This window comes from Rhinolophus ferrumequinum, chromosome 12 (assembly GCF_004115265.2).
Source record: "Rhinolophus ferrumequinum isolate MPI-CBG mRhiFer1 chromosome 12, mRhiFer1_v1.p, whole genome shotgun sequence".
In the NCBI taxonomy this organism is placed as follows: domain Eukaryota; kingdom Metazoa; phylum Chordata; class Mammalia; order Chiroptera; family Rhinolophidae; genus Rhinolophus; species Rhinolophus ferrumequinum.
Genome location: NC_046295.1, coordinates 16,238,636 through 16,310,724, shown reverse-complemented (window position 1 = coordinate 16,310,724; position 72,089 = coordinate 16,238,636). Strand labels below are relative to the sequence as shown.

The following is a 72,089-nucleotide window of genomic DNA, read 5'->3' as shown; positions in this document are numbered from 1 at the left end:
CAGTTTTCCCATGAGCTGTAAAGTAGGGATACTAACACCTTAAAATGTTGTTTTAAGGATTAAGATTAGAAGTCAGTTACCGACTTATGGTTTCCTATTTTACTCAGTGGTCTCTAATTTGTTTCTGTCATTATTTACTTTCACAGTATTTGATATAATTGTCCCACATTAGCTACTGGGAGCCCCTTCTTAGTGAAAGCCTGTTTGTTTGGGTTTTTTTTAGCATCCTGGCAACAATACCATTTTATGATTTTTAAATCTTTAAATTGTAACAGTATAGCATATCAAAGAAAAGTATACAGTAGATAAGGACATTTTTCAGACATAGGCTAGCGATCCAGACAGTCATTTGCAATAACACAAAACTATTATAAAATCCCTGAAGAACCACCTCACTGCAAAAGACACAGCACCTATAGGAGGTGTCTGGGAGAGCAAGCACTGGAGCAATAACCTAGAGTGTTGTTTGTTCTATTCATAGAACAGTAGGCAGGGGTAACCCTCTAATTAAAAAAAAAAGAAAAGAAAAGAAAAGAAAAAGTTGTCTTAATAGTTTCAAAACACATTAACCCCATAAAGAAAGAAGAACATGTTTAGGAAAATAGAATTATAGTATTTTTGCTCAGATTCTCAGGAAGCTGAAGAGATGAAATTAACAGAAGGAAACTTGGGAGTGGGTGGGTTGTAATTTGCTTCTTGTTCCTAACCTTAGGCAAAATCAGACTCAAGCTATTCCAGACACATGTTATTTTTTAGCTTAAAGACCTCCAGAAATAAAACCTTCCATAACCTTCTCAATAATCCATTTCAACTCTACTGATACAGCTTGAAATTCTGTGACTCTAAACTAAGTATCACGTGTTGCTTTAAACCCACTATTCTTGATGTGTACTCAAATAAAATAAAAATTCTAGTCATCATTCTCTTCGAAGTGTCTGTATTTGAACAGAGTAGTTTTCAAATTTATAGTCACCACGTTCATTCTCCACTTCCAAGGAGAAAGGACCTAACATTTCCTGAATTTATAATCTCTGCCAGAGAGGCAATTTTCTAACATTTATTGAGTACTTACTATATGCCAAGGACTATTATCAGTACTTCATATATATGAGCATTTAAACTTGTTTAGTTTCCAGAACTACCCTCTGTTTTCAGTCTCCTAATAAGTTTCACAGAGGGTGGGTTACTTCCCCAACTTTGTACAATTAGTGTGATAGTTCATTTTATGTGTTAATTTGACTGGGCCACTGGGTGTCTAGATACTTGGTTAAAGATTATTTCTAGTTGTGTCTGTGAGGGTATTTCTGAATGAGATTAACATTTGAATAAGTACACTGAGTGCTATAGACTGGATTTTTGTGTCCCCCCACCCTTACTCCCAAATATATATGTTAAATTTTAACACCCAATGTGATGGTATTTGGAGATGGGGATTTTAGGAGATGATTAGGTCATGAGTGTGGATCCCTTATAAAAGAGTCCTCCAAAAAGTTCCCTTGCTCCTTCTACTGTATGAGGACACAACAAAACAATGGCCAACCATGAACCAGGAAGTGGATACTCACCAGATATTGAAATCTGCCAGTGCCTTGATCTTGGACTTCCCAGCCTCCATAATGCTAAGAAATAAATTTCTGCTGTTTATGAGCTACCCAATCTGTGGTATTTTTGTTACGGCAGCTGGAATGCACCAAGACCCTGAGTAAAGAAAATTGCCCTTCCCAATGTGGATGGACCTTATCCGATTCTTTGACGGCCTACATAGAATAAAAGGCATCAGTCTTCTCTTGCCTTCAGACTCAAACTCGGACTGGAACTTACACCATTGTATGGGCCTGGACTTCTCAGCCTCCGTAATTGTGTGAGCCAATTTCTTATTTTTAATTATCTATCTATCTATCTATCTATCATCTATTCATCTATCATCTATCTATTACAACAGGCAGAAAGAATAGGGCTTCAGGGTGAGAGGGGAGAGGAAGGGAAGGAGGAAGTAAAGGGACATAAAGGAGGGTGGAGATGAGATCATCCTTAAGAAAAAGTTCAACTACTGGACCGGCCAGAACTAGATCTCAGTGACTGAGAACAGATCCATGATACCGTCTTGCCCCTCATCGTGAACTTTAGCTAATTATACTGGGTTATAATATTATTGGCATTGTGGTTGGGGAAAATCTCCACCTCCCTGTGCCACCATGACAGTTCTGATAAGAACCAAATAAGGACAAGAGAATCCCACCTCCAGATAGGAAGGGGTGGTCAGTGAGGACCCACCTAGGAATGCCTCTAAAGCCACCTCTAAATCTTGAATATTCTGTGCCATCATTTTTAGTGAAATAAATTTCTAATCTCCACCCCTCTTTGGTGCAGTTGCGCTTCTGCTGACCTGCCTGCTCCCACCATCCTGGGAGTGTACTACTTCTTTTATAAACCCACTGCTTATTTGGCTTATTTGTTGTATCCTTGAATTCTTTCCTGTGTTGATACCAAGAACCTGTTTTTCAGCAACATATCTATCTATCTATCTATCTATCTATCTATCTATCTATCTATCTATCTATCTATCTATCTATGTATCGTCCATCTCTCTCCTATTGTTTGTTTGATTTCCCCTCTGGAGAACCCTAATACAGTTAGCAAGAAGCAGAGTTTGGAGCCCAGGCAGTCTTACTCCAGCATCCTTGCTCTTAACTAATACTCTGAGGTGTCCCTGATTCAATAAACGTGTATAATCTTCACAACTCAGCAAAATTGGTGGAAATTTTTTCTGAATATTACAGATGAGGAACCCAAGACTTAGAGAGGTTAAGCAATTTGCCTGTGATCAAATAGTAAGTGGCAGATATAAATTCAAAATACAGGTAAGCTTGGCTCCAAAACCAGTGGTATTTTATCCTCTAAATTTATTGCATTCTTTTCATACAGTTTTTTGGGGGGCGAATGTTACCTACAACAAGGGGCCCTGCTCAGAAAGAATCAGAACCATTAGTTTGGCTGGACAAGACCTGCATTTGTCAGGTATAATCCATCATGAGGACCCCAAATTCGATATAAAAGGCTGCAAAGGTGAGCAGCCTTTCAGCTTCCTTCTTAAGAAACAAAAAGGTAGTAGTGGCATTTATCAAAAGCTCATTATGTGCTCAGCACCATTTCCAGGTGCAGTAACATTTCATTTAATCCCCAACCCAAACCGGTGCGGTCGTTAATTTTCTTAGGCTGGGTTCCCCAGAAGCAGACCCTAATATAAGGATTGAAATGCAAATGCTATATTAAGGTAATACTTCCAGGAGAAATCATTAAGGGAGTGGGAAAGCAGGACAGAGCAGGGGAAGAGGTGAAGCAAGTGTGCAAATTCAGGGGAGTCCCCGAAAGGGACTTCACTCGGATCCCTCAGGAGCGTCCAGAATATAAGGCACGCTTCAGGTTTTATCCCAGCCTGAAGAAGGGAAACTGGACTTTCCTCAGCCACCCATTCTCTACCCTTGATAAGGGCTGTCCCAGGGTTTGGGGAGTGGGGGCGGGGTATAAACTCCCTGCACTTAGGAAGCTCAGTGCTTGGGGACAAGGGGCTCCAGTAGCTTGAGAGCCGCTTGAGGAATAAGAGTCTCACGTGTGGGCAAGTTGGAGACAAAACCAACATCAAAGCGGGGGAGGAGTGCACAGAAAGCATAAAGGGGTTTGAGGGGACGGAAGCGAAGCCAAGATGCTATGAAAGGCAGTCTTTGGAGAGAGATCCCTCTGATGCCAACACCTGGGTGCTTTCTCTACTATCCCATTTTGCCTCTTCCTGTTTCCCTTACAGCAGTCTCTCTCTCTTTTTACTCCTGGCTCCATTAGCAGCCACAGACCTAAGGGCTGAGTTACCCTGCAGCTTGGGAACCAATCACACCTAAGTCCGTGACAGAAGCAATAAACACAGTTCCATTTCCTAGAAGGTTTAGTAGTTTTCCAAGCTTAAACTGCCAGAGCTGGGGTTTTTGGAAAGTGATGTCATGTAATAATTTATAAAACTGTTAAACACTTTGTAATGTTATAAAGAATATTTTAAAATGATAAAAATGAAGCAGCCTCTTATAAGCTGGCCAGATTTTCTTCTTGCAGGCCAGTAATGCCCTCTATATGCATTTTGGGGGACCTCCCTTTCCCGAAACTCACTGCATAGCAACCCTACCTGGCTTATTGGTGCTCCTGGTGGGAGAAGTCATGTACTGGATTAGGGACCAGACACAATGTGGATATCTGACATATGCATATACAGGATACAACAGATCGCAGCTCTGAATTTTGGTTTTCTTTTTGAAAGTTTCCTTTGTTTTTCTCTGACAAGTCAGGTTTATGCTTCTGGAAAGTTGAATTATGTAAAGCTTTGTGGTCTTGGGCTTGCATAGGCTGCAACTTGACAAACAGAGACAATAGCACTAAATAAAGGTGTGAAGAACAACTTTACATTTTTATAGCCGTTTTCACAACCATTGTATCCTGAGACACTTTGCAGGAAGTGGCAACAACAACTTTTGCTATAGATCTTATTGGGGTGTGAATACTGAAACCCCGTTCTGACCTTCTAAAGTTCATTTGATGGTGTGGGCGACTAAAAAAGGCACTCTTGACTTGTCTTTCTTTTTCTGTTTTTACATTCCTTTGTATTTTTCTTTGATGTTTCATATATCTCCCCTTTAAACAAACATTTATTTAACATCCAACAATGTGCTAAGCAATAGGGGATAAAATAGCAAACGAGATAATTTAGAATCCCACTTTTGCCACTTATTGGCTTTGTGTCCAGTTTTTGTTATCTATAAAATGGAAATTGTATGTCTCGGTGGGGCATGAAATGAAGTGCTGCGCACAAAGGCCTTAGAACAATACCCGACAGTCCATTAATGATTAGGTATTGGGAACTGACTGTGTGAATGTCAGGTACTTGTTTAGGAAGAATGAAAAGAATGCAACACCACTGTCCTCAAAGAGCTTACTTACGGCAGAAGGAGACAGACCTGATGCAGAAACAAACACAAACATTTTAAGTACTGGCAAGTGCAATGAAGAAAATAAAATAAGATGGTAATCAGTTGGAGGCGGGGCGATTTTAATTACAGTGGTCAAGATGGTCATCTCTGATGAGGTGACCTTTTGAGTTTGTACCTGAGTGTTGAGGAGGCAGCCATACAAAGATCTGGCGTTAAGTCATTCCAAGATAACAGTGAAAGTGCTCTAAGATAACAATGAGTTTTGTCAACGAAAAGATATCGAGCTTAAGAGAAAGCTTATAAGAGTTTATTTGAGCCAAACTGACAATTTCTGGGAACCAAAATCTCCAAGGATTGAGAAAATGCTCTGAAAAATGGCGGTCTGCAGTTTATTTTATACATAGAATCAAAGGAGGAGGGTTACAGGAAATCCACTGGTGATAGATTAAGGGGGTGGGAGAAAGCCAAGCAGGGAAATCTCTGGGATTGGATAAAAGTAAATTGGAGAGACAGGTACTTCTTTCCCATAGGTGGGTACAGGACAGTTAATAGTTCACACAGAGATGTTAATCAGGGACAAGAATAATAATGAGGGATTCTGTAGTTTCCTGCTCTGGTCTGGAAAAAGGGATTACTGACATTCCAAGGATGTCATCTTAGGTGCAAAGGGACAATAGACAGGCTCACTTAAGGTGAAGATCGACTTTATGAAGGAAGCCTCAGGCTAAAGACGTGACTTCCCACCATGGCCCACATTAGTTACGGATTTTTTTTATGTTTACACCATTTTACGTGGTTGTTTTCAGTTTCCTGAGCTTGTCGGGTTTAACCTGTGGCCCTTTTCTGCCCTCAGTTTATATGTTTAAAATCCAGAAAGAAGGCATGTGCCTGGAGCATAGGGACTGAGGGTGAGGCAAGGAGAGGAGCTTGGAGAAGTCAGCAGGGGCCAGATCACCCACAGCAGCTTTCCACTCTGTGGACAGGAGTTTGAATTTGATCGTGCTTGCTGTGGAGAGCCACAGGATGATTTGTAACAGTTGAGGTGGGGAGGGGGTGGTTGTGGCTGCTCGCTCACGGGTCATGAAATAATTCATGAGTCAGGTAGAAATACAGAAGGAAGATGTATTAAATAAAGTAAGAGGAGGATAGGCTGGGCAGAGTTTGCTAGAAACTATTGCCTCAAGTCTTTGTTTAGTCCCAAGTTTTATATTTTCTAACCAGGATGTAAATTTCTTTGGCCTGTAGTGGAATTTTCTATTGGGTTCAGCTTTGTCCATTGGGATGGGAGAAGGTGCCGTTATGCTGGTTATGGCAACCTTTGCATATGTTATGGAGATTTAAATTGAAGCCAGGAGTGGATCCGGCCAGATGCAAAACCTTTCCCAAGTCACAGGGCCAGCAGTGGGCTGAAGTAAATAGAAACATTGAAACTGGTCTGCATAATAAGTGTATAGAAAGCAGATCATTAACATTTTGTGGAAAGGAGGTGGAGAAAGCTTTCAAAAGGTTCCAGGTAACATTACACTTGTTAATTCGAATTACACCACAGATCCAAATCTCAAAATAGAAGATTTAGTGCCACCATTACCATCCTTCTGTCTCATCAGGGGGTGCGGGGTAGTGATTGGATTTACCTTGGATTGGATTGGATTGACTTATTCTCACTTCTGAATGGAGGGATGACCATAATCAGGTTAAGAATGGAGTAAGGGAGAACACCTGGATATTTGTGACGACGGTGGTCCATGTGAGAGATGATGTTGCTTACTGGAGTGAAATTAGGGAGTAACAGTCAGGTCTGGGATGCCTTTTTGAGGTAGAATTTACTGGGCTGGATGTGGAAGGAAACTATCACAGTAAAGAAATGCAAGGTGGTGAGTTTTGGCTTGAGCAAATGGATGAGTGGCAGTCTCATTTTCTCCGAGGAGGAAGACTAGCACTGGGCTGACAGTTATGCGTGGGTCATGCTAAGTTTAAGAACCCTGCTATGTATCTAAAAAACGAAGCAACCATGTGAGCAGTTGGCTCTGTGAGTCTTGAATTCAAGGTGATTTGGGGCTGAATGCATGCATTTTGAAATCAGTAATTAGGTGACTTTTAAAATCGTAGGATTAATTGGAATCCTTTAGAAAATAATAGCTACTATTTATTCAGCATCAAACGAATCCCAAGTATTGTTCTAAGTGATGTGCGTGCATTAAATCATTTGTTCAATACTCATAACAACCCAACAAGATACGAAATGTTTGATCAATTTTGCTAATGGGGAATGGAGTCACAGAGAAGTTAAATAACTTGCTCTAGTCAATGAAAAAAACAAGAATTTTAACCTAGGTAATCTGACCCTAGTTTCCAAGCACGAGGAGATGGAGGAAAAAAAGAGGGCATAGGATTCAGGTCTAATGCAATTTAACATTTTGAGGTCAAATCAGAGGAGCTGCACTTTGCAAGAGAACTGAGAAGGGGCGGTCTGTAAAGAAGGAGGGAGTCTAAGTGACGGTGAGTTTTGGATGCCTAGATAAGTAAGTTCATAAATAATGAAGTGGTCAATGCATCATATATTGGCAGAGCACCTGCTTTGGCACCATTTTATATATACACTGGGGGTGCCAAAAAATGTATACACGTTTTAAGAAAGGAAAGAACTGTATTAAAATTGTAATACTCAATATACACTGAAGACAAAAGATGAATACAAGTCACGTTTGACTTCTGCAATTACAAGAGGTGCTCAAAGTGGTTACCATCAGTGTCCAGACACTACTGATTACGGCGAACTACTGCTGGAGCAACGTTGACCAAAGTGTCCATTTGTGTACATTTCTTTGGTACCCCTGGTATACACACGCACACACACACACAAACATGTGTGCGCGCATGCATTTTTTATATATAAAAATTGGAACAATGCAAAGAGAAGTCATTATCTCTGAACAAAGGTGATATACAAATTTGTGAAGTGCTCCATGTGGACCCATGTCTCATACTCTACAGAAATATGATATTTATGTGGGTTAAAGATTTAAGTCTGAAATTTAAAACTTTAAATCTTTTAGAAGAAAATATAAGAGAATATATTACGACCTGGGGGTCAGAAAGAATTTCTTAAATAAAAATAGCCAGTACTTATCAGGTATTTAACACTTTAAGTGCAGTTACAATAAGTGAAATATGTCAACACATTTAACCCTCACAACAATTTTATAAGATTATCCCTACTTTACAGATGGGGCAACTGAAGCATATAAGGCCAAGTACCCAAGGTTGTAGAGCTGGTGAGATGTTGGATCTCAGACCCAACCCAAGCAGCCCAGCTCTAGAAACCATGCTCTTAACCATTATGCCTTACTTAGCCTAAGACATGATGAAAATGCACTTTCCATAAAGCAAAATATTAATAGATTTGTGTACATTTAATTAAACTTTTTTCATTAAAAGTAGTTGTGGAGAAAAGAAAAAGAAAAACAACAAACTGGGAGTATACATCTGTAACACATGTAACCGACAAATGATTAGTATCCAAAATATTCAGAGAGCTCTTAAAAAGATTAATAAGAAAAACAAAGAATTTCACAGAAGGGCCAAACACCTGAACCGTCACATTTCACAGAGAGAAAGTATAAGTCATCTAAAACCTTACTAAAACTTAATATCCTTAATAATTTCGAAAATATCAATTATAATCATAATAAGAAACCATTTGATACTCAGCAGATTGGCAAACATTAAAACATCTGACAAAAATAAGCTTTGGTGAGATTATAGCAATTTATGCTGGAATGCAAACCTGTACAATGACGTAGGCAAACAATTTGTTATTACGTAGTAAAATTGAATATGTGTATAATCTAGGCCCTAGTAATACCACTACTAAGTATTTGGTCTAGAAAAACTCTTACGCGTGTTTACCAGAAGACGTATCTGAAATGTTTATAGCCGATTAAAAAAAAAAAATCAGACAAAGAAACAAAATCTGGAAATACCCCAAATATACACTGAAATGATGAAATGAATTGTGATATAGTTATACAATGGAAGGTTTGTCATTGTCACTGTTGTTGTAGCTATTGTTGCATTGTTGTGTGCAAGTTGGGTTTAGGAGCATCTAGATGGAAACAGGTAGATGGATACCTCTGCAAGTTGTAAATGAGATGGTGAGAGGGTGAGGAATATATATAAATTGGAAAGGTCTAGTAGAGCAGGAAAATTGATGATTCTGTTTTCTTAATTAACACGGAGGGAGTGGTACATAGTGCACAAATGAAGTGGTTATACATAGGCAGTTTATATGAAAACAGGAAGTAAGGAAGAACAGGTGCAGGTACAGGTATGTACATGTTTGTGGAGGTGGTGGTGAGTGCTTGTTGGAGTTCTTTTTGATTGCCTCCATTCTCTCAATGAACTATTTCCTTCTCAAAGGAAGTTCCACAGCTCAGAGTGAGAAGGGGATGTGTGATAATAGGGGACAGGTATTTAGTTGAAAATAAACAATTTTAAAAGAAAAAATATACTAGTAAATAATGACTCAGATAAAGCAAATTCCTATATAACTCTAAAGTTTAATTTTTGTGTCTTTGTGCCAACCTCCTCAACAATGTAATATTTTATCGAAGTCTTACAGTAATTGAGAAAATTCTACTTTACCCTGTGTGTAGAGTGGGTAATGAACGATAAATATTGAAATGGTTAATGGAGACAGTGAAAACAAAAATCAAGGACCTTGAGTAATCCACAAGCGATCACTCTCTGTTGAATACATTGCTTTCAGACAGAGATAACTATACTCTGAAATTGGATTATGGGACTTGATAAATGTTTAAATTATTTTTAAAGAAACTCAAGCATTTTGACTTGTGCTTTCCATTTTTCTCTGAAATGGGGATATGGATTAATGTTTATGTATGTACAAACATTACTCTTATAATCCTTGAGGGTTATGGAGACCTTAATTTATCCATCATATACCTTTCATTTGCCCGTGGGTGGCTCTATCTTGTGTATACTCAACATTTCTAAGTGGCCCTGCTACTTCCAAATAGATAATAACCTATTTTTATTGATCTTCACCCACCTAGTACCTATCTTTCTGACAAAAGGCTGTGCCAGTGTACAATAAACTATTCATGTTGAAGCACATAATTCTGAGCTTTGACATTTTAAAACACTAAAACTTTAACTTCCATGGTGCTAAGGTATGGGGAGAATTGGGTGCTGAGTCAGAACTAGGTAGAAACAAGCGGGAGTGGATAAATCTAGGTGGAGAAATCAAGCCACCCACAGGAATTGCCAGAAATAGATTGGGGAGGTTTTCATTTCCTTTCCCTTCTGCCTTTCTTTCAGCTTTGTCTATAAGATTACGGTTTGAAATTTGAGCAGGAGGAGCTGTTTGCTACAGTTTTATTATGAATTTTGTTCATTCATATGTGACTCTTCTAATCCAAAAGAAACTTTCTGGCTTTTATTAATTTCTATCTGCATCACTCTTGAAGTCATGCATGGTGTCTTATTGTTGAAATATGTTAGGTTAATTTGAAAAGTACTTTGCCATAAGTAGATTTTGTTCCAATGATGTATTCATTGATTTTTTTAAAGCTTGTTTTATTCAGGTATGTGTGTGTGTGTGTGTGTGTGTGTGTGTGTGTGTGTGTGGCGATTGTAGTGTTATTTTTGGTTTGATGGAGGCTTCTCTGGGGCGTGAGCTATTTAATGTGTGTCATTATGTATGTTTTTGTGGTATGTGCATATAAAAAAAAGAGACATAAATACCATACAGGAAAACAATGGCAATAGCACCTCCAAGTTATTTGTTGTTGTTGTTGTTTAATTTTATTTTTCATCTATATTATTTATGAAAACTTTACAAATCCTGCCAAAACACATTTCAGCAGAATTGGAAATGGTATCACAAGAAAAATTGCTTGGTGTGGATCAACAGGCTTTGTGGCCTGTGTTACAAATGTGACTTTTTTGTTGCTTACTTTATAAATCATGTATGTAGAAAAAAGAGAAAGGGTGATATGGTAAATGTTGATGAGAAACTCCAGTACTCCCCCTGTTTTTAAAGTGCAAGGAACAATTAGCTGAGGGATTTGTCATTCAGGCTATTGCTCCCAATGGGAGTCTAAATGAAGGGAAAATGTGAATTTCTCACGTCAACAGTCAGTGTAGAGATGAAATACCACTAATTTTGGATTAACTTTCCTTTTCCAAAGTTTATTATTACTCAGCTTGCAGCACTGAGACCTTTCGCCTTTGACCGAGAAAGATAAGAATTACCGAAGGGGGTATATTTATCCTCTTTTATCAGTTTCCACGAAGAAGGAAGATGTATTTTTGTCTTTTCTTACTTTAGAAAAGGCAGGTGTAGCATTGTAGATCTTGTTGGCTATGAAAGAAGAATAACTATATCAATTTGATTGAAGGTGTCAGAAATGTTTTGGGAAACAGCAGAAGCAGAGTTCTGAGGTGGGAAAGGTTTGATATATCACAACAGCAGTGCCTGCTTTGTTTGTGTTTTCTAATACATGCATTGGGTTTTTAAGCATATTATTCTAGAAGAGCAAATTGCTATTTGCAAAACTGGATAGAGTATATTTTGTGGACATGTGTCCTTGCTTTACCTCCACATTTAAATAAATAAATATACATAATTTAAAAATTTTTGTGAAGGGTCTGTCGACTTTTCCCGCTGGTTGAAAGTCTTATGTGCTTTTCAGTTGGATGAAAAAGAGGCATAGGGGTATTTTAGGTTAACAGATTGCTTTAATAAAATGTGTCCCTTACCCACAGAGATTCTCTGTTGCATACACGGCTGCCGCTGGAAGTATTTGGGTTGTGATGGAAATAAACAGCTAAAAAATCAGGGCTCACACTAAAGAAAGTGCATCAGACCTATAATTATCCTTATAGTCTTAATTTTTGTATTTGTTTACTTTTGTGCATTTTGATGAGGCCCTTCACTTCCCAGTGCCTTAGTTTTTCATATTCACATACTGGGGTCCATAATGTGCTTTTATAACCCTGCTGAGAGGATCAATGAGGTCCCTGTACATGAAGGGGCTTAATAAATAGTATGTGATTCAAGCTTTCTGGATGAAAAGTGCTACGTGAGTACAAAGTAGAGCAGCCTCCCACAGGTAATGCTTTTGCCTGGATAACTCTGATTATAGGCTTTCTTTATCTCTTCAAAGCAGAGATTTTTCTCCTTGATTCTTTCCTGTATCTTAGTCGCAGAAGCTAAGATGCCTATTCACTTAGTACAATTTCCTTTTGAGCATGCATACACCAATCAAGGAACACACTTGCAAAAAGATTTGTTTTCTCGGTGCACACATGGTCCATCACATAAATGCAAATAGGAAAAAGGAACAGTATGAAAGGGATGTTCACATCACATCAAGCCCCCAGATGGCTCTAAGAACCTCGGCCATCCCAGGTGGAACCAAGTTTTAGAATATGTGTTTTCAAGCAAAGCAATTGTATCCCAAGAATATTGGCTAAAGTATTTGTTAGAATTTATTTAAATTTGACTTCACTATGTTCCCATTTCCTGTGCAGCTCTAGATAAAAGTGGTAACAAGGAATAACTTTAGACAACATGTTAAAATATTTACAAAACATTTTCACAAATGTTACTTGATTTGTTCCTTGCAACCACCACATGAGGCAGGAAGGACCTATGGACTCAGAAATGTTATGCAATGTTTGTCAAAAAATACCCTGCAGTTAAGTGGCCATATGTAATTTAGAACAAACATCTTCAGTGCTTTTCCATGATTCCAGGGATGGCAAGTGAGTTTCATCACACATCTCATATCTGATTAATAAGTAGAGTGCTGTGCTCAGAATTTTTAGGCTGTATCCAGTATCTGAGGGAAAGTGCAGTAAGTGATTAGATTAGCGATTCCTGCTCTGTATGTGGGCAGATACCTGGGTGAGGAGTGATGCATACCTGCCAAGTCAGAAACGCACTATCATGTGGTTGTGATGGACTGAAAGTTTGTGTGTGCTCCCGACTCCCCAATTCGTAGGTTGAAATCTCATTCTTAATGTGATGGTATTTGGTAGTGGGGCCTTCGGGAGGTGATTAGGTCATAAGGGTCGACCCTCCTGAATGGGATTAGTGCTCTTAGAAGAAGAGGACAGAGAACTAGCTCGCTCTTTCTACCACATGAGGACACAGCAAGAAGATGTGTAAAGGGGAAAAGGTTATTCACCAGGACCTGACCCTGCTGGCAGTCTGATATTGGACTTCCCAGCATCCAGAACTGTGAGAAATAAATTTCTGTTGTTTATAAGCCACTCAGTCTGTGGCATTTTGTTATAGCAGCCTGAAGTTACAAGACAATGAGGGGTTTTTTTTTTTTTTAAGTGACTCTTTTTTGAGTAATGAATTTATCTCTGTAGCACTCAAGTAAAATAGGTATCTCTGAACAATTTGTACCAGGTGTTTGTACTGGGCCTGTATACAGGCATAGCTGCTTGATCTGGAAGAATTTAATCAAACTACTCCCTTACCTAGATTTCTGATTTTGATATGTGGCAGATGATTATGATATCGGTATATGTTTCCTTGACCTTTCTCTGAGTATGTATGTATATATGCATTTATTTATTTATTTACACAAAAATCTCCTACTCATCCTTTAGAAACTCATGCATTGCTTGGTTTAGGTGAACTCTGTTTAGAAAAGTGGATGCTGGGAACAAGAATGTAAAGACGGTGAATAACAAACTTCTTTCTAAATATTCACTGGTAAAATAAAGGAAACAGAGGGGAGGTAATTTGAAATAGAAGTGATATGGCAGGGAAACTTCTTAGTTTCCTGACATTATATCAGGTAGGTGACAGTCTGTCCATAATACTGGTAAGGATAGCATAGATTGCTGAAGTTATTTTGGGAAGGCATTAATATTATGGTAAATAATTTAGTCCTATTAACCACAGGAAGTATCCTATCTTAAAAGACATATGTTTTGGCTTTTAAGAAAATGATGTAAGACTTAATACAGTTAAAATTATTTTTGAAGCTGACTATCCCTGGGTACATAACTGTACTGATATTTCCCATCAGTTTGCAGACAATTGGCCCACTTTGGTGATGAGTCAGTCATTCAGTTCCAGTTTCAATCTTGGCATTGAAAAATACATAGATATCTCTGGTGTGAAAAAAGCTATTTCCATATTCTTGCCTTAAAATCAGATTTAGAACTATTTGACCTGATGTTTCACCAGAAGGATTTTGCAAAGAAATTTTTATAAAAATTGCTCTAATACATTTTCGTAGTTGGGAAAGACCATTTTCAAATATGAATAGAAATTCTTCACTGTATGCTTGACTTCTGAATTTGTATCTTCTGCTCAACACCTCCGTCGAGTTCCAGAGCACATAAACTAATACAAAAGGAGATTTGGAGTGAAGCAAGAAGATGGATGTCATCTCAGATACTTGCTTTCCCTGAACCCTCCTATAATACCCCATCACTAAGTTCCATGATTTTACTCCCTAATTATCTCTAAAACCTGACCACGTCACTCTGGCTCCATAGTTAGCAACCTTAGGCTTAACCGTAGGCCAAGCTACCAAGCCCTCCCTGTACTTTTAATAACGTCATGATTGATTTTCCTGTACTCACCCTTTCCCCTTATATTCATGCTGAAGAATGAGTTCTTTTAGTGAAGCTAGTGTAGATTCTTCTTCACAGCACTCGAGTGTAAGAGCACTTTTATTTCTATAACCAAATTGCATCTGCTCCAGGACCTGGCTAAGGGCCCCATACCTTAGGGCAACTCAATCCCCTAGAGTACAGCGGATTTAGATCCAGAAAGACAGTGTCAGCATATCTGATCTCAAATACTGCATTTATAAGCCTTGTGATATTGAGCAAACTACTTATTCCTTAAAACCACATCCTCTTTTCTCACGTGTAAAATAGGGGTAACAGTAGTCTTTAACTTAAAGTACTTGGCAGTATCAAATGGGAAAAGCCCAGGAAAGGTTTGAGCACAGCGCTGGACATGAGGTAGTCAGGATCCTCCTCAATCCTCACTGCCTGCTCTTGACCTTCACAGCCTCAGGGCTGGGCGCTCACACAGAAACTCTCAACGGCGGTTCCCTGGTCAGGATGCATATTGTCTGTCTTCTGTAGGCATACTACACTGAAAGATCAGAACCTGGGACTCTACTGTCATGCCAATCCCTCGCCTTTGCCCCCACCTCATCCCGTCTTTTAGTCCAACACCACATAACGGACATGATGATGTCTTGCGGAAGTTAGCAAAGGGCAAGTGGATGGAGATAAAATGACTCCTGAGCCCTTGGGATAAATAATTGTGGCCTCTCTTTGCTTGTGTCAGGATGGGAAAGGAGAAGCTTAATTCTATTTTATTTTTTCTTAATCACCTCTTTTATTGTCCCAAACTCAATTCTTATTATGTCAACTACTTGCATTGAAAATCCTTGAAGTCTGGGTTCCCTGCAGGTAGAGAGGCTGGGCCGGTACTATTCCTCTCTTTCTTTGCCTGGTGAATTTCTACCTGATTCTTCATATCTCAAATAAAACTGATCTGACAGGGGAGGAAAAATCTACCTGTTACGTATTTTATATCTTTGTGTGTTCCTCCACTCAGTACCCATCATAATTTGTAATTATCTTAATGTGTATGTGGTATTTTTCTCCCACCAGATGGAAAGAACACCTATAGACTGAAAAGAAGCATAGGGACCATACGAGTATATATAAGGACAGAAATTTGTGGAATCAACAGAGTGGTTGGCATGTAGTAACAATAAATATTTATTGGCTCACTGAATAGGGAATTTTTTATAAACACTGAGAATTCATATTGTCTGTAGTACTTTACTGCATGTTAACATTTGTTTTTACATTTAAGGATTTTAAATCTGCAAAGGATAGATATATGCAGTAATCTATTCTTAATTATGTTATAACTCGAAAACAATTTTCATGTTTGGATTTTCCTGTTGCTTTCATTGACTGAGCATAGAAATTAGTCACTATCATTTTGTGTTGTCTACATTGTTTATTGAAAACTACTGGTATTTAAAATTAATCTTCTGCTAAAACATTACAAGGTTACATATCGATTTACACACACACACACACACACACACACACACACACACACAGATAGATGAAAACTTTTATTTTCTTAGGATGATGTTAACTGCATTCTCCAAATGTTTCTTCTCTACTTTTCCCTCTCTATTGTTAAATAGAAAACCTGTGGTCTAAAATGGTGTAGTTCATGCTAAAAGCCCATGATACCAAGTGTAGATTTAATAGCATGTCTAACAGCAGTTTCAACCTCTCCTGGAAATATAATCCTAATTAACCACTCTGGAATTATCTGGTCAAGCACCAATAAGGTAATCTGTCACAAGGGCTCTCTCTATCCCCTATAGAAAGAAGAGGTGATCTGCATGATAAAAAAACCTTGCCATTCCCTTCTGGCAAAAGATAGCCATCCTTTCCTGTTGTCCATAGCTCTCTGGCCCCACCCTTCTTCCTATAAAAACCTTTCATTTGGTTTTTGAAAATTCTCCCCCAAAAACAACTCCTTGGAGCAAGACTTCTTGCTGGATGGGATGATGCAAGATTCATGAATCCTTAATAAAGCCAATTAGACCTTCAAATTTGCTCAGTTGAATTTTGTTTTTTAACACTATCCTCCCTCTGCCTCCCCTCTCCCTGTCTCTATGCCTCTGTCTCTCTCTGTTTCTTTCTTTTGCGAGTGTGCACAGACACACAGACACACACACACACACACACACACACACACAGACACACACATACACTTCCTGATTTGAACTTATAATTGTAAGAAATAATGGAAGCATTCATCCACAGGTGACCTGGTTAGCTTCAAGTTAAGATACGCACAATATTGAAACATTCTCTTTCTACTTATAGCTCTTTATTTTGATTTAAAAATTTGCATTATCATTTTAAAGGATTAATTTTATTTGGCAGCCCTTACAGGATTCTGCTCTTAAAAATCACTTTGGGAATTAACAAGTGCATTTGGTTTCCAAATCTGCTCAGCTCTGCACCTTCAGCTCCAAAGTGCTCTGAGCTTGCTTCCCTCACTCTCTCCTTGCCACCCCCAGTTAACTCAGAGGAAGAGTAAGTCCTCAGTAGACTATAATACAGGCTGTTCAGAAATCTCTCCTGTTCTCTTTTTGGGGGAGAATTTCATTTGACAAATGTGGCATGAATGTTAACAATAAATTAATAATTAATAGAATGTAGACCAGAAGAAAATTAATGTTGAGTACTGGCAAATCAGTTGCACTTCTGCTAATAAGGATTCAGTGTGCATGAGAATCTTATTGGAGACTGAATACATCTGTTCATTGTGTGGTTAACCTGCTTGGTTTGAGTCACTGTGCTCACTGACATTAATATAATCCACAGAGCTAACTCCGAGTAATACGTAGGTCTTGTCTTCCATAGATGCTAAGTAGGAAATCACAGTAACAAGCGATGAGGTGATGTTGGAGAAAATTACCATCCTCCTTAGCTTCTCAGATGTTCTGAAGATTCCTTAGTCCTCTCATAGTTTGCCAAACTTTAATGTCAGGACTGTGATGTGCAGGTGCTATTTTTTAAGTACCATTTTTAATGTCGTAAGTGTATTAGTACCAGAGAGACATTCAGGCATGACAGAAAAATAGGAACATTGATATTTCCATTATACTACTGCTCTAACACTACTGGTATTGTTTTGATGTGGACTCTACTATATTATTTTTCACATGTATTTTTAAATAATTGTATTCATAATTTTGTATACTGATTTTTCCTTGATGCTATTTCAGAAATACTCCCACATTACAATTTAGAGTTTTCCAAGTATCAATATTATATTATCTAGTTCATAGATCTGGCATAATTTGCATAAACATGTCCTATTGTAGGGCATTTGGGTTGTTTGCAACAACTTAACATTTTAAATAACATTGTAATGAATAGTTTTGTGCATAGATATTTTCATTTATTTTCTTAAAAGAGATTTACAAAGTGGTTGTGAATCTGCTTGACTTTCGAAGAGTTGAGATGAATAACATTCTTCTTCTTGAATTGCCATGGAGTCTCAGAAGGAGAGAACTGTGAGCTTACATGATAATTCTATTATTCATTCTTTAGTCAACTGGATATTTTCAAATGCCCTTTCAAATGTCTTTCTTATTTTCCCTTTCTTGGAACTAGGAGAAGCAACGTCGTCTGTAGAAATATTACCAACAGAAGCAACTCTGTAGTGAGCACTTATGTCCATGTGCCAAGCCCTCATTTACATTATGCTAATTATCCTCACAATAATCCCAGGAAGTCAATATTATTATCATATCTACTTTGCAGATGAAGAAAGGAGTTCAGGATAGTTAGGTAACTTGCCTAAGGTCACACCAGGTAAATTGTAAAACTGGAATTCAAGCCCCACTCTGGTGATGTACTTCCCGGCTTCATTATATGGACTCTGAAATTATGGACACAGTTTTTCACAATGTTCCTAAGAAGAACGAAAGCTTCTTGCTCTGCACATTTTAAATATCACTCCCACTGTTTGTTGAAGTTAATAAGTGCTATTTCATCAGGTGAGTAAGAACTCTGCAGAAACAGTAATCACTTAAGGTGGAACATTGGATGCAATTAAGTAATGGATCATATATTTCTGGGTGTCTGAATGGCTTGACTGAAAAGTTTCTGACCAAAAAACCATGTCGTTGTGTTCACTGCTACTTTTGAAATTTCAAGCATAGTATTCAGACAGAGTGAACACTCACTGTGTGTTGAATGAATAAACACTCAACTCTATATGCTAACCAATTCTTTCAAAGCAATTTACTACCCTGACAGCATTTGAATAGTTTAATGAGTCTTGACCAAGGGTGACTGTAAATTGCTGAGTGCTTTTTTATCCATTAAACCCTTCTCCCCACGCAAAATTAAAACCCCTCCTTGAGGAATTGCAAAAAATGTGCCACTTAGAGAAACAAAACAAAGCAAACAAACTAAAGACAAATTACTTGCAATTTGAAAAAAAAAAGCCGAAAAGTTTAAAACCTATAGAATCAAAAATAATATTTAAATCGATATATAAACTGTAACAGTGCTATGTAGTCAAATACAATTTCACTTAACTCTTAAATTGTTATAAATTTTATTTATGGTGATATAGGTGTGTTTTATTACTTTTAAAATGGTATAGGGTGGAACCTCCAATATTAGGAGTTCTCAAAGTTGCTAAACTCTTAACATTATATACCACTACTACTTGGTTTGAATAAAAGACAGTTCATTAGTCCCACATTCATTTCTCTGGCTGTTGATGGCCAGATTCCAAAACAGCAGGTGTACGTCTTCCTTGATGCTCGTGGTTGGGGATCAGCAGTTGGTGAGCCTAACGGAATAATATGGTCCTACTCTCTTCTAGTTAAATCCTACTATAGCCTTTTCTCTTATTTGGTCAAATTTTTATGTTTCTTGAAATTATTTTCTGCTTAGGGATTATCTTTTAGATATTGTATCAGATACTTCATGTACTTTCTGGAGACTCTTTATCCTATTACATGCGTTTCCCTACACTTACCTCTGGGAAGAATTTGCACTAGTAGTGGAAACATTAAACTTTCTGGATCCAGAGCTCATGGATTCAGCCTTGAGTCAGTTCTGCTTCTGAGTTTGGTCCTGGATCCCTCAGCTGAGCTTTGCTCCTACTGATCTTTGGTTGCTATAGTTGGGTATCCACCATGAGTGGCTGGATCCCCAAGTACTGTCTGTCTGATTGATCCAACCACTGCTTGTTGCTGGCTATCAGTCATCTGATGATAAACTCTGTTCACCTGCAAGGCTATCAGCTGTTGTTTACTTCTAGACCTCTTTAAAGCTTAACACCTGTCTACTTGAATGAACTTCCTTTCCTCTCAGGCCAGTCTTCCTTTCAGTTTGCTGCTAGGCTTTTCCTAACAGCCTTTCCATTTGTCTGGTTTGGTCCCGGTGGGATAGCCTAACGTCTACCTCTGGTCTTCTCCAGAATTGCCATTTGTGTTGCTGGCAATATCCTTGGTCCCGAGGCAAAAGAGAATGGTACACAGTTGAAAAATGTGGACAGCAGAAGGCAGTGAGTATATGTTATCTAAGTAAAACCGAACGCTTTTTTCTATCTTATGCTATTTTAAACCACACAGAAACAGAGCAGTTTTGTTTTGTTTTGTTTTTTTAAGACAATCCCTATCCCAACTTTTTCATTTACGTTCTGTATAGAAATCTTTGGTTCCAGGCAAATGGAGTCAGAATGAAAATGGATTCTCTCTCTTTTTTTTTTTTGCGAGGGGTGGGTGGGTGGAAGAGGGTATGGTGCTTAATCACTGAAATATGTAACTTTTGATTAGAGGAGAATTTTACAGATTTAAATACGAAAACTTTAAAAAAATATTTCCTTCCTTTATTTTTTGTTCTTTGTCATCTACTGAAGGCAGATTTATCAATTGGATGATATGTTTGTGGAAAATAGAATTTTCTTCGTTCCTGTTCTTATTTGGTGTTTGGCTTCATCTGATGAGAGATAATGCTTTTCCTTTTGCATTTATATGTGCCCCTTCCTCATTTCCAGTGTTCATATGAAGGAAGAAAGCACAACCATGACAACATACAACATATGGTGAGCTACATGGCTATCTGTGGAACATTTTCTGTCATCTAATAATCCTCAGTATACCGTGCAGAATACAGCCTACTTTGTGGCTCCAAACAACTACACTTTTTTTATTTTTTTGAACATTGGGATGGGAATGAGGCCAAATAAGCTGAAGCACAAAAATATTGCCTTTTAATCAGAATTGCCGAAAACCATGGTTGTCTCTACCTATAGGTGTCTGAGTGGTTAGCTGGCGTTCTATTATCCAAACACCAATTAGACCAAAGTGATTTTAGATTTAAAGCAGAAGTCATACCCTTCTGTGATTATGGCTATTTGATCAATGATCTTGACATTTTTACATTTTCAGTATTGTGAGGGAGAAAATCCAGTTTTTAAGATTTGCCCTTTAAGAAATTAAAAAATTAAAAATTAATCTGATATAAGATTGTACATTTGCAAAAAAGAAAATTCCAGATGTCATTCCAGCTCTTAAAGAACAGGTATTCCCTTTCCAAGACCTGCCATACACAGTGAATACCAGCTTTAATATTTTGATAATAGCTTGGGATAAAAAATTAAAAATCTTGTGAAATATTTCTAAATAGTCTCACATAGCTAATGGGGTTGAAAAACAAGGCAAACTGATGAATGGATATTGCCAATTAAAAAGATTTCTCCGAAGTGCTCTATGCTTCATGAAACTTTCATTGGCAAGTTGTATATTAGGCAGTGAATCCTAATTTTCTAATACAGTATCTGAATTATAATTTCTACATGTGGAATGATATGTAATTTAAAAACAGTCTATTTGATAAATGGTGGTCTGGCTCAGATTTAGAACAAAACAAACTATCTTCTAATTAAATGCTAATTGGGACTTATGTGAGGACTCTTGTGATCTCATTTTTCTTTTCATTATTTTGGTTCTCACCCCCCACTCCAAAGACATGACCATGGTTCCCCTACATTGAAAGGTGAAACATGAAATGTTAGAAGACAGACTTTGGAATTATCAGTGTATGAATTTTATCTTTGATTCTTATTAGAAACATGATTGTGGGCAATTTAACATTCTTTCACTGTAAAATTTTTCTCACAATATTGCTATCACTTAATGAGAAGATAATATATGCTAATTCCTTGAAGGCAAGCTATAAACATTATCTAGTTTAATTTTCACAACACCACAAGATAGATATTGTCTACATATTACATATGAAGAAATTGAGTCTTAGAAAGGCTAAGTAATTCTTCCAATTTCATGCAGTAAGTGCTGAGAGTTAATATTCGAAGTCAGACTGCTGTTTCCCTTTGTGAGAAATGGTGTTAAATTCTCTTGCATGGTTGTGAGAATTTAATGAGATAATGTAGCATATTTCCAGGCACTATGTAAATGCTCTATAAATTTTGGAATTTCTCTTCTTCACTCACTATTTCTAGTTATTTTCTAATTTTGGCCTTTAAAAAAATCTCTTTTAGCCTTCTTTTCCTCTTAATGTTTCTTAGTGTTACTATCCTTATTCAGGACATTATTTCTTTTTCTTTGAATTCTTTTTTCTAGCCCTGTTTGTTAACATTTCATCTCCTTTTCCTTACCAACAAATCCTACATATCCTACAATATTGCTTTGGTCATGTGACCATCTCCACACCTTTCTTCTCATAAGCTTTTCATAAATCTAGACTAACTCCTCATGATTTACGAAGCCAAGTTTTAATTGCTTAGCGTGATTTTTAGGACCCTCCCCAAAGTGACCATTTACTACCTCTCCAAGCTTAATTATACTTCATAACAGCAAACTTAACTAGTCTCACTCTCCTTGAACAAGGCATGTGGGCGTGTATGCGTGTGTGTAGGTGTGTGTGTATTTTTTGCCTCTCTAGTATTCCTCACTATGATTTCCATCTGATGTCTTTTCTTCCTTCCCCTACCTACTCCCACTGTTGCCTGTCATTTCCACCCACAAGTCCTTACAAGGCTAGTTGAACAACGACTTCCTTTTCAAGTAGTAAAGCCTCTCCTGCCTTGAGCCAGAATCTTCTGTCTTTCATGCCTGGAACCTGAAAAATCTGTTATATTACAGTAGTTTGCCATGTATAATGTTCTCCGGTGTAGAAGGCGCACCCACGTTGTTGGCTCAAACTTTCAGGGGAAAAAAATATTTTGTTTTAATTTTTTAATTCAAATTTTTATTTGTTTACATGTAGGTACTTTTTTGTGTTATAAAGGAATTTTAGCATTTATTTTTTAACCTATTATGGTACAAGAAATTTTATGAGACAATTAATTACAAAACACAAGAACAGATAAAAGGTACAAGAAATTTTATATACCGGTAACAAATTTGTGATATTTACGCATCATAGAAGGCTAAGAACTCTTTGTCGTTGCAAATTTGTCCTAAGTTCAATAAAACCGATTACTGTATTCCAGGGTATTATTTTGCATATGGATATTGTTACTGATTTCTCGAGTTACACTTTTAACTAATAAGCATAAATAAAAGAATTAAAAACATTTATATAGATATGGAATTAGTACTGCCCATGTATAATGTGCCTCCTTATTTTCCCTTCACACATTTGGGCAAAAAAGTGCACATTATACATGGCAAAATACGTTACTTATAATGTTTTTGTAATACTAAAATTAGTTGTCTCCACATCTTCCATCGTTAACCTTATCCCACTTGAAGACAGTCAACGTGCCTTGTTCATCAGTTTATGTTCTAAGCATCATCACATGTAATACTTTATATCTAGGAAAGCTTGATAAATTGCATTTAATTAAATAATGCTCAAAAGGGAGACACTCTGGAGTAGGACAAAGAGCAAAAGCTTTGGAAATAGGTAGAACCAATGTAAGTAAGACATCTGCCAATTAAGAGTTTAGGCCTCAGCTTCTATATCTGTAAAGTGGGCTAATACTGTCTATTTCTGATGATTGTTGGGAAGATTGAGATAACATATGCAAGTAGCATACACCAATAGCTAACGCTCCAATGTGTAATATATCAGGCTCTGTTCTAAGTTCTTTACATATATTGATTCATTTAATCCTTATAGCAGTCCTATGAAGTAAGTGCTATTATGATTTTGTTTTTAAAACGAACAAACTGAGGCACAGAGGTATTCAATATCTTGTCACACAGCTAGTCAATGGAAAAGCTGGGATTGAAAGCCAGGCAGTCAGGCTATAGAAAGCCTGTGTGTAAGCACTGTACCTTATTAGTGTTTCCCCCACTCTCTAGAAGATGAGGATTAGTTTTCCTAAATTGGAAGGGGGATTATTATATTAGGTTGGTGCAAAAGTTAATTGCAGTTTAAAAGGTTAAAAATAATTGCAAAAAATGCAATTCCACCTAATACTTACCAATATAGCAAGTGCTTGCTCTAGATGTCAGTGCGCCAGGCAGGATGCAGTATCTTTGCCCTCAAGGAGCTCTCAGTAGTGCTCAGTATCCTGGGGAGATGGGCACCGGGTGGGTGAGTGGGGTGACAAGTCCTGAGGTGACAGTTGTCACAGTATGCTATGGGAGAACAGGAACATTTCCTATTTACTCAGGCTTTTTCTTTTAAGATTGTCCTTACTTTTTAAGGGGAATTTCTTCTTTCTGTTTTTAATGCCATAACAATTAAGTGGTTTAGAGAAATCCTGGTATGAGGTTTAGGGCCCTAGGCCCTAAATAGCCTATGATTTCCAAAGCCTCATATTTATATCCTTTTCTCTGTTGAAAGCTCTTCAACTTTTTACAATCAGATGGGCTGCTTCATAGACTGTGATCTGGAGATCAAATGAAACCTTAGGGAAGATAGTTTTGATATTCTCCTCTCAGAGCCTAATGAGGAAGTTTCTCTATGCTTGAAACAAAATGTGGGTGAACGGATCTTACTCCTTGGTCTTGTGTTCTAAATTGAATAATGTCAAACAAGGTCAGGGAAATAGCCATCCTATATGACACTGTGCGGTAGAACTTAATGTCCTTAATTAAGATTTTTTTCCACCACTCTATCCCCACCAACTATTCCAAAATAAAAAGAAGCAAGTACACACAAAAAGAAACATATTCCAATAGCACTTATCCAGTCTACTTTAAGGTAAAATCTTATATATTAAAAATATTTTCTGGCAACCAGCCAGCTGCCAAGTACCTATTTGGCAGGATAGTTCATTTCCTTTCAAAATGTGATACATACAAAAACAAACTTTTGAAGGAGGAGGTAAGAGATGGGAACGAGACTGACTAAAGAAAAAAGGTCTTGTTTAGTGTAGGTATATCCCTCCGTGCTTATCACACATGCTTTTCCTTTTTATACTACCAGTTTGCATATTTATCATGGCTCTAGGCATATTGATTTGCTACTTTTACGCTCAGTCTTTTACATTTGTTTAGTCTATAGGTGTCCTTGTCAGAGTGCGGGGGAATTCTACTTGTTGAATAAGATGTCTGAGTGTTAGCTTTCAGACTGGGCACTCCATAATTCCATATCCCAGGAGCATAAGTGTAGACTCAGAATTACTGAGAGTCAGAATTAGTCCAAAAGCTTCCCCAGGAGGGATGGAAAAACTCCCCAAACAGACAATCCCTATATTTAAATATGTTGTCTTCATATCTAACACATCAAAAAGATAGGAAAAAAATGTCTTTTTCCCCCCTATTAATGTGATGGATTTTTTCTCCTCATTTTCCTAACTCCAAGTTCAAGAGTTAGATACGACTGGATGAGGTGAAATGAAGGGCAGCATCACGTATCTCAACAGAACAGTGATGTGTGAACAAGGTGACTACTAGAATTATTTTAGGTGCTTCTGAAAAACAAAGACCTAGGGTTCCCTAGGTACACTGATTATGTTGGTCAGGGGTGGAATATGTAGGTTTGAAGAGCTTACCTGGTGATTTTGAATGATCAGCCATATTTTAAAACCATTGTAATCATGAATTTGGTTATTTTAAAAGCTTCGCATGATTCTGCTGTGCTGCCAGGAAAGAGAATTACTGTTTAATACAGAAGTTGGGGAGTTAGGTGTAGAGGTAAAGTATGGAGTAACATAGAATATGAGGCTGATGTAAATAGAGATATTTAAAGACCAGAGAAAGAAGGTAGCAGGCTTGGAATCAGCAATACACGAAGCCCTTTCCGTTTTTACAAGTCTAAGCCTCTAAGTCGCACTGCGATCAGCAGCTCGGCAGTGTTTCATCTGTCAGCTGTCTCCCATCTGGGACGTACGTTCGAGTTCTGGCATAACTAACTATATCACTATGGTTTTCGGAGATGGGGACTGTGCCGGGCCCTGTGAAGATGGAAGAGAAGGCTAAGAGATGCCTATATTTGTCAAAAATTAAGCGAGGGAGGGAGATGATGGCAAAGAAAGGGTGGAACTCCCTTTTACTGAGTAGTTACTATCTGACAAGTATTTTGCTTCCTTAAATAGCATTACTGTTAATAAAAATCACAGTTATAGTTAACTCTTTTATGGTGCTTTTTATGTGCCAGGCACTGACGTAAATGCGTTATACTCATTGAGTCCTTAAAAGAACTTTACAAAGTTGAGACTATTATGTTCCCCATTTACAGATGAAGCAACTGAGGCCCAGGTAGATTGTGCAGCTTGCTTCCACATCACAGAACTAGAGAGTGGCCCGATTTAGGTTCAGCCTAGAAATGCTCTTTCCCTGAGTCCCTGCTTGCAACTGCTTTCTCTCATAAATGGACTTGAGTGAAAGCTCTAGAATTTGTGTTTAGATTAATGAAAGAAAGAATGAAGTGCTTCCTGAGGAATATGTGGAGCTCCAAACATTCACGATCACATGACTCATTAGTATGTCTCTCAAACTAAGTTCCTTTGTTAGAACAAAGCAAAGTCATGGACAAAAACAACATACTGTCCTTCCTCAAAAATAAGACCTAGCTGGATCATCAGCTCTAATGTGTCTTTTAATATAATATAAGACCCGGTCTTATAAAACATATAAGACATATAAAACATAAGACCGGGTCTTATAATAATATAATATAATATAATATATAATATAATACCGGGTCTTATATTAATTTTTGCTCCAAAAGACGCATTAGAAGTGATTGTCTGGCTAGGTCTGATTCTTGGAGAAATATGGTATGTTGTGGATAGAATTAAAAGAACCTTATTTAATTGTGAGGTAGGTGCTTTAAATTTATCAGTGTCCTGATTCATTTTTCTGTATCCCTCTTTCTTAGTGTATATACACCAATCTCCTTTTAGACATTTGGCTTTCTTGTTCAATTTCTCCCTTCCATGTGTTATTTTTCTACCTATCACCTCAGGCAAAAATATAAAAAGGTCAAACAAACAACGACAACAAAAGCAGCCTATGTGACATCCAGTCAAAACAATACAACAAAAGAGATCCATCTTTCTTTATAGTCTTTTAGAGCACGTAATATATTCATTTTTAATATCCAATTTGGTCATCTGCCGTATGTCATTGTGGGATTGCTATGATAACCTGTTAAGAGACCCATTTTACATGCATTACTCAAGCATCAGCAGGCTAGGTATCTTATGCCATTTAATGTTATAAAGAAACAAGTAAGCAAACCAAGTCAACAAACAAAAATCCCTCCACCACCATCACCAACTGGCCAATGTGAGCATTTTGGTGGAAATCTCATCCTTCAGTCCCACACCTGAGAATTCCTGGATGGCGTAAGTTTCTCTCAGTCACTGTTGCTTTGATTTCTTATTTTCCTGTGAATTTTAAATCTCTCCTGTGTATCTCATTTCCTGCAACTTTTTATCTGTATCAAGCTTATCCTTGCACTTTTGCCAAAGTAACATTAGGTAAGGCATTTCTGTATTTCAAGATTTTCTTGAGGGTTTAGGGACACCAGATGTTGGTTGTGTTGCCTGCCAGCACTGCAAAGGAATGACATCTGCATCTTAGACATCCCTATTTTTAAAGTCCCCAGGCATTACCACCACAGGTCTTTCTCAGTGATTCTTTTATCAGGGCCTTCAACCTTCTGCTCTGTGGATAGGTGGCTTCTGTTCTTTTTGGGCTGTGTCATAGCTATCCAAATTCTCATTTCCTCTTCCTGTGTTTCCATGCCCTTTATGCGGATTCTTGGAAAAGCAGACTGTGAAGGTTTATGGCGTGACAAACCTTCCTCCATCTACAAACAGACAGACTTGATCTACTACCATTAATGCTCCTAGAATAGGGATGGTTTCATTTCTAAAAGATAAGATTAAGTTCCAACTGAGGAGAGTGAAAGCATGAAGCATCCTGAAAAACGTTTGCATCTTCCTCTGGGTTATGAGAAATTATACAGGCTTGCTATTTTAAATGATTTCTTTTAGAAAATAGAGGAAGTGAATCTCTCAGTGACCTACATGAGAAATGGAAAACTACAACTGAAAGTTACTTTGTACAATTATTCTGGTTATAAAACCAAGCGTTGAGTCACCTCACCACCAGGGAAGATTCTGTTCATGGGCTTTCACTGTGGAGTGACCTCTGTTTGTCCATCTAAATTCAGAAGGCAGAGGTTGTGACTATTAGGACTTTTGTAACCAAAAGGAAGAAATCTTACCAGTATATTACTGTGACAGCTATATAAATAATATCTGATTATTCTTTATTCCCTTGAGTAGAAAAACACTTTGAAAAACCTTTTTAACTGGTATTTGTGTCTTGGAGTTCTGAATCTCCAACTTACTGCTTTATAAAAGAAACCAACTAATTATATAGGGCATTGGCAAGGAGAAATCTTCCCTGACATTTGGCTAAGAATCTCTAAAACTTAAAAAAAAAACAAAAACAAAAAACAAAAAAAAACAATTCCTAAAACTTTCCTCAAATTTCGAATACCAAGTCCAGCTTAATTTTATCTGCAAAGCAATTCCCGTCTCCCTCATTGACCTCCCTCTTTCTTCCCTTCCCATCCTTTCCCTGGGCTAATCTTTTCACGTCAAAATCACCCATCAAGATGTTTTGTAAAACAATAAATTCTCACGCTTTGATTCTTTATGTGGCTGCTGTCTATAAATAACAGTTTTCCCCCTCCTTGGTGCTGCAGCACCGTGCCACTCAGCCCTGCATACTAACACTGGGAATTGCAGTCGCCCGTGGCCCACTTTTTGTTCTGTGAGTTGTCAACCTCCTCTTCCTTCTCCTCCTCATTCGTTAGATTACCCACTTTTTAGCACGATCCTACCCTGTTTAAGTATTCTCTGAAAGATATGAAGTCCTCATTGGGGTATTTTAAGAAATATTTGCTGAACCAAACCAAAAAATGTGAGCACAGAACATATGTAGAGCCTCATTTAGGCTAACACGTAGGCTTCCAAAATGGAATGGAGGAAAAGAGGCAAGGCTGCCTGCTGCATGTTCAGTGTTTCTTGACTAACATACTTTGTTTTATGAAATGCACCATTGTTGAGACAGTGTGAACCATGATGAGTTTTAAATAATGAAACATTAATATTATAAAGTGTGTTGAGGTGCAGAAGGCTTATGGTTTTGAAAACTATTTTTTTTAATCATAGTAGATGAAAAACATACTCTTGGTATCACTATGCCTGTGAATATTTATCTTAGAATTTGGTTACTAAGAAATTCTGGTTTGGTTACTTGTTTCATTCCTTCAAATGAAAGAAGAGGTTTTACTGTATTGTTTCTTTATTTTACCATTAAAATGACAAACAGAATGCTATGAAGCATCTGCTATCAGCTTTTATTCTCCTGGTCTTTGATGTCCTAAAAATATTGATTGATATTGCTTATAGCTTTCAGAGTCACAAGTGCAATACATTTTTCTCCACACTGCCTTGTGGATTACACATAGTACATGCCAAAAAACCATAGTAAAGCCATCTAGCTCTCTACTGGACTGTTGGCATTGGCCTGATAAATATCTTTTTTTTCCCTCTCATTTAAGGGTTAATATCTTTTTTTGTTTTTCTTTTTTTTTTTTTTCCTTACTTACCTTTTCCCCACCAGCTTGTTAGTTCTAAGAGGCCAAAAAAAAAAAAAAAAAAAAAAAAAGAAATGCTAAGCAGAAGTGTGTTAAGTAGAAAATAGTGGGGGAAGATTCTACAAAGCCAGTACACTCATCTTGATTCTAAATCCAATCTTTCCTAATGAAATGCTAAATATTTTACAGAATCTCGAAGTAAAATGACAGTAGAGGAAGAGGTCTGTTTAAAATAACAGAAAGTTTTTAAAAGACCCCAAAACCTGGTGAAAGGAATTTAAATTGTGTTTTGTGAGAAGAAATAATATAATAGCTCTATCTATTAAGTAGAGATAAATCACTTTAGCAAGTATTTATTGCATATATATGTAAATAACATTAGTGTACTCCATTCTGCCATTTTTCTAAGTACTCTGGAAAATAGGGGTTTTTCGAAGTATCCAATGAATTACAGTTTTCATCCTTTAAATATTTGCTTACTAGTATAAACAAAGTAATGATTGCAATGGTAGTGTTGATGAGAATTATCACTGGAATTCATTTAATAAATCCTCTATCCTAATTGATGCTAGTTCAATATCCAGATTTAACAACAACAACAAAAAAATGTTTAAAGGGTTAATAAAAACTCTCTTCAAGGGATTTTATCTTGTTGTAAATAATAATTTTTTAAAAAAGGTTAAAATTCTCTATGTGTTCAAAAGTCAATTATTGCCAATTTCATGGGCTCCTCAAACATGGGATTTTCATTTAGCAGAGCCAACTTTACCTGCCAAAAGCCCATAAAATGGTCCCTTTCCATCTGGTAAATGTTCCGCAATGAAATTAGAATGGTTGGAAAATAATGGAAATCTATGGACATATGTATACTGTGACTGAATGTGAAAATTTGTCAGTGATATTTGATGTAAATTAGATATTTAAGGACCACATCAACACTTTTAGACCAGCAAAGTGAGTTTCTATATTATAGCTGATGTAATTTCCTACCTCCAGGTGGAAGTAATTCAAACCCTTCTAGAGAAATAAGAGCTCCCACACTGTCAAAGAGTGGTTCTTAAATATTTTTGATGAGTGTTGTGACCCTTTGGTAGATAAAATGAAAACTGTAGACACTCAACCCAGAAGAAAGATTACAAAAAATTAGAAACTATTTGAGCAGTTGAAAAAAAAAAAAAAATGAACCCTATTCCAAATAGTTTTTTTAAAGATGGGTTCTACAGAATCCCTTAATGCATTTAGCATTTCTCAGAAGGAAGCTCTTTCTTAATTTTAACATATAAATTTAAATAATTCCCCATAGGTTTATTTTTCCAACTCTATTTATATTACTGCTTTTTTTTCTCCTTTGAAGATATAAATGAATTTCACATATAATTTCCTACCGCTTTGGAAATGGGCCACAAAGGAGATGACAGCTCAACTAGTAAAAAATGGTTTGCCTTTTCCAATGCGCCAAGAAAATAAATAAAAAAAATGTATATATAATTAAATGTTTGTATGTGCCCATGTGCACATCTAGATGTCACTCAGAGAAGGTGAACTGGAATATGTATAAGCATATAGATAATGTAAGGACCTGAAGAGAATATATGAATTACTAATTTATGAAATGTAATATGTATGGGTATGCTAGCTTCCTGCTTCCTTCCTCTTTACCTCCTTCTGAAAAACAAAACAAATACTCATCCTCTGAATCATGAAATTTTTAATTATTTTATTAAGTGTTTTTAATTGAAGTAACATGATCTCCGAAGGCAGAAAGAACTTTCTAAGGCTCACAAAGGAGGAAAAATTCTGAGGTAGGGGAAAAGGGGACAACGGGATGGTCCTTGGAAAAATAAAGTTGTACAGAAATGATTAGTTACTCTTCCTAAAACAGGCTTTCAGAAGATGCTTCTGGAAAGTTTAATCTGGTTTACATTTATTTAGTTGCTCAATTTGTTCCTAAGATTTATTTTCTAACCATATTGAGGGCACTGCCAACCAAATGGTTTCCTCTCCTCTCGTAGGCCCTGGTTTTCTATGGTGATGACAGTGTGAGGTCCTTTCAGACTCAGGAAAACCACAAGACTGTCTGCAGTGACAGCTGCTCAGGAGGTGATACTTGTTAGTAGGCCGCCAACATCATTTCTCCTGATTCACAGTGCAGGGACTTCCAGCTCGCTTTGAAGCCTATTCAAAATATTCTTGTCCATGTATTTTACCCCAAGCCAACTCATTTCAAACCTGCCCTTGGTAAGTTCTGATTGACAGAAAAGCTTTGGAAGCCACTGAAATCTTATTATAAAAAGGATTGAAATCTTATCTCTCTGAGTTCTTCAATCTCTGTTGGGAGACCTAAGGCTCTATGTCAAAAGACGTGTAGATACCTGAACTTGCAACTAGGGCTTCTGTGGCATATTCACAACCCTTGAGTTATTTGAGGTTTCTATTATAAGTTAAGGCCTGATGGAGAGAGGGACGTGGAGAAGTGGCTGTAATATGGACAATGCACCTCTACATTTTTCCTGGAAATAAGAATTATCCTCTAGATCTGTCATAGTTAATACAAACATAGAGTAATACAAATGAAGACTTAAATTGATGAGGCTCATGTATAAATTGATAAAGGAAGTTTGATGCATCATAACATTGAAATTTATCTAAATTCAATATTGTTAAACATTCTTAAAGATCAGATGAATTATACATGAAGTATATGGATTATTTGTCCCTGGCAAACAATGGTGACATTTCTGTCTGTCACTTAGCATGACAAGGTTAGCATGTTTTATTCAAAACTTTTAAACAGTAAAATGATTTGTATGCATTACTCTTTCTTTGGATTGTCAGGGAAAGCAGAAAGCAACACAGTTATTCTACGACATTGAGTCAGCATGTGCATAAAAAAATGACGGAACAAAATTGCCTCTGACATCTATAAAGCTCAGACTTTGGTTTTCTAATCATCTGGTAGAAAAACAATAAAACCATAAAGATAGAAATATTTCCCTTCCACCCCCAAAAGAAACATGCCATTGTATATTGAAATACAAAAGATATTTTGATATAATGAATATAGAATATTTATGAGTGGGACAAGATCCCTAGAAATAGTATGCTCTGGGTTTCAAAGAAATTTAATGACAGAATATTTATTAGAACATTTATTTTTTCAATAAATAGGATAAGAGTCAGACGACGTTGTTCCTTTTATTGTTAAAATACTCTGCAGTGATGGGATGGGACAGTAATTTATGAGATTGTTGGATTCTGTGCCGTCTGTGTATATGGGTTGGGCATATAGAAAGAAATGAACAGCAGAGTAGGAGGTATTTCCAACACCTGGGAAGAGACAGAGGACTTCGTGACTTGTCTACAGTTTTGTACACAGCTGTTTGACACTGGAGGGTCTCAAAGTTCTGATGGAGTGAGTCAAGGGAAGAAGAGGCCACTTCTGGGGCAAACCAAGGCTGTCTCCAGCTCCCCTTTCCATTCTCCATTCAGGACACCAGAGGAACACTCCACTGTTGCTGTGCTCTTCTTGCTCCTCTCTTGGGCTTCTAAAGCAGAAATGAGTTTGGGGGAAGATTATACTAGGTTGGAATAAGGTAGGACCTGGGGATCTTGGTGCCATATTAGTACCTGGGACTTTGTATTCAGCCCCTTCTATTCACAGGTGGCTTAGGAGCCTCCATGCGTAGCAGCCATTTCACCCATAACATTCTACTGACACTTTCTGAGAATATACTATGAACCAGTGACTCTGTATGGAATAAAATGATGACTAAGACAAGCTGTTGCTTTTGAAGGGTTTGCAACAGAGGAAGAAAGACACAGTAGCCAGTAAGCACAGTGGTGATACAGGCGCTGTTGCGGCTTCTTGTGTGAGGTGAGTGGATAGGGAAGAAGAGGGGAACAAACTGGAGAGGGACCAGAAAACCACACCTTACTGTTTCCGGTCCGTGTACTCCATCGATACCTTGCAGTGCTAACCATAGAAAATAACATTTTCTTTCTTTGCATTCAGCAATATGTTTACCACAACTTCAAAAATACCAACATTCCACATATATGCATGCATTTTGTATTTCCTCCATACCTGCCCATACCTGGAAAAAAGTGAGCTCTTTAGAGTATGTATTAAGCTTTCCTGATCACTATAACAGTCCATGGCTATAACTGATTATAACCTGTCTAAGACAAAAGACTGAAGTTTCTTTTTATTGTTTGTTTGTTTGTTTTGGAATTATTTAATAGAAACCTTTCAATGAAAGAAAGAAGGAATTTTAATGTATTCTTCAATTTGTGGGATATACACTTACCTCACATTAAGTCGGAAAGCCATCAATGTTATGTCATGCCAGCTACCGGGTAGGTAATTTATGATATTTATTGCTATTTCACTTTAGTTATGCACAAAAACTATACAACCTCTTTCAATCCTTTATCTCAATCATTCCCCATATGCCCCCAAGATATCTAGCATCAATCCAAATGGTTAGAAAGAATAAAAGAACTGCATAGTTTTCAGAGATTTATTCTGACTCAGTAAGCAAATTTATAGAGATAGTTTAGAAGCTAATTTTAATAACCCATTGCCAAAAACGGATTTACAGGTGCCACCAAAATTTTGGGAGGTTATGCAGCCTTGCTGGGCTGTCATTTTAAGAAATGCTGTGTCCTTAGAGGAAAATGTTTCCGGAAATACCGACCTTTCTGCTTTTTTTTTTTTTTTAGCATGAAATGAGGTGATCTAAGAGAAGCCATCTTCCAAGTAAATGTGGGGAGCCTTTAGTTTGAAATATTTGTTGTGTTTTTGTTGTGAACAGGCAAACCACTGCTAAAATTCAGTTTGCTGGTCTATTCAGCTTATTCATTGCATGCAAATCCCAATGTGCATGAAATGAACAAAAGACTTCCTTTCTATTTGTATGCATTGTTAGTTTTCTATTCCATTTTTATTCCCAAATTTGTTTTTCTCTCTTTCGATATGAATACTTTATTCATTCTTTTGATAAATATTTGTAGTATCCCTTGGCATGAGGAGGCACTGAAAGGAATGATACCATCCTAGCATGGTAGTCAGAGTGACCCACAGGTTTCATTTTTTCTTGGTATTTCAGATGTACCATTTAGTGGATGCTTGGAGCTTTCTAAGGCCACATCTGTGATGAGAGGAAAGAATGAGCAGCCCAATTATGTGTATCTGCTATGAGCATGGCTTGGGGTTTATTGCCTTACTGACTCCGGAAGTGGGAAGAGTGTGCATTTGGGAGTCAGACAGATGGGGATTCTGATTCTTGCTCTGAGTCTCTCAAGCTCTAACCTGGAGCAAGTTATTCCTGATCCTAAGAGTTTCATGTGTAAAAGGAGAATGTCTGCCTTATAGCGTTAAATGAATTACAAGAGAGCATCAACAGCTAACAGGACTCCTTCCATAAGTCACCATTCTCAGTGACTTTCCTGGGATCTCCCATCTAGTACATACACAAATGAGTAAGAACTTTAATAATAATGGAAGTTACGCTAAAATAAGTCCTATTAATGCAGGCATAGCAAAGTATTCTGGGATTTCTTAGAGGATTTAATAAATTGTAAACTGTCTTCTTCTTTTTCCAGCTGATATCTTAGCTGGAATGGATTTCTGTCATGGGAGTTTTAAATTTAGATAAATTCAACTACAAGTGCACAATGGGCAGGGAGAGACAGGAAGGATGATTATGACTTTAAGGAGTTTAAATAGCATAGCTGATTACACATGCTTTTCTACTCAAAGACTCTTTCAATCCTGACTCAACCTGGGAACCCCTCCCCACACCGAGTTTGCTCCTGTTGTTTTAAAGACACGTTTAAAGTATGTTTTTTTATACTACATGTCCCCCAATTCAAGCTCACTCAAAGAAACATTGATTCATTCCGATGCTGGAGAAAAAAGATGACTTTGCCAGCCTTATTGAGAGATGGCATGCTTCTCTCCAATGTGGCACCTTTCTAAGGCTTTATCAAGGGCATTTTTGAGCATGCATGATTAACTTACTTGCAATATAATGTTTAACCTCCCTATATTTCCTTGCTTTTATTTTTTTGTAGTTCCTTTCATTTTTTACTCACCTTGACTATATTTTCTCTTTTTCCCTCACATAATCTCTGCAGGTGAGTTTATCTGTTTCTTACCTGGGTTACTTAATGGCTATTTCATTATTATTAATTTTTTGAAACTGTCACACGGTTGTGTCTACAACTCTAATCGACGTGTGTAATGTCTCCAATGGGCCTTGGTACTTAAGGCATTGTTTCTTTAGGAATACCTAATAAAGTTTTTGTGTCCTAGAATTGTGTCTGACCGTTTGCAAGTTAAAGTGAGCTTAGCAGTGTTTTGAATGTTCTAATAATCTTTGCTGCCTGACCCTTGCCTGTCTTTCTGTTTTTATGTGCTTCCAACACAAAGGATCTATAGACTGTTAGCACAGTGGTCCAAGGCTCTGATCCACAATAAAATGCAAAGAACACAGAGCCATTCAGATCACTTTATCAGTTATTTCCATCTCTGTGCAAATCAAGTGTGACCAGGACTAGAGGAAAAGGCCTCAGGGTTATAGCAAGTTAGGGAGAAGCAGACTTCTCTAAGAAGTCCTGGGATGGGGGATAGGCCTGCTTTCCAACTCACAGCTTTTCAGGTGCTGCTGTTTAACACCACCAGTCATTCTCACTCCATCCTCACTTCCATTTCTTTTGTCTGTCCTTCTCCTTCTTTCTTTTATTCTGTCATGTGATTTTCAGTTGCCTTTCTTTCAGGTTACTTGTTGTTTATGCCCACATACATTCATATGGAATAGTTTTTTTTAATGATAATGACACCAATGATTGCTTAAGATGTGTTAAGTATAAGGATAACAATTTAAAAACATCTCTAATTTTCACAATAATTCTATAAGGAAAGCGCTTTCTTTCATATTAAAAATGAAAAAAAAAAAGGAAACATGGAGAAAATAACTTTCCATATAATTTAGCAAATGGTGGAGCCAGAGGAGAGTCAGTATGTCTATATTGCCTGTGTCCTCTCCATTATCACATGCTGCCTTTGTTTGTGCACTGTATATGTTTATAAATGAGTGAGAAACAGAGAGAGAGAGAGTGAGAGCTTATCCCATCTATCTATCTATCTATCCATCCATCCATCCATCCGTCTCTTCTATCCCTCGATCTATCATCTTTTTATCTGCCTATCTATCTATCTTTTTAAAACCATGGCTGACTTCCAGAGTTTATGCAGTGCTTGAAAACTAATGTTGCCAGTTCTTTCATTCCAAATGTGCCTATCCCCAAACCCCGTGATTTGATATTTTACAAGGTGCAATTTACACAATTGGTGCATTCTTTTTGGATAAGAGTTTCTGCAAATGAAACAGAACTTTATACCATTTTATTTTTCAAATAAAGGGTTTCCAGTGCTGGCCATTGCTGTACTTCTCGCTGACTGGTCTTAGACTGCACTGACACTATTTTCTTTAACATTATCCGTTCCTTCCTATGAAGAGCAACACCCTTTTCACACTGTGTCCATTGAAGCAATTTCTCATTTCTGAAATTGTAATGCCTTATAAGATGGAAAGAAGAGAGGACGAAAGACCCTATGGTGATTTAAGATGATGATTCAGGATTGAAACATCTTGCTACTTAAAAGAACACCATATTTCATAGTGTATTTGCAGAAATGCCTCATGGCACAAACTCATGTTTCATGTCCTTGAAAGCCAGTGGGGTAACAGAGTTTCTGTTTCCGTGCCTATCTAAGCAGTAATCTTATGACTTTTCGAAATTGCCATCTGTATTGTGATACATTTTTACTGTGTTGATGTGCAGTGACTAATACCTATATGTACATATATTTTTGTCTCCTGCAACTGTGAATTATTTTTAAAATATTTCTACAGGTGCTTAAATTTATTTATATAAAACATTTCCTTGATTTCATTGGAGACATACATAAATCAGTTTCACTGGAAAGATATATTTGGAATTTAGTGTAATTTCCCTTGGGCTTGGCGTCTATCTCAACATACAATAATAGGGCACTAGCTGTGGCAGACAGTATGCTAGGCACCGGTTAGAAAGATGAGTAAGAGATGGACACTGCCTTTCCAGACCTCACAGTATTTTGGCTTGAAATGGTGGTTGGGAGCATAGATTTTTGTCACCAATCTGTCTTAGTTTGAATCTTCTCCTTAACCCTTGTTTGATGTCAATTTATTTTATAATACTTTCTATGTACCAACGATCTCATCTGAAACATGGGGATGATGATAAATGTCACTTCAAGACGTACATGAAGATTACATGAGTTAGTGTATGTAAGGCACTTACAGCGGTGCCAGGCACATACATCTCAAAAAATTCTGGGTATTACTGTTATTGGCATTACCGTTATTATTACACGGGCCACAAACAGGTAAATGTTGTAATACTCTACATTAAGTACGAAATAGAAATGTGTTCAAGAGGGAGTACAAAACTCCTTCATGAACTGCCAAGGAAGCTTTCCCTAGAAGAGATGAGACTTGGAGGACTTGAGGAAGATGTAATATTTCACTAGACTTACAAGGAAACTTGTAACATCCTAGGCAGCAGAAATAGCATTTGAAAAAGCAGGAAGACTTGAGAAAGGAAGCCCCATTCAGCAAACTGATTGGGTCATGTGGGGAATTGGTAGTAACGTGTAATGTGAAGGATAAGGTCACAAAGAGCCCTAGGTGACACACTAAGAATTTAAGACTTAATCATGTTAGCATTGGAAGCCATGAAAGGATTTTTTAAAAGGGAATTAATATGATCAGATTGATATTTTAGAAATATTACCCTCGCATTAATGTATAGATTAGAATGGTAGGTGGAAGAAGGTCCAGAAGGCTTTTGTAATTGGTCATATCAGAGCTGATCCCTCAAGGCTGCGGCTATGGAAATGGATAAGAGGGAACACATCTGAGACATATTTAAGAGACTGAATTGATAGTGCTGGGGAATCATTTGGCTGAAAAGGGAAAATAGAGGAAGAGAGGGGTGTGGAATGATGATCAAGGTGATGTTTTGGATCATTGGATAGATGGCAATGCTGTCTGAAGAAATAAGGAACAGATGTAAAGAGCAGAGAGAGGCACTATGGTGAGTGAGGATAAAACTGTGCAATCATCACCTTCTTATTAGCTGGTGGAGAAAGGAAAACCGGGAAAGGTGACATATAAGAAATATGTAAGAAATAGGAGAGGAACCAAGTGTTACAGAACCTAAAGAAGAAACAAATATCAAGAAAGAGATTGATTACAAGATTTGGAAGTTATTGGTGATCTTAGTGAATATAGAGGGGCCCAAAAAAATGTACACACATTTTAAGTAAGGAAAAAACTATTAATATATACGGATAACAAAAGGTGAATACAAGTCACGTTTGACTTCTGCAATTACAAGAGGTGCTCAAAGTGGTTACCATCAGCATCTGGACACTTCTGAGTATGGTGAACTACTGCTTGAGTAACATTGACCAAAGTGTTAACATGTCTTAAAATGTGTATACATTTTTTTGGCACCCCTAGTATATTCTGAAGGTATGAAGAATGAAAGTGAAGGAAGTAAAGACAATAAAGATTATTATCAAGTCGCTTGGCTCTGAATGAACATAGAAACAAGGAGTTCTCCCCTCCCCTTAGGGAAATAGACTTGAGAACTTTTACTAAAGTGAAAGAGTCACCAGAAGAATAAAGAGACAAAAGAAATAGAGGAAATAAAGAATTTCTTTGAGATGAAATAGATCTAGAAACAGAATATAAAAGGATCAGTTTTCACCAACGGGAAAGAAATGTTCATAAAGTGGAAATCGCATTAGACTTGAACACAGAGCTTGAGGTTTCTTGGTAAATTCTGAAAGTTAAAACTTGAACAAGACATTTATCTTCTGAGTCTCCATTTTATTCATCTGTAAATGAGAATGGCATCTTAGTAATACTGGTGTTTTTTTTTTTTTAAGTTTTATTGGTATATAGTTTACATACCACAGAATGTATCCATTTAAAGTGCACAATTCAATGGTTTTTAGTATATTGATTGTGTGGTGCAAGAATTACCATAATCTAATTTTAGAACATTTTTATTACACAAAAGAAGCACTATAGTCATCATCAGTCATTCCCTATCATCCCCACCTTTTTTCACCTCACCCCCAGCCCATTCACCCCCAGGTAAATACTAATCTGCTATCTTTCAATATAGATTTGTCTATTGTGTAAATTTCATATAAATTGAATAATAACTTGTAGTCTTTTGTGATGTGGTTTCTTTTACTTAGTGTAATGTTTTCAAAATTCATCTATGTTGTAGTATGCATCTATACTTCATTACTTTTTAAAGGCAAATAGTATTTCATTGTATGGATATGCTATATTTTGTTTTCCATTCATTAGTGGATAGAGATTTGGATTATTTCCACTTTTTGACTATTATGAATAATAATGCTACGAACATTTATGTACAAGATTTTATGTGGGCATATGTTGTCATTTTTCTTGAGCAGAATCCTAGGAGTGGAATTGCTTTGTATGGAAATTTTACATTCATGTGGTAATTCTGTTGAACATTTTGAGAAACTGCCAAACTGTTTTCCAAAGTGCTATTTTAAATTCTCACCAACAAGATTCTGATGAGGACTCAAAGATTGAGTCAGAGGAGTAAGTCAATGCTAAAGTACGACCCATGGCTATTTTAATTATCCTGTTTTGTCTAGCTCCTCCCAGAAAGCAAGCAGTAAAGAAATATTTAGTATGCTTTAAAAACAAACAAAACAAACTCTAGGTCATCCTATGTGTTTCTTTAGGTATTTCCCAGATTTAATGTTTGTAGCTGATGAGCACACATTTTGCCAGTAAGTCTCTAGTGACAACAAGAATGGGTGTGAGTCTGGTATATTTAACTCTCTAGTTAGCTATTTTTTTCTCCATGATTATTACATTTTTTTAAAAGGTTTTAGAGGGTGGGTGGCAGAACTCACAAAAGTTATCTGAATGATTGAAGACCACAAAGTTGGAGAACTTTTTAAAAAAGGGTGAATATCAAAATAGCTTTAAGGAAGAAGACACTTTATGTCTCTTAAGTTGTTGAAGAGCACAAAAGAAGGCTTAAGAGTTGAAGGATAAAAGTTATATTTATAAATATGCTCAAGAATACATTAAAACAAACAAAAGCAAATGAGGAAAAATATATTGTCTTATAGGTTAAATCCTGTCATAAATGAACATCATTTCTATGGGACTCTATTTTTTTTCTAGTCCTGTTAATGAGTTTAGTCTAAACTTATTTGGGACATTTGTATTCTTTGAAGATATGAAAACGTGTTGGTGTCCCATCCACTCAGCTACCCCCAATGGCCAAGTAAGTCCCTGTTGCAATGGCGTTTCTGTTGCCTCTGAAATCTGGAAATAAACACAGATGTCATTTCTTTCTTTTTTTTTGAATGTGAACTTGCAAATTTATTTTTTTCCAAACAATGATATTAGCAAAAATTTTACAAAGCTTGTATTAAATTTACATATTAAAATGAGGCTTTTCCAGTAATAATGGGGATTAATACAGAGCTAGAGTTTGACATTTAACTTTATGTCAAAGGCAGTATCCGCTCTGAGTTACAGAAGATTGATACCTTTAAAACTTGATTCCTTCTGGAAATTAAAAAAGAAAAGCTTTACTAAATTGTTCACATACATATTTACTCCAAGTTTTACATTTAATGAAATAAGAATATCTTCAATAGCTCAGTTAATATCAACAGAAAGCTTCAAAAAGGATTCTGAAAATGGCAGGAATTTTATTTATTTATTTATTTATTTATTTATTTATTTATTTATTTATTTATTGTAGGGAATTATTTAAACTGCATAAGTTGGCTTTATGCATAAAAGTCATGTGGGAAAAACATTGACATTGCAGTTAGATTTCCAATATCTAACTTTCATTTTCTTTCCCATCCCCCCTCACCCCCCAGCGATGACATTAACGTGATTTTGCCAGGTTATAAAAACGAGGGCTTTCTTGAGAGTCACTTAAAGTTTCTGAGCTGAATGGCAGGGTGCACATAGACACATTGGAAGGTACATGGCTGCATGTCCCGGTGTTGGACTGGGCTGCTGAACGGGCTCACACCTGAATAAAAAGCCTTTTTGATGTTGTATCGAGGTGGGCAGAAATTGTTAGACCCAGTTGCAGAGATACCGTTGTTATGAAGGTAAACAGCCTGGGTGTACTTGTGCTCTGCCAGCCCACTTGGCACTCTGATAAGCTTATTGTTCAAGTGAAGTTCTCTAAAATGAGGAGTGTTGGCCAGAGAGCCATTGTCAACAGCAGAGATGCTGTTGAAACCCAGTCCCAACTTGGCCAAATTGGTCAGTCTTTTCAGGCTAGCTGCATCAACTTTGGTGATTTTGTTGGCATCAAGATATAATTCAGTAAGGGAAGGAGGAAGACTTTGCGGGATGGAGGTTGTATTCGTGTTAGCAATGTGGATGTAGGAGAGTGTATTCATTCCCTGGAAGGCTCCATTTTCAATTCCTGAGCTTTTCAGTGGGTTGGTGCCCAGTTCTACGAAGATCATCTGGTTTAGTCCATTGAATACAGATTTCCATACTTGGTGATCTTGTTCTCATGGACATGCAGCTCCTGGAGAGTTTTGGGCATTTTTTTTTTCCTGGCAATTCCTTCAAGTGATCTTGGACAGATAAAGTCGTTCTAATTTCACCAAAAGTATAAATGCCCCAGGACCGATTCTGTTAATTTTGTTGTTAGCAAGAATCAATGCATGAAGATGCTTCAGGTTCTTAAAGTCCCCATTTGATTTTGGTTATTTTGTTGTTTTGCAGGTCCAGCAGCATAGTGTCGGGGAAGATCGTTTGGCACTTTGTCCAGATGCAATTCAGAACACTGCACAACTAGAAGATGGCATTGACAGCCGAAGGGACACACTGGTCCCATAGGCTCCAGGTAAGGAAAGCGCCCTTCCGGGCCTATCCCAGAAGCCTCATCTTACAGCATAGAGTCAAGTAAGCCTCTCTGTTGAAAAGGTCTGGCCCTGGAAATTTGAGCAAGCAGGAGGAAGATGATAGATGCCTTTATGACTTACTTCATGTATTTTCACAATCAAGGAACCTTTTAATCGGGGAATTTGCCACAGGTGCCCTCAAAGCTGAGATGCAATGATGCCATTGCTTTTGATATTTATGCCGAGCAATGGCACACAGTGGGCCCCCAGATACCTGTTAGGTGGGACATGGCTGTGTCTGGGCAGTCTCAAGGTGTGAGGAAAATGTGAGGGCTTGTCGCTGTGGTGGATCGGTGGTTGGGATGCGGAACTGAGTCCCGCCTGCCCCCGGAAGGCCTGGTGTGCAGGGAGGGCTGCGCACAGTCAGTTCAGGAAGTTGTCGGCGCTGCAATGCCTTCCTTCAGGACTTTGTGCTTGCGCATCTCCACCACTGCCTGGCTGGCGCAAGTCAGATGCATCTCCGAGCAGGATCTGCCAGTAGTTGAACACACACTGTGGGGAGGAGGCCTGGCCATCTGTGTGGGACCTCAGATTGGAGGTGAAGCCAAAGGGCTCATTGATGGGTGGGTTGGCCTTCAGGACAAACATGGTGGGTGGGGGCAGCCACCTGGGAATCCTCCAAGACATGGCCTTGCTTCCTATTCAGGAAATCCTACGGTGCCACCCACCCTTGTTCTGGACACTGCATCTCTACAAGGTGGCAGAACTGGCGGTTAGCACACAGGGATAGAGGCAGTGCATGCCGTGGGGATGATCTGGGTGGCATCTGTGTGCAGCGCTATACCGCCGTCCTCATAGCGGTGCCTGGCACGTCCTCCGTGCGCAGCGCTCTTGGTGGAAGCCAGCCTCCACCCTGTCCTTGATTTCGCTGAGGTATTGTACATCCTTGGTGATGTTTGTGCATCACGCGTTAGGGCCAGTGCCGTCAGGGCCAAAGCACTAGATCCTGCGGGCCTCAGCTACCTCCCACTCCTACTGATGGCCAGGTAGTGGGCTCTGGTTGAGCTCCCAGCGGGTGAGACACCTTACCCTTGTCGATGTCATAGGCCAGGCTATTGTGGAAGCGCTGCTCCTTCAAGTACAGCCGACTGTGCTTGTTGGGGGACTTGGACAGGCAGACCACTCCTCGCTGATGGTCTCAGGGTAGGAGACGACTGAATGGGATTTCCCGATGGGAATGTAGGCATGGTCCTCCTTTGGGCCCTTCAGGCAGATGTCCAGGTGTAGCTCACAGGTCCCAGGGCTGATTTGCTCCTCTGTGATGCACTGCACCATAGGGTTCGATTTGGCCAGCCGCTTCAGACTCTCTACCAGCTTGGGCAGGTCAGCCAGGTTCTTGGCCTCCACCCTGATGGTGGGGTTCATCCTGAACTGTATAAGTTGCATATTGTAGGCACGCTTGAATGTGGTGACAGTGCCCATCTTCACCAGGAACTGGTCAGCGCCCACCAGGATTGCACTTCTTGCACGGCATGTCTATGACGGGCTCCATGCAACCGCCCATCATAAGGATTGTTCTCTCGATTGGCAGGTACAGGTCCTCTTCTTCCCTGCCGTATGGTTAGGACGTGTGTGTATTGTGGTGATCAATTCATGATACATATAAATATCGTCTGTTTCTGTTGTATATCTGAACTCCTGTCCTAACCTTGGACAGCCATCTCTCAGGGACCTGCCAATGATTTCACAGATATGTGGGTGAGACAGCAGTGTGGTCAGTCTGACCCCCAACACGACTGGGAATATAAGTTATGGTTGTCCCAGTGATGGAGGGTGATTAGTATTGTTTTACAGGTAGCACTAATTAAAATGCCAAAATTGAGGACTGCCAAAGAGTTTATGAAAATGTAACTCAGAAAAGAGGCTAGTCTTCCATTGTCTTCCATTGCACAAGAGAGTGCATTCTTTGGGGACAGGAATCACATTGTAGCCATTTCTGTTCCTGCAGTGCTTCTGTAGTGTCTGTTGGTTAATGTATGCTTATAGTATTAAATAATCAAAACAGGAAATTTTTCATCTGCTAAAACTTATATTTCAATGCTGTTTAGCCATATATATTTAGAGGGCAGGGAATTACTATTTAATAACTACTTATATTTTCTATAAATATTTCTCATTTAATACTCAAACTATGAGAAGTGTTTTTTATTCTCTTTTTTACAGAATAATAAATTGAGATACAAATAGCTGCACATCCATTGTCTAGTACAGATAGGCACTCAATTATTTTTGAACTATTAAACTAAAGAACCAAACACTTCAATAACAGATATGGTTCCACTTTAATACTTTATCTAGTAGAGAATTATTCTCAGTGACAAATTTTGTTAATTATCCAAGATAAAAATGTTTATTTAGATTCATTAGGATAGAATCTGTGACTTTCTTAGATTATTAGGCTAAAGACTTTTTGAGATTAGATATAAAAAAAGGAGGGTTTTCTATAAAGAATGATTTGAGATACTCTAAAATTGTGGGTTTTAATTGGGAGTGCACAGCAGAATCACCTGGGAGTTCCCCGCCCCCCCAAAAAAATACGTATTCCAGGACCTTAGCACAAACCAATTACATTAGGATCTACAATTGTGTTCTTAGCCATGTTTGGTACACAAATCAATGAAATAAAAATTTGTCAGGGCATTCATATTAAATGTCTCTACTTAAATTTCTCTCATTTGAATTTGGAACACTTGACCATAACCTCAAGTCTATCTTTACAGAGGTTAGCCTGTTCGTACCTTCATGGTTTTAATTCTCCCTGTCCCCTTTCTAGAATGATATTAGGAAAAATATTTAGTTTTTAATAATAAATATATGATGTGTGCATGTAAGGACTTCTGGTCAAAGATGAAGGCTAAAGAGAAGCACAAACCACTAAGTTACATTAATAGAATGGGAGTGGACTTGGGAAAAGATGTTATGGACATCAAAAAATATGTTTTAAAGCTGTGTTCAGAAGTGAATAAGACCAAGAGACAAAGGTCTACTACATAGAAAAATGTTACAGATAAATTTGAACGAATTAACATCTAGTTTGCTTCTTCATCATCGAACACATGAAGAGAAAGTAAAATGTAGGGTAGATGAGGACCCAGCAAATGAGGACCAAAGTGCTCTCCATGAATTAAGTTGGGGGAAACTATATATTTGGGATAACTGAATGAAAAAAGGAAAAAAAAAATCTCAGGAGAATGACCAAAAGTAAGCATGAATATTTTTTTGTGGACAAATTGTCACCAAGCACTTGAGTTTAAGGAGTCAACTACCTAACCAAGGATTGGGTAACACCTAGTACGGTAGGAATTTATGAAAAAAGCCCATTCTACAGTTCACTGAAAGGTCAATAAATTTACATTGTGGCATGGTTGTCACCATGTCTATAATAGGAATATAGTGGCCTGACCAAATGAAGTATTAGTTCCATTGCTTTAATTCTATTGAAATTTCTTTCTTTTTCTCCTTCCCTTTCTTCCCTTCCTTCCTTTCTTCTCTCTCGCTCTCTTTCCTTTCTTTTTTTTATTCTATTGCCGTACTAGTTTAGCAATACTCAGAGCACCTCCTTGTCAGAGGTGTGTGTCCTATTCCAGTAAGTTCCCTTTTCCACCTCCCGAGGTACCAGCAAAGCTGCATCTTTTCCTCAGCAGTCTGAGTCCTAACTGTGTACTATTCCTTGCACAAGCTTCTAAGTTATCATAATTCTATCCTCTTCCTCTGTTCCCCCAGCTTTAGAGTGGCAGCTATAGTTATTACCTCTGGAATACCTTAGTGTTCCTTTTTGCCTTTTCAGTTTTCTAATTCCTGGGTAACAATTCTTTTTAATTAAATTCGCCCTATTAAAATAATGTGTAGTTTCTGTCTTCTGACTGGACCCTGATGATCACAACTGGAGATAAGTAGATTATGGAGTATGGGTAATTAATAGGTCTTTTTTGAATATTAAAGGATTGCATGTGAAAGATAACTGAATGAAAAAAGGAAAAAAAAAATCTCAGGAGAATGACCAAATGACCAATCTCAGGAAGTAGGAACTGGCAGAGCACTTTGGTCCTCATTTGCTGGGTCCTCATCTAGTATTAGATGTACTTCACAATGCTGGTTTCTTTTTATTTCCTTTTTGGAGATTGTCCCTATACTCGACCACCATAAATTGTCATATTCTGGAGCACCCGAACCGGTTCCATGGCCACAGCTGATTGGCCCAGGGTGGGCACTTTAGCTAGGGACCATAGATTCTAGGCTGATCCAATTGCCTATGACAACAAGGTTTTGCATTAAGTGCTCTGCCCAAAGATAGATGAAGTGAGCCAAATGGATTCTTTCTTTTATGATTTTGAACCAAGAGTCTCAGTTCACAGCTAGACCTAAAGAAGCATGTGATGCAGTTGAATCGATTAACAGCAGAGCATTAGTGGCTCGTGAATTCCTGCCATGGAGCTATTCAGAGACATTTGACCTATGAATCACTCTCTTCTACCCTCAGTAAAAGCATTTCCATAATTAAGACTGGGGTTTCTCTGTGAGATGGCTATATCCCTGCCATTTGAATGATCAAACAGACCATCGATGCCCTGTCAAGTTTGTTTTAGAAGAGATTTCTTCAGTGAAAGCTCTTCTTGATAGAATATAAAATGTGCATATATTTCTGAGCTGTGCTCTAGACCCATTGAATAAGAATATTTGAAGAATGGAGAGTCAAGTCATGTACAACCAAAAATAGCAGCAATAGCAACAGAACAGCTTCTTCCTCCATGTTATGCTGAAGTAGCTAGTCTGTAGAGCAGTCAGAAGAAAAGGACTATATTGTTGTTTTGGGACAGTTGACAAACTATCCCAACACTTAGTGTCTCCCCATTTTTATTGTATGTCATGACTTTGTAGGTCACCAATTCCAGCACCCTCTGCCGGGCAATTCTTCTGCGCCGCCTCGTATCGTTTAGGGCCACTCAGTGATGTTTAACCGGGAACGGGTTTCATCTGGAGTATACAAGAGGCGTCACTTGTATGTCTGGCATCTCGATGGGAACAGCTGAATCCCCCTTTTTCTCTATACGGTTTTAGGACTCCTCCTTGTAGTCTTTTCGGCAAGGTCGTTGTACATCTGATGTGGTGCCTTGGTATCATGTGGTAGCTCAGGGCTCCCATATACAAGGAAGGAACTGGCAGTGCTTTTAAATGATAGGCCTGGATCTGACATATGCCATTGCCACAGTCACAAACCAGCCCAGATTCGAGGAGAGGGAAAATACACCCCATCCCTCAATGAGAGAAGAGTTAAAGAATTTGTGGTTATCTTTAATCCATCTCAAAGTCCTCTTAATTTATTGTAAGTTATCTCTACATCCTGAATGGATGGCATCTGAGGACAATGTCACTGTCTGAGAGCTGTATGAGAACACAGGCCAGGCAGGGCATGGCTAGGCGATGAGATGTCTGGCTTGTCCTCTATTAGAGAAAGAAGTGTATAATGAGCACATAAAAAGAGAGAGGTGCATCAGAGGTAATTTCACCCTAAGCAGAGTTTTATTGAAGACTCTTTTCTAATCAGAGTAGCCTATTGGAATAGGATGGCAGAGAATTTGAGTCTATAGGTTACTTTGGGATCGGAAGTAGGTCATATCTGCTGAATTCCTACCAAAAGTATGCCAGTAAATGCTATTCAATCACCAGTAACAGTGATAATAACTACTAATTAATTCAATTTGTCATTCTTTTAAGTTAACATGAACATAAACATTCTTTCCATTGAAGCAATCTTTGTCTTTTGACTGAGAAGGAAAGAGAGGAGGAATATTTAATTAGAATTCCTTTAGATTTTTAAACGGTATCATAAAACAAAAATTGGGGTCATTGTTATAATTTTTCTTGGAAAGTTGAACTGATTTCATTTCCTTTATTGTAAGTTAAGTTTTCTGAATTGCCTTTCTTAAAGTTATAGTAACTTATTCTTTTTGAAATATGAAGGATGCTGTGATAAACTTGTTTTCCTCCTGTATTGTTGTGAAATTGTTCATAAATTGCATTTGTGAACTGTGAATATGCTGTTGGTGTTATTTACACTTGAGAGCTGGTTAAACATGTTTTTGTTTATATTAATTATAAAGCTGAGGCTTTTGGGATTTCTATTTGGTTTTATTTTTATTTATTTAATTTTTCCTCTTTGTAGAGGTTGGTTATTACTTTGCTCCAAACTGCTGAGTGACTCAGAAATGAAATTGACATAGACTATTCAATATCAAATATGTTGATTTAAATTAACAGCACAGAAGAGAATTTCAATGAAAATGCAACGTCGTTTAATAAATTAGCATGTGGGACAAACTCAGCATAAAGGTTGGTTTAACAAAGTTGTTTCAAGTTTTGTTTTGTTGAGTTAAAGACTCTGGAACTAAATTCATTCTATTGATACTTTCCCAAGACAATAGTACTAAAATAATCCTCCACCTCCAATCTCCTCAGGTACAGAGCTTTCCAAACATACTACTGTGTTCCTGGCACCTATTCTTTTGGTGACTTGACAGATTGTAAAAGTACTTCTTATGGGAAAGTCATCTATTTCTTCTTGGAAGATGATTAATATGGATGCCTTTTTGTGCAACATTTTAAATCCTCTGGTCTGACTTCTTATTCCAACAAGTGCTACAGCAACCAGTTCTTTGCAGGCTTCCAGCATCTTCATGCAGGTGAACCTGAGAGCATCTTGCCACTGCCTCTCAGAGCCTCAGACCTGAACTAATTGCCTCTAACTTCCTGGTCCTGAGGTTCTCTGATACCGCATTACAGAGACCTTCTTTTTACTCATGCATGACAGCCTAGAAGTGTTGGGGAAAGAATCAGATGGATAAATGCTTCTTTCTCTCTTCCAGTGGACAGATGGCTCCTAGACACATTTCTTAATCTTCTCATATTGTTATTGAGGGATGGAGTAATTCCCATTGTAGTGAACAACTGTACCCTTGTGTTGGCTCTCTTTCTTTATTTTTCTGTTGCACTCCCCTGTCTCTCACTCCTGGTACCTGTGATCACATTCCCATATAAATTACTCACACATAAACCTTTGTCTTAGATCTGCTTATATTGGGAGAAGAACCAGAGCTAAGACAGTACCTATAAAACTTGTTTCTTCCACTGAAATTATCAATAATGTGTTGGAATTTAATTAGGGCATGTTTCCTCAAAATTGAAACTAAGACTATCCTAATATATGAGACTCTGTGTTCAGTACACTGTATCATTCATTTTTATCTTGTTTGTCTTCTCTCTGCTGGTACATTCATGACCTTTGTTCAATTGGCACACAGACAAGAACTTTTGGACAAACACTGTCTGCTTATGAAGTTAAATGTTGGAGAAATATATTTTGAATTTGAATGTCTGAAAGTTTTCATGAAATTTTTGGTTAATTTTAATCACCTCCCTCCCCCGACAATTGACTAGCATCAAATGTGGTAGAAATTAAAATATGCTTTTTCCTCTGTGCAATGCTAAATATTGTATAGAAGGAAATAAACTTTAAGTGAGCCAGAATTTAAGTTAGAGATGGCTCAATTGCCAACTTTGCAAATCACCACAAATTCCTTCCCAGACCCAACCTTGCATTTGATCAGATTAGATCTGTGTCTGGTAATTTCAGTTTTTCTCAAGTGTTATATAGAAGGTATCATTTTAAGATTAAAAAATAGTTTTGGGTGTATAACTAGAAGACATACATATATATATATATATATATATATATATATATATATATATAGTAATTAAAGACACACATATATAGTAATTAAAACTTCTTGGCATCCTAGGCTAAAGTATTTAAAAATTATAGTCTCATGAAAATATAAAGCAGTCATCCTAATGAACTCTAGGAAGTATGCAGCATTTTACTTACTTATTCGTTGTTGCAGTATCATATTCATGTTGAATATATTTTAGAAGACTTGAAAGGTAGTTTAAGATAATTATAACATTTTCTAATTTTATTAAAAAGTCAAAAGCATTTTGAAGTTCAGGGTTAAAAATCAACATTTTAATTACCTAGAACATCTCAGTTTATTGGTTGAACAGATTTCTGGCTGTTTTATAAACTTAAAACATAATGGAATCCAGAAACAAATAGCATTGTTGGTAATTGACATTTGAAAATAAGTATCAAATTTATTAGGAATATTAAGTATTTTATGAACTAAGCACGAGATAAGTGCTTTTACATGAATTTGTCTCATATAATCTTCAAAATAGGCTTATAAGAGTTATTGTTAGTCCCTTTTTAAAGATGAAAGAACACTGAAGCTTTAAAGAAGTTAATCAATTTGACTGAATTTACCCAGCTATTAAGTTGCAGAACTCAAATGCCCATTTCTTTTCCAGTTCTGATTCTGATGTTCTGAACAGTCGCTTCCCTAGGGAAGACCCAAACCTGATGGCCACTCCCAGAAAAATCTGACTGTTAGATTTGCTGACTAAATTGACTGTTGTTGGCAGTGAAGTCTGACTCATTTGAAACAAAAGCCGGGGATTGTAAGAGAAAATTCAGAGAATGAAAATGACCATAGAATCCAGGGTTAAAAGAGGAAGAAATGTGGAAAGTATAAAAAGATAAAGAGAAAATGGAAGAAATAAAAGTAGGAAGAAGATGAGTATCGAGTTAATAGTATAAATGGTTGCAGAGGGCCCATGGGCGTGGTGATCAAAAAAACGATAATGAATCTGTGAGACAAAGGAAGAGTTCTATTGAGCAATGGCAAATTGAACTATTACTATCTTACTGGCTTTTAGTCCAAATTAGTAATAGATTTTAAATTCCATACATTGCCTTCTATTTAAGAAACTAGAGAGTCATATAGTATGTATTAGGCATATACCAATGCCTGTTATCATTAAAAATAGAAATCTTTAGTATAAAGTTATGTTTCATAGATCTAGAAATTTCTAGAATAACACTTCAGTGATTCTGATATTTGGATATCAGGATTATTTAACGTTCTTGGCATAGAAAAGATTAGGAAACATATGATGTGTATCATACTTCAAGTCATTGTGTATTTCCCAGTTATAGTAAGTCCTCAATGTTGTCCTTAGGTTCTTGGAAACTGCGACTTGAAATATAATGAAACTAACTGTACCACACGCTAATTGATATAAATAAGAGTTAAGTTCCTATGGTATATTTCTGGTCACAAAAACTTCACCACACTTCTACATAGAGACCCAAAACATTTCTAATATTAAACACTGAAATAATGTGAGCTCCAGATACATTTAGGAAAGATGGATAAAAACAAGCAAGATACTTCTTTTCCAACCCACTTATTCCAGGTTAGGGTCTTAGGTGGCTGGAGCCTCTCCTGGCAGCTCAGGGCATCATGTGAGAACCCACCCTGGACAGGATGCTCTTCCATCAGAGGGTGTACTCACATACACCCACCTCACTCAGGCTGGGGCAATTTAGGCACACCAATTCACCTCACATCTGGGAGGTGGGAGGAAAGCGAAGTCCCTAGAGAAATCCCATGCAGACATGTGGAGAATGTGCCAACTCCATACAGATAATGGCCCTGTAATGTTTTTTTTTTTTCCTCAATGTTACCACAAAATGATGTTGAATGAAATGATGTTATTCAAGGACCTGCTGTATTATTATTTTGTTCTTAAATGAATAGTATTCTTAGAGGTAATTTGACTTTCCGTTTTTAAAAATTCTTTTATTAGGAAACTTTATATTTAAGCCACAGTAAATGTTGTCTGAATACTGAAAATCTTACTTCTTTCTGTTTAGGAAAGGGATGAAGAGATTTCAGATGATTCTGTTCACGGCTCAGAATCATAATGGGTCTAGGCAAGAACACTCTATACAGTTTTATCATTTCTTTTCACATTTCATCACCAACCCTGTTCCCCACGCTTTTCTTCTATACATTTTATCCCTCATTTATCTAATGTACGTTCTTTTAGTTTTTTATTCCGTATATGTATGTACGTGTATCTGTAAAATGTGGATAAAACTGTTCCTTGTGTATATATTTAGCCTTAATAATAGCGATGGACTCTAAACTTTGTTCTCTCAAAAAGATGTTCCTAAAATATCAGTTACTACATGTAGGTCTAGTTCATTCCCTTTGATTGCTTCGTTGCTTTCTATTTTATGCATATAGCACATATTATTTATTTATATCCTCACATGATTTACTTCTTCCTTGTGCATCTGTGCGTTTCTCTGGCACATAACCCAGAGCCGTGTGCACGCTCTATTTTACTGAGCACTAATAGATTATACTCCAAATGACATTTCTACTCTCACTGACAATATTTCACAAATACTCACCAACAAAAGATATTATTTGATATGCTCTTTCTACCTACTAAGGGATGTGAAATGGCACCACATTGTTATCTTAATTTACATTTCTCTTTTAATGAGATGACCTATTGCTGTAATTATTATTATTAGCCAATCACATCTTCACCTGCCATTGCTTCTGTTTCCTTGACTGCCTCCTTAGGATCTCCCTGAATTGTAAAGACTGGTGTGTCAGAAGGCACAATATTTGAGCTCTTCTCTTCTCAATCTACAATAACTCTCTTGGTTTTCAAAATCATCAGTCTAGATGAGATAACCAACTGTCCTGATGACTTCCAAATTTATATCTTCAGGCAGGACTTTATATCCAACTGCGTCCTTAATGTGTCCTTTTGGGTATTCAATGAGTATCTTAAAATTGATATGTCCAAAGTGAACTCGTAAAAAGCCTTACCCCTCTACCAGTCTTCCTCCATTTCACTAAATGCACTAAAAAATCTTGAAGTTTTCCCTGACTTACAGCATTCTCCTATATCTCACCATATCTCCATCAGTCATTCATCTTGGCTTTATTGTCCTTATATATCCAGAATCCAAATGCCTTCTTTATGTTTCAACCATTATCCCTCTGGCCCAAACCACCATCATCTCTTGCTTGGATTATTGCATCCTAACACAGCCAGTAACCTTTCAAAATATGTTTTTCACCTGGCTTAAAGCCCCCTATGTGTTTTTATCTCATTCGTCGTTAAAACCCAAATCCTTACAGTGACCCAAAAAAGTCCTATATTATTATTATTATAGCCTGACCTATACATGTGTACTTTCTAACTGTGTTCCACTGGCCTATTCGATGTTATTAAATATGCACATCACCCTGCCATCTCAAGATCTTTGTACTTGCTGTTTCCTGTCTGGAATCCTGTTTCCTTGGATAGCTTCATACTTATTTACCTCTCTTCTGGGGGGTCCTGCTCATACGCCACCTTGCATATTAATACCCCGTATCCTGATTTACTTTTCTTAAAAGTACTCATTACCACATGATATGTTTTCTTTTAATAGTATGTTTTCTTTAATTTGTATTCTTTTAGAATAGAAACTGCATGAGGGAAAGGACAATTTTGATTTATTTGCTCCAACCTCACTGTTTAAAATAGTGCCTGGCATTAAAAACATATTAGTAAAATAAGGAAATGATTTTGTTTTTATCTAAAATTATATTCTGGGTGATATTAAGATTAATATACAGTATTCTTTTGGTCCATATTCTTTTGGTTTAAAGGTATTCTTTTAAACCTTGCTTTCTCCCCAATATTTCTATACCCTCATCCTTTTTACAATGTGGTGTGTGTGTGTGTGTGTGTGTGTATTTTAAGAGCAGATTTAGATTCACAGCAAAATTGAGAGGCAGGTACAGAGATTTCCCATAGAACCCCTGGTCCCCTCCCAGGCATTGTCTTTCCCATTATCTACGTCACTCAACAGAAGGGTACATTTTCTTATGCCGGGGTGGACCTACATTGACAGACCATAATCACCTCAAATCCATCATTTACCTTCACTCTTGGTGTTGTATATTGTGTGGGTTTGAACAAATTTATAAGACATGTATCCAGTATTTTAATATAGAGTGTTTTCACTGACCTAAAAATCCTCTGTGCTTGGCCTATCATCCCTTTCCTTAATCCAGCCCCTGGGAATCACTGATATTTTACTCTTTCTATACTTTTGCCTTTTCCAGAATGTCACATAGTTGGAATAGAACCGTATGTAGCCTTTTCAGATAGACTTTTTACACTTAGTAATATTCATTTAAGTTTCCTCCATGTCTTTTAATGGCTTGGTTTGTATATATTTTAAAAAATTCAAATTGAGAATCTGCATTTTCTAGTAAGTATATTTAGCCTGTTTTTATTTGCTGTAATTTTAGTTATGCTAAGACTCGTTTCTGTAATTCTTTTGATAATTTTTCTTTACCATATTTCCTATTTATATTTTCCTACCATTACTTACAGCACAATTTCTCCTGGCCTGAAAATTATGTAATATATTTGAGACCCATAGTTATATATTTTTCTCTATCAGTATAAATGAACAAATAAAACAGAAACAGACTCATAGATAACGGAGAACATTTTGATGGTTGCCAGATGGGTGGGGTTGGGGGGTGGGTGAAAACGTTGGAGGGATTAACAAATCCAAATTGATAGTTACAAAATAGTCATGGGGATGGAGGGTATAGCGTAAGGAATGTCGTCAATAATATTGTAATAACTATTTATGATGTCAGATAGATACTAGATTTATGGGGGTGATCACTTCATAAATTATATAAATGTCTGATCACTATGTTGTACACCTAGACTAATTTAATGTTGTATGTCAACTGTAATTGAAAAATTAAATTAAATCAGTAAAAGTATTTTTTCACTCTCGCCATAGCCCAGTTAGCTGATTGGCAGGTAGTTATCCAATGTGGTCATTCAGTTACCTCAGCTACTTTGATCTAGAATTAGTCATTTAACTCCACCTAGATGCAAGGGAAAGGGGAGCAAAATGTAGTCCTCTTGTGTGCCCAGGAGGTCAGTGAAACAGTTTGGTACAAACAGAGAGTTGTCTCTGTCACAGAACATTATCAAAAGAAAGCCTAATGTAAAGTGTTTTTTAGTTTTGAAAATATTCTTAGTTATAATTTTATCAACTATTTTATTCCCTGCTTGCTCTCTTTATTTTCTCTTTTGTCTTTCAACTCAATGAATTTTGACACTTTTATTTCTCTTCTCCAACATTCTTGTCTTCTTTTTTTTCTTATTTTTTCCCCTCCTGTTTCTCTGTCTTTTCTTATGCCTTCTGGGAGAGTTCCCTGAGCAGTCTTCCAGTTACGCCACGTAATTTTGAATGTATTCATCCTGCTACTCCACTGGAGTGTTTATTTCAAAAAATCTTATCTTTCAGATCTAGTATTTTCATTTTAGAAATATGTGATTGTCTTGCTGCATGTTTCAAATATGTTCCCTTTTTCTGTTTTAAGTATATTTTACTTTTTTGAAACTTGTTTTACATTTCTGTATGTCCCTTCCCTTTAGTTCATTTTCCTGCATCAAAAGTTTTTCTCTTTGTTGTCATCTAAAATAGTTCTCATTTCCCTTAAAATCGCTTAGTTTTTCTCTGTAAGCCAATCTTTATTCCCTGGAAAGAAAGGAAACAATCAGTGGCCTGGCCTGCCGTGTGTTGGGTGGGTTATACTTATGATTTGGTGAATTTAGGGCTGAGGCTCACCACTACCTTTTCTCCCGACTGTGGAGTGCTTTCCAGTCTCTCTACTCAGGCACCGCTCTTGTCCTCAGACAGCAACTTTCCTTTTGAATAGCCCCGTCCTATGAAGTGTGAGCCGAGCTCTCAGGGGGCCATCTAGCTGCTGCACTATTAGATTTGGCACTACACCAGCACGACATACTTCCTCAGTGCTGTCCTGGTAGCTTTCACATGGATACCTCCCCTTCCTGAGCTGCGTTATTAACAAGGTGGGCGATGATCAGGCAATAGGGACTTCAGAGTGACAGGTAGAAGTGAATTTGCTGTTCTTGGAAATAACAAAATATCTTTGAAATTATGAAGCTGTATGATACAGTGAAAACATCTGGGATTGATGGAGAGAAGAATTTATGTCCATTTGCCCATTTTTTTTTAACCCATTAAACCTTCATTCGTGTTTCTAGTCATTTATTTAACAAATACTTATCAAGGACCTGTAAAGGGCCTCGAACTGTTACATTGCATTAGAAATTCAATAATAAACAAGATAGATGGAAGTAACACACCTATAGATGGTTTCTTAGGGGAGGAAAAGTGCAATAAATGAAAACAAAACAGATGAAGGATAAAGAATGTCAGAGAAGGAAGGCAGGGTTTGAGCAAAGACCTGGATAAAGGGACAATGTGAGTAGGTTTGCTTAGCTCTCTCCCACTTACAAGTTGTGTGATTGTGGGGAAGGTTTGACATGGGGCAGTGCAGGTAAAGTCGCACTGCGTGGCACTGAGTCAGGGACCGAAACATGGTGGGAGCTACTAACAGTATACATTAATAAACCCAAATTAATAATTAAAATACTGCTTTAGCATATCTTACTTTCCTGTTATTAAAAATTGCCTTTAATTTGTTGGAAATTCCTGTGAGATTGGCAGCAAACTCATGTAGCAAATCTTCTTACTCACTCTATTTTTATATCTGAGGATCATTAGTCATCATCTTGACCGGACGATGAAGTTAAAAGGTTTCATCGGCAGGAAATTTTGGATTTTAAGGGACATTCAAGGAATAGCAGGAATTAGTGAAATCTATAATGAGGGCATAGCTAACAAACATTTGCTAAATTCTTTGTGGTTCTTGAGAAAGAAATAGGACGTGCCTCCTTCTTCACCTCTCTCTATTTCTCTCTCTCCCCACCCCCTTTCATTTTCAATGTTAAGCCAGGTGAAGATTTAGAATAATTTTGACATATAAACATTATAACTAAACTCTCCTGTGCTCTTCAGGATTTTCATCTGCATAAATGTATGAGCAATGTTGAATGACACCCTTTCTATCTTCCAACACCTCCCTGGCCCTCATCCACGTGGGAATTGAACATCTCATTGCTTTATAGTCACATTTGATCAAACATGATATTAATTATGCAGCTTAATCTCATACCTTGAACATCAGAATTGGTCTGAATAAATGGACTGCTTTGTAAGTCTGTCAGCTTTAAGAGCTGAATATTTTCCATCAAAGAAAAAAAACTAAAACGTTTGGATCATCTTGTCTACAGGCACTTTTCTAGAGAAGTGTCCATTGTGTTTTAAGTGGCTGCAACACTGCAATAAATAGATGACTGTTCAACTTTGCTCCTTTAAAGGAAACAAACTTTTTCATAAGTGATCTCCAATTTTTAATAGCCCATTTTTTTTTTTGGTTCCAAGGATAGTTTTATTTAGATTGTTATATACAAAATATGAAAACCAGGTATTTTTCTTTTCTTGTTAAAATTTGGTGGACGGAATAGTGAGAAGCCCAGAGACCGTCTACTCAGTTTTTTCTTGATTTGCTGAGGCAGCCCTCCAGGGGTCCATAGAATACCATTTGGGAACCACAAACTTAGATGTCTGAACTTTCCAACTGTCATTGGCAGGTGAAGAAGAAAAGATCGATGTGGTCTCCACTGAGTTTTTATATAAAAACATAGACTTACCATGCCCAGATTAACTTGCTATCTCCTGTTATACATTTTGATTGTAGAAGAAAAATGCCAGAATTTTCAGCCATTATAGTGAAGTATTCCAGTAACATGTGCAACTTCCGAGGGGTTTAGTAATCTCTTATTGAGGAATAGATTTACCTGAGATGGGAGTAGGTGGGACTTAAGAAGCAATCATGCCCTCTCTGCACTAGATAGATACTTACATAGGTATAACAATTTTGCAATGTTTAATCTTTTACCTATGTATAATTAGTTGTATCATAATATTTCTATCTTTATTCATTTATTCAACAAGTACATTTTCAAACCTACTATACACCAGGACCAGAGTGAGGGCTTCGAAAGGAAGAAAAAAAGAAAAAAAGAAAGAAAGGAAGAAAGAAAGGGATAAAAAAGAACAAAAAAACAAGTTCTCTAGGCTTTTGACACTCAGAGAAACTATACAACTTAATTTGCAGTGAAATATTTACAATTATAAAGGAAAAGTACCTTCTAGCAGTGAAAGTCATTCTTTATTTTCAAGTTGGCTAGAATTACCAGACAAAAAATGGTATGTTTCAATGTCATTGAATTAATGATCCTCATTGCTTTCATGATGTGGTTTTTTTTGTTTGGTTGGTTTTTATTTCACATGACAGTTTTTGCTTTGAACTCTTCAGGGACTGATTGTTGGGGGTAAGAAAATAATTTTTCCAAACACACAAATTATTCTGTATTATTTATTGGTGTCCTCTATCTGTCTCTTAATACTGACTAGAGGTCTTAAGTACAAAAAGAAAATTAGGTTGAATTCAGAGAGCCTATGTATGAGATGTGGCCTGGATACTTCTCAAGGAAAGGCTGGACGTTTTCTTCGCTAGTTATCGTAAGTGAAATTCAGCCTGCCCAGTTATGTACTTGGAAACTTAGGCGGGGTGAGATGAGCTATTTGCGGAAAGCAATCATGTCCTTAGCATCACCAGTAGCACGAACACCACAGTAAATAAGGAATCGATATTCGATACTTTACTCACGGGCTAATGGGTTCAAACCTGAAACTGCTAGCCATGAAGAGCCTACTAAGTGGATACTATCTATTCTAAGGTGCAGAGCATGAGGGTCATTAAGTTCTAACACATTCACTGTCACTTCCAAAACCAGACAGGATGCAAAGGCATTCTGTACAGTGTATTTCTGGAAGTTTTGCCAAAGACTGTGATTTTCTTCTGATTCAAGTACACTCAGCTCCACTAAATGGCTGTTCACAACTGCTTTCCTAACCCTACTTGCACCCACGTTTTCAGGAGGGCACATGACTGCCCTGAGACTTGGTTCTAAATTTTGTTAAGGATTTTGTGACTTGTTAGCTAGGATGACTCAGATGAAACCCCCTCCCTCCCTTTAAAGAGACTGATTCAATAGGATTTAAAGAAATTCTGTAATGTTAATTGGAAAAACAACTTTGTTGGCAAGAAGACTCCTTCTTTGAACCGGTTGATGACATTGGTTGACAGTACTGCTCTTGCTGACGCATTCTTCTATCTATTCTGGTGCTGTTGGTGCTTTAGGTGGTGGTTGCAAAGGCAGTAATACTTCATTAGCTCAGACCTGCTGATTCTTGATTTGGGATAATTTCCAAAGGGAATTGGCTGAAGTTTACTTGTTCTTGTCACCCAAAGAAATAGATTGCTAAGCAAAATAACAGCCTTAATAAGATTTCTGGAGTGAGTTTGACTGAGAAATAAAATACATTATACAGGCACTTTAAACTTTTTGTTAGACTGAAAATCATTATTATCAGATCATTATCTGTACCTTTGCAGTTGTTGGCTGTGCGATCTTAATTTCCTTGTCTGTAAAACAGTGATAATAATAGTACCTACTTAGTGTTTCAGCTCCTTCATCCATTAAATGGTGGTGCTAATGGAGCCTACATCATAGAATGCGAATGACGATAGGTTAATACACATAAAAATGCTAAGCATTACCTGCCATATCCATTCTTCCAATGTCTTAGCTGTTTTTGAAAATTATTATTAGTGTGCTCACTGCTATTTGTTAGTAATATACAACATTATTTCTGGGCCTTGTTTAACCAGAGGAGAAATTTATACCTCTATTAATTATGATGATTTGGATCAAATTTATGCACTTAGCAGTAATGTAAACATTCTAAAATAGACATTTCACTAATGCAAACTTCCCTGGATTAATGAAATTTCCCCCATTGTTCTCGTTTTTATGGTAAGAATCTGAATTGCACTTATAATTTGCTCCAAGTATTGTTATCGTATATTGACGCACTGATTGAATGTTGGAAAACACATCAAAATGAATTTTGCCATGATTCTGTTTTATTCCTGATTATTTTTCTAATTTCCGAACTCTTTTTTCCTCAGTGTTCTTACCCTTAACTTTAGTAACAGAAACTATTTTGAATACTCTCTGGGGATGCTTTGGGCAAATGTTCTAATTTTACCAGCACGCATTTCTCTTCTGGTATCACACCTGGTATTGTCCTGTGGGCCTAATATCTGTACTGTGAGATACAGTTGTGATGTCAGTTGTCAAAAAATGTGCCCTCTTTTTAAAGCAAATTTCAAGAAATAGATCCCTGGAACTATAAACTTGAACAGAGATTCAAAACCAAGACTGATAGTGGTTCTTTCATTGCCAGGAAAACATCTAAGAGATACTGTTACTTGTTTCTGTTACCCGATCACTGGCACTGCTTTTGTCCCTTCCTTTTATTTTGCTCCTTCCTTTTACTATTAACCTGGTTCTTTGGCTCTTCCTTTGTTTCTGTCAGCTATGCCATATTCCTCCCTCCAAAAAAAACCTCTTTTTTTTTGGGGGGGGGGCGTTATTTGATTATTTATCTAAATTAGCCAGAGTTGGTTTTTGTTGCTTGCAGTTGAAATCCCTAACTGGAACAGTGCCCTCAAATCGACTATAAGATGGTGAGAAAGCTGTGGTTCCAGGAGTTTATTGAGTTTAGCTTCATGAAAGTCACTGAGCTTGTCACAGCTGAATTTCTTCTCAAAATGGAAGTGCTTGGGCTTCTTGGTTTTGGAATTTCATTCTACCTCTAATACCACAAAAATATTTTTGGGATAAAATAGAATATTAAAGATGGAAGCCCTCTGAGCAAACCATACAGGAGGTACCTTACCAGGTGCATATCAATGATTAAAATATTCTCTTATGCTTCTCGTTAGATCAAGACAGCGCAGAGGAAATATGTTTGAGGAAATATCTTGAAACACAGTGGGAACATGGCCACATCAGAGTAAATGCAGAAGATGGATAGATTTTACCTCTTGAAGGGGGAAAGAGCATCAGAAAATATTATTGGCGGTAGCAAGTAAAACGTCATTGCTTCTGAGATTGTTTTCTTTCTTTAGCCTCCAAATTAAGCTGTAAGAGAGTAGTGAGGGCTACTCATTAGTTGTCAATTCAGAGCAAGTGCAAAGATAGGAAACCCTCCCTGAGCTGCCCATAATATTGGCCCTGAAACCTTGTAATTCCATCAAATTGCTGTTTTGTTTTTGTATTTTCTTTTACCTCGCTACCCTATTTTATTTTTTATTGTTTTAAACCATTTTATTGATGTATGATTACCATATGAAAATTTTACATATTTAATGTGTACAACTTGATGGGCTTGGGGATAAGTATAAACTCAGAAAACCATCACCATTATCCAGATCTGTAAACCTATACATCACTTCCCAAAGCTTCCTTCAGCCTCCTTTATTATTATTACTATTTTTGTTGGTGTGTGTGTGTTGTGAACACAACATATGATCTACCTTCTTAGCAATTTTTTAGGTCTACAGTACAGTATTGTTAGCTATAGACATAATAGTGAATAGTAGACGTCCAGAACTTCTTACGTTATCTTACGTCACTGAAACGTTGTATTTTTTAAACTATCACTCCTCCTTTTTCCCCCTCCCCATGCCTCTGGCAACCACAACTCTACTTTCTGCTTCTACAACTTTGACTATTTCAGATTCCACATATAAGTGAGATCATGTAGTGTTTGTCTTTCTGCGTCTGGTTTATTTAACTTAGCCTAATGACCTCCAGGTCTTTCCATTTTGCTGCAAATGGCGATTGTCTCCTTTTTAAAGGCTGAATAACCTTCCATTGTAGGTAATATAATACCACATTTTCTTTACCCATTCATCTGGTGATGTACATTTCGGTTGTTTTCATAGCTTGGCTATTGTAAATAGTGCTGCAGTGAACATGGGGTGGGGGAGGGCAGATACCTCTTTGAGATACTGATTTCAATTCCTTTGGATAAGTACCCAAAAGTGTGATTGCCAGATCGTAGGGTAGTTTTGTTTTTAATTTTTTGAGGCACCTCTGTACAGTTTTACATAATGGCTAAACCAATTTATATTCCCACTAATATGTACCCTTTTCTTCTCCTCCTTGCCAAAATTTGTTGTTTTTTTCTTCTTAAATAACTCATATTCTAATGTGAATGAGAGAATATATCATTGTGATTTTGATTTGCATTTCTCTGATGATTAGTGATGTTGAGCACCGTCTATCAGGGACTTTAAAAACGTGCATTTTAAAGGATGTTAAAAGGAAAGGACCTTAAAATTGAGAGTAGTACTTATTTTCACAAGTGCGGTTATTTATGTACATCTTAAGAAATGTTCAGCAAATATGGGACAGAAATAGATATATAGAGAGATAAATATATAGCTATGAAGCTAGAAAATAGATGGAATGCACCAACACGCACAGAGAAAACTGCTGAGTTAACACATGTTTTTGGAAATGGGAAATTAGAACTTCGATGAAGTAGACTAAACTTCCAAAAATAGAGCTAATACTGTGTTCCCCCAAAAATAGGACCCACCCCCAAATAAGCCCCAGTTAAGATCTCAGCCAGACAGACGCATTTAGTACGTTATGACGATGTTCTAGAAGAAGATGACATGACTGCAATTGAATAAATGTAGATTGCTGTACATGAAAAATAAGACATCCCCTGAATCTAAGCCCTAATGTAGCAAAAATTAATATAAGACCCGGTCTTATTTTCGGGAAACACAGTAGAAGTTCCTCATCAATGAATCCTATTTAGTTCACTTGAGGTAGTGTCTTACAAATAAAGTCATAGTTTGTAGAATTCATGATATCTTTTTTTTTTAAATTAGTTTCAGGTGTACAAAACAATATAATAGACATTTACACGCCTCACAAAGTGTTAACAACCCTCTCCCAATCTACTAACCCTCTAATGTCATATATAGCTGATGTCATATATTCCATTGAGGTCTATTCGTTGTGCTGTACTCCACATCCTGTATATATATTAAATTATAGTTGACCTTCATTGTTGTTAAGCTTCAGCTTCAGGTGTAGCTCATGATATCTTGAAGAGCATGAAGGGCTCACTCCGTAGGTATTAAGTCATCTAAGTAGATGATGCTTATTCAGCTACATTGGTGGTCAGTCATATTACTTATAGTTTGGAAACGATACCATACTCCTCCATGTTCACTTTAGGTAGGATATACTAAATTGTTAGCAAAACAATTTCTTTTTATGCTGTAATTAGCCTAAAACAGATACAACTTATATCTTATTTATGTTTTGTAACCAAAATAACAACAGGATCTCATTTTTAAATGAGTCTTGTCTATAGGTAAGCCCCATAACAAAAGAGAGGGCATAACAAAACAAGGAATCAATATTTTTAAATAAGTGTATTCATACTTATTTTAAGTACTATTTATTGACTAAATTATACATTTGAGAAGATATTTTTCCAACTTTCTGGAAGACGTGATTTTGGAATACTTCCCAATTTAGGAAATCTTATCATTCCCTGTCCTTTCTTATCCTGTCCCACCCTACCTGACTCTACCCAACCCTCGGTTGAATTAGGGAAAAGAAGTTAATTTCGAATCTACAGCCCTTGAAGCTACCGGCGTAGATATTTCCACAACTTGTTTACTAAGAAGCACAGAAAATGATGAAGCATGTGTACAAGAATAATTACTCCCCTTTTAGAAGAATGCTCCAAGGTTCAGTTAACTGGCTTAATTTTAAGGGAGGCAGAGCAGAAGTGGGGGTGCATGTGCTCTCAGCTCTCCTTCAAAAAAGAAGAGAAAAGCTCTCACTCTTCTCTCAAGAAACCCTTGGAAGTCTTCCTGATGCCCTTTGTTAATGCTGGCTGGTCTTGTATCGTCAGACCAGAGAATTAGAAGAACGGAGAATTAGCTACATCTTCCACATCCTCAAATCATTCATCATTGATTAGCCATTTCCTGTCAAAATACCGGAAAATATTAGAACTATGGAAAAACCAAAATAAAAGTACATAACAAATCCAAACAGAATTTTTTCTGTGCTTCACATTCTTATTTAACATAGAGGTAGACATCTAAAGAAAAGAGCTGAAATCTTTGTTTTAAAAGAAAATAACTACATGAACATAGAACTGAGCAAATCAACATTGTCCAAGAAATGACCTAGCGCCAGTAATAAGAAATTCAACTTAACTCAAAATCTGATCACAGAACCATGGAGAAAAAAAGTGGTACTCAGTATAAAGATACCATGATGCTTCCAGATCAGAAACAATCCAGAATGCATTAAGTAATACTCAGTCTAACCTTTTTTCAATAGAAAAGGAAGGAAACAAATATGTTTGAGAGAGATTTGGTTGTCAAAACTGAAACAAAAATGATATTCTGATTAATTTTCAGTTAACGAGATTGCCTCCGTCCAGGAACATTTTCAGTTTTTAGATTGCAATTTGAGAATTCCATTAGATGTTAGTGTAAAGGACAATTCTGAAGTAGGAAAAAAAAAATCAGATTTCTTAAACTCTCAGCTCTGTGTCTTAGTTACTGGGTGATCCTACACAAGTCGCTTCATATCTCAGTCTCCATTTTCTTATCTGTGAAATGAGGGGCTTAGCCTAGTAGTCATTTCCAGATTTAAAAATTAGATGATTCTAGAGTACTTTCAACATCCCATTCTTCTTTGTGTTATAAAGCCTTTCTGCTTTATAGGCTGTATCCTTTTAAAGAATACACATGCGAGATTCCTCACTTTGTAGTAGATAAGAGCAATGCTAATGTGCCAAAAAATATAGAGTAGTAGTTTCTTCTTGTCATTAATTTAAAATAGCAAGACTCTAGATAAGATTTTTCATTTTCTACACTCCAAACGCATTAAGCTTTTACTTTCCATTGCCAAACATTTAATACTTTGTAAATAATATATTATTAAAATCACTGAAAATTTTCATGGTCCATTTAGCTAACAGAAGAAATCAGTTTTGTATGTACAAGAGTAGCTTGTCACCAGCTCTCTTCTTGTGCAATTGAACCTTTTTCCTTTCATGTTGTTTGTACATGTAATCAATTACAAATCCTAAAAGCCAAGAGGCAAAATACTTTATGCAGGGAAATTGCATTACTGTTCGTGTCTGAACTCAATATGAGACAAAATACCACCTTTATTTAGGCTTATATAAAAGGCAGTGAAGTCAGTTGGGAAGAGTTGAGAGGGAGAAATGAGATTGAGGAAAGACAATGCCAAGTGTGTTAGCTGTGAGCAGTCTTTTCAAAAGAAGAGACGGCAGAGTTGGTTGCCTCTGCTGCTCATCTCCCTGTGTCTTTGTTGGCAGAGCTTCAGTTTAGAATGCACCTAGGACATGGATACGTGACTCACCCTTGGATAATGACACATGAGGGAAAGTCTTTTGGGAGGCTTATGGGAAATATTTATCTCCTAAAATGGGAGAGAGAGAAAGAGAGGGAGATTGAAAAAGAGAAAATCCCCTTAAGCTGTATTTTTATCTACATGAGATCTCCGAAATTGTGGCAACCATTTTGCAACATGGGTAGACCAGGCAAAGTCTGAAGGTAATGATAGTGGGCTGGCAGAGCCGGAAAACGAAGAGCCAGGATCCCTAGGTCATTGAACCGATCCCTGAACTACCTGCTTTTGAATTTGTGTTGAGGGAGATCGTTTTATGTTTAAACTATTCTGGTTGACTATCTTGTTACTTGTGGTGGGAAGAGCTGTAGCTCTTTGCTACTAGCTTCTGTTTGACATTGTTTTGTTTTTCACCTAGTCTCTAGTTGCTTGCAGTTGCTTCTGTAAGATTGTTTTGGGTTGGGAGCCCTGGGTGGTTGGTGTGTGTGGGGTTGCCTTTTAGTTCTACATTTTACTTCCTGCTATAACCTGCAGCAGGAGTTCTGCTCACTCAGAACATGCATATACAGTCAGCCCTCCATATCTATGGGTTCCGCATTCAGAGATTGAACCAACCTCGGATGGAAAAAAAAGTTATGTTGTTGCTGACGTGTACTATGTAGTTAGGCCTGTGATGGTTGCATCTGTACTGAACATGTACAGGCTTTTCTTGTCATTATTCCCTAAACAATATAGATAACAACTATTTACATAGCATTCACATGGTATTAGGTATTACAAGTAATCTAGAGATGATTAAAGTATACAGAATGTGGGAGAATGAGTATATGTTGTATGCAGATATTAATTGCATACCATTTTATATAAGGGACTTAAGCATCTACAGATTTTGGTATCCACTGGGCATCCTGCAACAAATCCTCCATGGATACTGAGAGGGACAATTGTACTCAAAAGCACCTAACTGAATATCCTATAAAAGAGACAAGAAACTAAGGAAGTTCAATGGTTGCAATCACAGCAACAAAGTTTTATCTCTACTATTTTATAGCAAAGAAAAGGAGAGCAATTAAATAGCATTCTGTGTGGTGGTTAGTAATCAGTGATTTAAAGAAAGTGACTAAAAATGATTTACTGAGGACCCACCATTAATTTTCAACATGTTATCATAAGTGAGTTATTTAAATTGTCGCTTGCACATTGCACTATTTTGCCCTTGTCGGTGCTGATTTTGTTTGTTGTCATGTTAGTCACTTGTTCAGTTATTTTTGGCTCTCTTTATTTTCTAATAATCCTTAATAGAGTTTAGTCAGCTAATACTTTTGTTGGGTAATATATGCATGAATGCATCTAAGGGTTGGACAGAGGATTTTTATTTTTGCTAATTAGTATAAAACTTCCCTTCAGTTTTTCTCAGAAGATCAGTTAATATTTATTTGTGCATTTCAATTGATTTTTTCCCCAGAATCCATCTCCATTTTGTAGACAGACTATATATAATAGAAATATCAGCTAATTGTAGCGCTTGCCTCTGGTGCTTCATTCATTCACTCATTCATTCATTTAGTCACTCCTTTAAAAATGTATTTTGGGCATCTAATTTGTGCCAGTTAATGTTTAGTGCTGGTACATATAATGTTGGAGAAACTAAATTCATTTATTTCAGGCTGTTGTTGAGCATATATTCTAGTGTTATAATGCGTATAAGGATTTTTGCATGATTTGGCATGTCTGTTGAGAAATTAACTTTTTTTTTTTTTTTTTTTTTGAGAAATAAGTAGTGCCTATGGCCAAAATCACTCCTTTAAGTTGGTTGTGGAATAGGCATTACTAAAAACCCAATTTCAAATAGGTAGAAAGTGAAGCCTCTCCTATGGAAGTAGAAGCATGCAATAAACCTACTTGAATGTAGGAAAACAAAAACAAAAACAAGTAAACAGCACAAATTTTATGACCGGAGGAGGCAGAGGTATGCATTACAACGTATCAGAACAGAAGAGTGTTATGCTAAGCAAATGGAGATTCCTCAGGCTTTTCAGGTGAACTTTCAGCAGTATAGGGCACAATTGAACACTCCCATCCATCTTGACAAACTTTCCTTGGTTCCCCACAACATTCTTGAATTTTCTCCTATCCCTGGCTCCTCCTCCTTGGTACTTTTGAACATCCTCTTCCTTTATTGGCCTTGTTTTTATCTTGCATCGTTTACAAACTAAAACTGAGCAACATTGTTCGTTCCCATGGCGTCAGGTACTATTTGTGAGTTAATGTTGCCCAAACCTATATCTGCAGCTTGTTCTCTCTCCTAAACTTCAGTCTAGACCCACACATCCTGCTGCTTATTTGATATCTAATTTGGATGTCTGCCTGGTCACAGAAAAGTCAGTATGTCCAAAATATTTTCTCTAGCCTCTTCTTCTCCTATGCTTTTATCTAAACCACCACACTCACATCTAAAATATTACCATGTACATTCTGTGCTATCTCTAACATTGCTCAATTTCAGCCACATTTTTTTAACGTGTTTTTTATTAGTTTCAGGTGCACAAAACAATGCAATAGTTAGACATTTATCATTTATATCCCTCACACTGACAACCCCCCTCCCCCCATCCACTATCCCTCTGACATCGCACACAGCCATTACATTTCCACTGTCTCTATTCCTAATGCTGTACTCCGCTTCTCGTAACTATATATGTATATAAAATTGTAGTTGACATTCGTTATTGTTCAGCTTCAGCTTCAGGTGTACAGTGCAGTGATCAGGCATCTACATCATCCCTAAGGTGGTCTCCCTAATGAGACAAGTGTCCATCGGATACCCTACAAAAGCTTTAAACATTATTGATTACATTCCCCAAATTGACTTTCATATCCTCGTGACAATCTTGTGGTTACCGACTGTGCTTTCCAATCCTCTCACTTTCCCCCTTTTTCCTACCCCCCCCCCCCATCTAGCAACCCTCAGTTTTTCCTCTGAGTCTCTGAGACAACCGAAATGCCGGTCGGTAGACAACTGGATTAAGAAACTGGGGTACATTTATACAATGGAGTATTACGCAGCCATAAAGAAGAATGGAATCTTACCATTTGCAACAACATAGATGGACCTAGATGGTATTATGCTAAGTGAAATAAGTCAGGCAGAGAAAGACAAATACCATATGATCTTATTTATATGTGGAATCTAAAGAAAACAATAAATGAATGAACTAATTGGCCACTTTTTTTTATATCTTCCCATTCATGACTCTAAGCCATACCCTCCACCATCACTCTCCTGGATTACTTGGTTCACCTCCTAACTGGCTGTATTCTTGATTCTCTCCAATTATTCTCAACCTGGACGGTTGAGTGAACTTAGTGAAAGACAAGCCTGATTTACTCTTTTCATGGTTAAAACCTTTTTGGTGCTCTTACTAAGCTATCATCCAGTTTCTTAAAATGAGTTCACAAGTTAAAACCATGCCCTTCTAGTTGCATCTCTCTTCACCAAAATGAACTTTGCTGTGAACATTATGGCAGTTGCCTGAATATATCATGTTTCCTTGCCTCCAAAACTTTGCATGTACTTTTCCTGGAGCATTTGTTGTTTACTTTTTGAATTGGATAGCCCCTGCATGTACTTCAAGTCTCAGTTTAGATGTCAAAATTCCAGGTATTCTCCACTCACCTGCCATCCTCATGGCTTTACGTGCCCTTGCAGTGATCCGCCATAGCATCCTCCACTTAGCACACTATATTGTAGCTTCCACACGTGTCTCTGTCCCTTACTGGGTAGTATTATCCAAGAGACAAGGACTAGGTCTCCCTTGTTGAATATCTGTCCTCTGCACAGCACATGGCACATGATCAGTACTTATCCATTACTTGTTTAATAAAAAAAATGAAATCAAATGTTAAATCAAATAGAGTAATCACACTAGCATTGAGATGTTACTTTTTCTATTTTTATAATGTTCAATAATATTTAATTCAGCATAGAGAGTCATTCAAAATGTTTGTTGAATTATTGAATTGTTTTTAAATCTAGAACTCATGGATCAATCACATTGCTGATTTTTATCTTCTTAAGGAGGCACTGAGTCAGCTTCTCTCTTGGTCATGTTTGGTAAGTCCACGATTTTTCAAGTGAAGCTAGTGGAAGGTACGGAATAATCTCATGTCTGTTTCTCCCCCATGAACTCCTATAGCCAGTGTTTTTTCCTTAGGGAGATTTCTTAGTGTATAGAAATAATGTTAACCTGGAGTACCATTTTGTTCCTTTAGTTCTAGATGAAAGAGGGCTCTCAGATCTCCCAGAGAAAGAGAAGAGAAGGCCAATATAAGAGACACAGGGTAGACCAGGAAGGAGAGAGTTGAGGGGGAGAATTTAGATGATGCTGTACGAAGATATCCTTTCTTTCCTTGTGGCTCCTGACCCCCTCTCACACGTGAACCAGTCCTTCTTTCGGTAGTGACTCTGCTCTTGCTGAAATTTAGAATGATCCACATGGCCTAAGTCAAAGGTTTTGCAAAGTGGTTGACAAAGTGATGATGGCAGGGGTCAGATATCTGTGATTTTTAAACGTTCCCTAAAGAGCTCTGATTTGCAGCCATGTTTGGGCACCACTGACTATTCAGTCTCTTTCCTGAATACTGTAGACTAAGTTTCTGAGCACTAACAGAGAAATTACTGAGAATTTGCAGCCCACGTCACAAGGTGCATTAATTTATGAATTATCGTAAGTTTATGCATCTATCAATTTATAGGAGAGAGAATTATATCTCTCTTAATCCCTATAGAAAAATTAAATAAAACAAACATAATGAGAGATGTTCTTTAGGATTTGTAATCTTTTTATTTGTATAGTGATGCATATACCTACCTGTCTCATTTTCTGTTACACAATAACTGCATTCATGTCAGGGGCAGTATCTTGTTCCGTTTGTATTCTCATATCTAGCAGAATGCATAGCACATAGTAGGTTCCCAACTAAAATTATTCTTAAGTGAATGAATTAATGTTTTTTTATTCTGGTCTTATTCTGCTTTATACAACACTTTTAACCTATGTTATGCTATTTGACCCTTCAAGTAATCCTGGCAAGTATATAGTAAGGAGTTTTTCTGAATTAATTGCTCACTCTTCTGAACTTCCACTGTGTTTTTTCCTGAAGTTATTTGAGTGCATGGTCATGCCCCCCCAGTATATTTTAAGATCTCAAAAACAGAAGTACATCTTTGTACCCCCAAAGCACAGTGCCTTCTTAATAGGAGAGAGTCAATTGAATTGATCATTATTAAAAAAAAAAAGAAAAAGAAAAAAGAAAAAGGCAAAAGTAGTTTTGGTGCCAATTCATCAAATTGGGGTATAATTGCTTGTCTCCTGTAGACCTACCTTTAGAACAGCTTTTTTGTACCCATTATATGCCCTTGTTTCATATTCATGATTCGACAGCATTAGTCCTTGGATGGATCACTGAATGCTATAATCATAAGTTGGCAATGCATTTTGCACTCAATTCTTCATTATGCTTTGATATTGGAAGGAGAGTTTCTTTTAAGTCTGAATGAATTATAGCCAGTGGCTCTCTTTTTGCCAAGTCCCACCAACACTCAATTACCCAGGAACTGATTCTATAGTTTTCAGGTTATACAGGCCATTACCTCTTCCCTTCTTACTTCTTGATGTCTACCTTTGCACCATTTCACTGCTCATTAGAGTGTCTGGAGGGAAAAAAAGTACTTTGAAAAGACAACAAAGGTGAAACTCAGGTTGGTCATTTTGTTCTTGTTAGTAGCCCTGATAAAAGGTTTCATGGAAAATATGATTGGTGAAAACTAGTGGGATACAGACCGGACTGTGTTCTTTATATGTGGGTTTTACTACTTATTGTTTCTTTTATCATCAATTACCTCAGAAGTTTTAGAGTTTGCTCACAGAGAAAGTTGTTTGAGGAAACAAAATGTGTCTCCTATTTTTACCTCATAAAAATCATTGTAAAACCTATAAATGTGCTTTCTTTAATATCAGGCACAGCTGAGCTCAGGCTGTTTGTGATAAGTTAAAAAAGACTTTGTTTGTGGTAGGACCGCCCTCAGTGGGATGGCATAGTGAACTAACTAGAGTTGTTATTCTTGGAAATTTTGTTCAATGATATGTTTTTTGCTTCAAGGAACTTTGATCTTCCTATTATAACTTCATCTTCATGTCCTGTTGCAGTTAACATGAATAAAA

At 37.2% G+C, this 72,089-nt stretch overlaps 2 pseudogenes; both read right to left on the bottom strand.

The window, feature by feature from the left end:
• Positions 1 to 41,655: 41,655 nt before the first annotated feature.
• LOC117032080 (decorin-like) lies at positions 41,656 to 42,881 on the bottom strand (annotated as a pseudogene).
• Positions 42,882 to 43,014: 133 nt separating this feature from the next.
• On the bottom strand, positions 43,015 to 44,194 carry LOC117032333 (elongation factor 2-like; annotated as a pseudogene).
• Between the last annotated feature and the right edge of the window lie 27,895 nt (positions 44,195 to 72,089).